Raw genomic sequence first — 72,089 nt, 5'->3', positions numbered from 1 at the left:
AACGAGAGTTTGACTAAAGTAGCAAAGTGCGTATTCTTTTCCTTCATCATTTTCTTGAGCCAACAATGCTCTCAATGACATTTCTTACGCATTGATATAAATAATTAATGGTCTTTTGAAAATCGAAACAGATATAACCAGTGGCTTAAGAAGATACTCTTTGATACTTTTTAGAACATTCTCACAAGCTTCATTTCATTCAAATGATCTATCTTTCTTCATCAGTTGACTGAAGAGATGACAACGTCCAACTAAATTTGAAATGAATCTACGAATTAAGTAGTTGGCCTTATAGACTTTTAAGCTCGTGAATGTTCTTTGGTGTTGACATATTTTGGATAGTCTCAATATTGTTTTGATCAATTTCAATTCCTCGATGTCAAACTAGTAACCCCAATAATCTACCTAAGGTAACTCTAAAAACATATTTTAATGGATTCATTTTGAGCTAGTATCTGCGAAGTTTGTTAAAGGTGTCACGTAGATGTTGTAAGTGATCTTCTCTTTTCTTGGACTTTACCACTAAGTCATCAGCATAACATCCAACCTTGTCATGTAACATGTCATCGAAGATCTTTTGCATAGCTCATTGGTAAGTGACACTTGCATTCTTAAGTCCAAAATGTATAACTTTGTACAATATATGTCTTTTGGGATACGAAAGACCGTCAGTTCCTCATTTTTTGGTAACATTCAAATTTGATTATAGCTAGAAGATTCATCCATGAAAGTCAAAACCTCAGTTTCATTGTCGCATCAACCATAAGTTCTATGATTGGGAGTAGAAAATCGTCTTTTGGACACGCATTATTGAAGTAACGAAAATCTACACACACTTGAATTTATCAATTTTTATTCCTCATCAGAACTATGTTGGAAATCTAGGTTGGATATTTTACTTCTCGGATGAAGCTAACTTATATTAACTTCTTGACCTCTGTCTCAATTTGTGATACCAACTCTGATCGAAAATGGTGTTGTGCCTGTTTTATTAGGTGAACTCTATGTCTAACTACGAGTTAGTAAACAATGATTTTTGGGTCAAGTCTTAGCATTTCTCTGTAAGTTCAAGTAAAAACGTTTTTGTTTTCATGTAGCAACTTGAAGTACTCAACTTTTTCATTATGGCTTAGAAGAGTATTGATGAATGTGGATCGTGATTCTTTCGTCGTCCCGAGGTTTATATTCTTCAAGTCGTCGATAGTGGCCTGTATGCCTTCTTCCAAGACTGGTGTAGTATTTTTGAATTCTTCCTCTGATGACGAAGAATCTTCTTCAAGGAATTTCTCAATGGTAATGTGATTTATTGAAACGACATCTTCGAAATTGTCTATCCCCATAATCGAAGCTTGGCTATCACTTGTTTGATTTGTGAGGATGATAGTGCGTCGCTTCACAACCAATGCATCTGATATCAAGACCTTTAAAGCTCTTTGTCGTTTCATGCAAGATGGAATAGTATTATGCAAACCACTATTATATTTATTCTCAATATGTTTATTTCTTTACTTAGATTGGCATCGTGATTCCCTTTGTATGTTTACTCTAATTTTTTGACAAAGTTTAGATAATGTAGACGCACAAGATTTATGAATTTGTACAATATGATGATCATCTAAAGTACTCAATTAATCAAATATCGATGTGGTCGGGATGTGATACCAATTCAATTAAAGACCGATGTACATAAAACTAGTATTTCTTTTATAAACTCATTGATGACCTCCACTGTAGTATGTTGCGAAGAAGCTGTCTTCATCCCTAAAATTTTGCTCAGAACTTCTAGCGTATATTCTAACCTTACTCGTGTGAATGAAACTTTTTCTCCAACTCAAACAAGTTTGACTTATGTTACAGTTAAACCATGAATTTGACCAATTAGTGGTAATTCAATCAATCATACATGTTCACCTTTCCTGTTACCGTTAATCTTGAATAACTTTGAAGTCTTACGACTGAACCAACTTTTAGACTCCACCTTTGGGAATTGTCTTTATGATTCTTCGTGATTGATTTAGCTGGGATAACATTTTTCACGGGTGTTCTTATTATGTAAGATTTTTGGAGAGGTGTAATCGGAAGCGTTAACTCTTCTTTCAGCATCTCCTATTTGATTTTAGAGACAAATGGTTTGGTCTTTGAAGAAAATTCTTTGAAAGGGGATTTTCCTGGCTTCTGTCACGATTACGATACGTAACAAAGCATCGGGGTTGGCCGCAAAACTGTAGATGACAAGTCAACTTTTGGTTGACTGAAATCGACTCGACCCCTCGATCGTCCGCTGAATAGCGGATTAGGGGTCCGATCTACGTATCTCAGGAATTTTTTTAAAGAATCGGGAGTCGCCACCTAGTTTAGGTCTAGGAACCAAAATTAACTCCAAATGGATATGGGTCGGTCCGTGGATCAAAGATATAGGTAAGAGGTCAGGTTACGGATTTCGGAAGGTGTTAGGCACCGAATCCGTCTGATCAAGATGATCAATCTCTACTGCGATCCAAAAATATCCTATGGTCAACATTCAAAGATTAAAAGTCAAACTAAGGTCCAATCAACAATAAATTGCATCGGATTTACTAAACAAATCCTACAGTTAAAATAATTACATGATTTAATGAGGCATACATGTCACCAAAAATTAATGAATCAATTCAATCATACTTTGAATAATAGAAAATCGATTTTCAATGCCACGTACATGAAATTAATGAATTGGCTCATTGACGACATTTATCAAATAAATTCGATTTTTAAATTACCACGTGTATTAAATCGATGAGTTAACCCACATGCCTATCAAAGAAACTCGATTTTTGAAATGCTACGTGTATTAAAATCGACGAGTCGACTCACAATTTTTTTATCAAAGAAACTCGATTTTTGAAGTGCCACATATGTTAAATTGGTGAGTTAACCCACGTGCCTAATTTTAAAATAAAATCGATTCAAATTTTCAATGTCCCCAAAATCAGCGAGTCGACTCGCAATTTGTTAATCAAAAGAATCCTAATTTTTTTTTGAATCGCCACATGTATTAAATCGGTGATTTAACCCACGTGCCTAATTTTTTAAAAATTCGATTCAAATTCTCAATGTCCCCCAAAATCAGCGAGTCGACTTGCAATTTTTATATCATAAGAATCATAATAATTTTTTTTGGGAATCGCCACATGTATTAAATCGGTGATTTAACCCACGTGTCTAATTTTTAAAAATTCGATTCAAATTCTCAATGTCCCCAAAATCAGCGAGTCGACTCGCAATTTTTATTGTGAAAATCGATTTTTTATTTTTATCTCATGTACACCATTAATTTTTTGAGTAAATCAACATTAATGAGTTAATCCAATAACATTAAAAAAAATGACAAATCGACTCGATAGATATCAACAATCAATGAACCGGTCCACTAACTTGAAAATAATGAGTTGGCCCAATCAATCTATCAACAAAAATGGTCGGATTGTTCCATTAATTTTTTGAAAAATTAAAGGTTACCATGGCGCCACGCATACCCCAAAAATCGGTGAATTGATTCAAGTACATTAAAAAATGCGATCAAGGATAAAATAAATAAAAATAAAAACAAAACAAAACAAAACAAAGACATAAAAAAAAAATTCTCCTAACCTATCAATATGCAAAAGAATAAAAATAAACAAATTAACAATGTACATATTCTCCTACCCTATCGAAATGTGAAAATAAATGAAAAAAAAAATCATAGAAACGCATCTAAAATATATATATATATTTTAACCCGATAAATATGCGAAGATAAATAAATAAGAAAAAACATCGAAACAATATACAAAGGGCAAATTTTTTCTAATCCTATCGATACGCAACGAAAATAAATGAAAACAAAAACAAAATAATAAAAAAAACTAAAAAAAAAAAAAACTTACTTATACAATGAAATGGATTCCTTCAGGTCCAACTGGGAGACTCGTGAGTACTTGCTGTTACGGATACACAAGAAACAAAAATAGAGAAAGGGAGCTCCGTATGGGCATTGAAATGGTATTACAACAATATCTTGAAAGAGTACGGGTTGAGCAGCAAAGCCGTGGTTACAGCAGTACGTGACGACAACAAAGAATGAGAAAGACTACTAAGCGTTGTGGGCACAGTGGAGAGAAGGTATTTAATGAAGATGATAAAAGGGTAACAAGCGCTTGTGTTGCAGGAGGCTGGGCAGAGCGTGAAAGAGGCTGGATATTGTAGTTGCAGGCAGAGAGATAAGATCAAAGGATGTTGAAGAAAAAAAAATATCTGATAGAATTGGAGAGAAGGAGATGGGATGCAACTAAGGTTACAATATGCCGTAGGTGCTAAAACGGACTTGACTGCAGCAAAAATACTATGTTACGTGGTGAAGAAGGTGATGGCTGAGAGAGAGGTATTGTTAGACAACAAGGATTTGATTTGTAAGGTCTGTGTTGCAGGGAGAATTGAAAGAATAGGCCAAGCAGCAAGGGTCTGAGGGATAGTTCAAGGGCAGCTCCCTCATGAAGGTGGCTAGTTTGCTAGTTTTATGGTCAAAAGAAGGTTGATGTCCAACGTGTGATAGTTGTTGCCCAATGTGAACATGTGAGAGAGAGAGAGAGAGGGCAACGTGGGGTAGAGCAAGTAGTTGGAGAGGAGAGTGCTGGAGAGAGTTGTTGGTTATCAAGAGAAGTTGTGAATGGGGCTGATTTGTAGGAGACATGGATGGTGCAGCATGTTAGTAGGGAGTTGAGGGGTTTATTTAAAGTATGTGGATGATAATGAGGGTAATTTGTAAGAAAAAATGGTGGGAAGGTGAGATGGGAAAATTAAAGGATAGTTGAGAAATTTGTAAAGTGGGACGAGTACAAGAAATGGCAATGCTGGGCCACGTGTAGAAAGAAAGATTGTTTGGGTTGAGTTAGGTTAGGGTGATGGTTATGCTAGAGAATGTATTGGGACGTGAGTTAATAGAAGTCCAATTGGTGAGTTAATTTTTGAGTTGCAAATGAGTGAGGATGAATTGAATCGAGTTGGGATCAGTTGTGGGTTTTAAGATCGATTTCTTGGTTTGGTTTAATTTTAATTTGATTCATTGATTAGATTTGATTTTTAATTGTTTAATTTGATTTTAATTTTTAATTTAAATTTTGAACGGGTTGATTAATTTGCGTTTTAATTTAAAATTAAATTGATCTTAATTTTTTAATTGGTCGGTTGATTGGATTTCGATTGGTTAAGTTTTGAATTTTAATTTGATTTTAGATTGAGTTTCATTTTAAAATTTAAATTTATTGATAGAATTTGAGTTTAATTTTAATGGTTGATTACTTGAAATTTTCATTTTGATTGATCGAATTTTTTTTATTATTATTATTTTTAATTTGAAATTTTTTTTATATTTGATTTAATTGTTCGATTTTAATTTTAGTTGTTTAATTTAATTTTAATTGTTTGATTTTAATTTTAATTATTTGAATTTTTTAATTTGAATTGTTTAATTTTTAATTTGAATTTTATTTTTAGTTTAGATTGGATTTCGGTTTACATTGTCCTAGGGATCGGGATCTCTAAATTGTAGAGTTGGATTTTGAGGGGTATTTTGCTCTTTTGGTGATTTTTACAGATTTTTCTCGAACTTCTCTATTTTCATTGATTTGGGTATCGTTAGACTCGAAATCACATTCTGAGTACAATGGAGGTACTTTCGAGATTTTCGGAGGTCCGAGGTATATGAGGGGTATTTTCATCATTTTGATGATTTTTTACAAATTTTTATAAATTTCTCTGTTTTCATCGATTTGGGTCCCATTAGACTTGAAATCACGTGGTGAGTGCAATGGAGGTACTTTTGAGACTTTTCGGACATCTTAAATTTATGAAGGGTATTTTCATTATTTTGATGATTTTTTTACAGATTTTTTTTTGAATTTTATCGTAAGGTTTCTTTCAGTCACCGTGTGAGTATTTCTAAGGTCTAAAATTATATTTTTCTAGCATAGCGAGGTCTCTAAATTATCGAATTGTGTAACGAACCTATGCGTACGTGTTTACTAAGTCGGGTGTAAGGTGTAGCGATCCTAAGCGTGCGTAAATTTCTAGGTCGAGTAGTGACGAGTAGGGGGGATGAAAAGACTAGAAACGGAACGAATCAAGCAATACTCACAAGCCTTCGAGTTCTTTTATATTCATCATTAGGAATCCACCAAAATTGGATGACGAATTATCGAATTAGGCAGATGCAATAATGGGGTGTCTACATTGATTTACCTTGATCCATTGAATTTCTAGTTCATGCTCCTTTACTTGTTCTTTTTTAAGCTAAGGACTAGGAGAAATCTTCTCGGCATAATTCATGGTATATTTTTCTTTGTCAAGTCTTTGCTTACTATAAGAAGGTATCAAAATTGGAAGTGCTTCTTAAATGATACCACCTCCTAAATAAAAAATTTCATTGACAAAATGCACTTTCGCCTTATCGAATGGTTGATCTTTGGCTATTACACGTTTCTGTATACTGTTTTGATAATACTTGAAGCACCGGTGTAATGTGGATGATACTACTATAGTTTTATGCAATCACGATCGATCGAGAAGCAAGTGATATGAGATTTTATAATCAATCACATAGAAAAATGTCATTGACTCTAAATCTATGATAGAGAGCTTGGCTCTTATTATGTCGATAACTCTTTGACCACCCAAGTTGAAGCCATGAATCATCAACTTACTGCGAGTAAGTTGATCCGATGAAATGTCTACTTGTCTCATGGTACGAATTGGCATGATGTTGACTGGAAAACCACAATTTAGGAGGATTCTTTGAACTTTATTTTCCCTCACATAACTTGTGATGTAAAGAGATATATTGTGAGGTCGAAACCCCAATTAAAGATATTCATCAATAAAGGTGATCGTGGCTATGCACATACTGTCTTGTTTTGGATCTATGTCGGGTTGAACTTCCTATTTTGATTCAACTGAGCTTTGTTCTGAAGCATGCTGAACTTTCTAGAGTTCACTAGAGAAATCCAAGTCGACCTACGAATCTTTCATTTTCGAGATGATATTGTCTTTTTCAAGTCTTTGATTTCCATCACTAGAAGTAGTAGGATGCTCTTTGGACCTATTATCGACTTCCTTTAAGAGATTTTTGGGTAAGAATTTTAAAAGAGTAACCAGTACACGGGGAGGTTGTTGAGGGATGTCTTCAGGGACTACAGGAGAAACTTGAAAATCATTCTTTTTTTTTTGCACTCTTTCATTTTTTCAACCTTTTACTTGATTTTGACTTTCTATTTTTTTTCTTTGATTTTGGAGTCGAAGGAGTCAGCAATTGTGTAGAACGTCTTTTTCGACAAGTAATAATTATCCACCCTTCATCATCAACTGAAGCAGACCGTGAGAAGCTCGACTTTGAAATTGAAGCTGAATGATATTGCAATCCTTATTGAGGTGAAGTAGGATGTGTGATGATCTTTCCTTGACTTGGTCTTGCCCCCAGTCTGGGATGTGCCTTTTCAACGTCAGAATTTACAAACATAGGTTGTGGTGGTTGAGGTAAATTTTTTATTATTTGAAAAGATGGAGTGTGGGTTGTATATCGACTTGACAAGAGCATTGGACCAAAATATCCAAATGTGATAGAGGTCATGTTGGAAGTAGCAACATTTTCGACACAATCAAGTTCAATCTTTCCTTGACATGCTAAATCCATCATTTTCTCATTGAAGACAAAGCATTTTTCAATTGGGTAACTAATCACCCCTATGATAATGACAATACTTTAGATCATTGTCATGACCTATTTCTTTGGGTCTTTTGGGGATTAGAAGCTCAATGAGCTTCAATTTTAGTAGTTTTTCGAACAGGCCCAAGACGTTAACATAAGGAAAAATGTACTTTTTCGCCTCAAGTTCTTTGAGAGTTTTCTATGTTTTTCTTTTTCCTTGTGTAACATAAACTCTTAGTTGATTTTTTTTCTCTTACTTGTGATTTTGACAAATATGCTGATGGTGGTAAACAAGACTTCATGAATTTTGAAGAACTTGCCATCTTTCTTATCCTACCTTCAAGTCTCACTTGGTCATGGAGTTTGATGCACAACTATACTCTACTCTATGTCATGGGTTCGAGTAGCTAACTCTTTAAAAGTATGCGACTTAATTTTTTTCAGGATGTAGAGGAGTTGTCAATGCATCCATTGATCACACATCTCGATAGTAGAAGACTGAGAGAGTCGATTCATACCGTTGAGGAAAAGATTTTTCCAATGTTCGATGTACTCGATGAACGATTTATCATTCCTTTGCTTGATGATAGTGAGCTCTACCACACTTACTATTATTTTAGTGCTATGGAAACAACCAAGGAATATTATTTTGAGTTGATCCCAACTGTCTATTGAGTTGGGTTCCAAATTGGTGTACCAATTGAACGCATTGCTGTAGAGAGAGTGAACAAATTGTTTCACCATGAAGTAGCTGAATGTATTGACGTTATTGTAAATTTTCATGAAGTGGGCAATATGCTATTTTGGATTGCTTTTTCCTTCAAATTGTTAGAATTTTGGTAGTTGATATCTTGTTAGAAGACGTATTTGTTATATGCATTGAGTGTAGGGTTTAGAGTAGACTGTGGCATGTCCCCATACTGAGCTCGAATGATGTCAGTGATCATCGCTTGTAGTTGTTGAACGAAAAGTGAGGCAATAAATCCCTGTTGTGGGTCTTGCATAACATTTCGTGAGTCAGAATAGTCTTTTCATTACTTTTCTTCGTGCTGACCCGTGTATGCTTCAGGGGTGAATCTTAGAGGATGCGAGGGTCCAACACTTGATTCATTCTCCTTATTTTTTTTCTCCAAACGATTTGGATGTTTTTTTTTTCTTTCATTACCTTTGTCAACTTGTTGATGGTGTTTGCCATTTAAGCAACTTGTTTCTCCATTTTTAGCACTCCAACTATCATTATTACTCTGATAAAGGTTTGAGTTTGTGACGGAGAAGTAATCAGTAGAGATTTAGACTATCCCTCGTTTGACTTCGAATCGGATCTAGAATCCGACAAGCCATCTTGTACAACGTCAGCACATGATGTCTTCGTTGTAGTACCATTTTTGTGGCACATTTCTTGGAGTAATGCTAGAGAGGCTTCACCAACTTGGAACTACCAATTTTCATCATTGTTACGGTACATGATGATCGCGATTGATAACTTGAGCAAATTCAAGGTTGGAGGAAAATATTTTCTTACTTTTCTCAATCGAAAAGATGCAATAGTGTTGACGTTTTGAGATGCCATCGATGCTTTGGTTGATGTTTTTTTTGTAGTTGACTGAAAGATGAGAGGTTGAAATGGTCCCACCAAGCGTGCCATAAATTTATCGGCAATAAATTTCAACAAATATACCTCGAGATTCGTGAAATAAGATCATAAATAATTTTATTGATTTTTGATAAAAATGAAAATATAAATCTCAATATTTTCCTCTAATTAATATAGCTTTTCTTATCTTCAGGTTTCATGTTTTATCGATTGAAAAAATTACTTTGACTATGACTTTATTTGTGCTTGACCTTCTGTAGAGGCTTTTGTAGATTTTTCTTATCTTCGGATTTCTTGCTTTATTGGTTGGGAAGGTTTCCTTGACTTTCGGAGAAAGGATTTTTGCTTGATCTTCTCTTTAATCAGAGTCTAGATCTTTAAAGAACTTTTGTTATCTCTAGAGGAGGGCTTGAGAGTTTCTTTTTCTCTAAAGAGAGAGCTTCTGTTTTTGAGAGAAAGTGATCCAGATCCCTCTTCCAATGAGGGAAGCTCTTGTATTTATAGACTTGTTTAGCTTTCCAATTCCAACTTAAAGAGATTTGATTGGTTTGTTTAAATGTTAAATTCGTTTAAATCCAATTTTAAGGATTTTATAAATTATTATTGGGCCAAACTCATTTATTTGGCTGTAAGACCCAATATTTAATATGTGGATCACTTGGATTTATTAGATCATGAACTTTATTTGAAATACCCAAAACCTAAATTGTAAGATGCTCATTCTCTGTCAATCAATGGGCTTAATTTAGATGTGTGACCCGTTTATAATTTTTAGGGTCTTTCTTGTGATTTGTGAAAAATGTAGGGACCTTGTCAAAATTATGACGCCTACAATTGCAATTTTGTAAATGTTAGAATGACTCTTATATCTTAAAGTAATCAAATGATAAATTCAAAAGTGTAGTAATGTATTTTTGTAATAAATAAAAATGTCGTTAATTATTTGATAAATTTTCCTACATTTATATTAAAAATAGTTCAAGCATATTTATTATCAATGTATAGCTATTTTAATGAACACATAATAGTAAAATCATTTTTAGAACTCATTTTAGAACTTAGGAAAGCATTGGCCAAAAATATCTTTTCATAAAGAAAATTTTATTTTTTTTTCGATTAACTCTTGGCTAACCAAAGAGTCCTTTGATTTGATTCCCAACAAACACAAAAAACTTCATTATTCTTCCTCGGGTAACTTCGGCCAACCTAAAGATCCTGCTTGGCTAGCCCAGTATGTTCTCGACTAGTCGAAGAAACACATATATGCAATTTTCTTCTATGATTCCTTTCAAAGCTTCACAAAATCTGTTTCAAAGTCATTTTCTTCACAAATTACATTAAATACAATAAAAATTATTTATTTAAACATGATTAAAATCAAACACATTGTATCAAATGCCTAATCATTTAGATTTCATGTAACAAAACCCAAATTGAAAACCTCAACCTAAATCCTTTGTTAAATCATTTTTCTTCTATAAAATTAGCTACCAAAAGGTAGAAGGAAATGTTTTCTAGCCGATTTGTTGTCTCTATGATGCTCTTTGCTCAAAATCCAAACTTTCTTTCGATCCCAGTGCATTATTCGTCTCAATACGTAGGTCTCATTGAGATGGATTTCTTTCTCTTCTTCACGGATTCTCGATTCTCACTCTAAGGTACTCGAATCATTGCTTGAAGGTCTAAGAAGAAATTAGTGTTAATGTTTTAATAAATGAGAAGAGAAGGAAATAAGAAATTCTGGATTTTACTCTTTAAGTATTGGTATTCTATCACTGCATATTCCACTTAAGTGGGTGCCAGAGTGTATATGGTGAGCACCACGATTCATTTTGATGATAAAATCCTGTTCATTTTAAAACTTATGATTTTGGTAAAATATTTAAATTCCCAAAATGGTAATTTACTATTTTCACAATTAAAATGGGTAAATTCTCAAATAATTACAAAAGTTTTTGGTATTTTTAAAATTTTGCTAATGTTGACATACCTACCACGTAATATTGACAAAATATTATCAAAATTACGTGATGACACTATCAACATTATCAACATTTCAGAAATATAAAAAACTTTGGTAATTAATTGAGAATTTATCCAATTAAAATATGTGCTAATTTGGTAATTTATTTTTATCTAAAGTTTAGTGCGTTTGAGTCGACCGAGTCGATTAAGTTTTAGATTGGCCGGCTGAAAAAAGGACCCTGCCTATACTATCCGATCCGAAAGACCGATTCTTAAAAAGGGTGGATCTCTCTTACGCAGTAGTCGTAGAGAGAGAGGAGAGTACTCTTGATAGCGAGAGAGTTCTAGACGAAAACGGAGAGAGAGACAAGCGATAGCCACGAGGACTGCTAAGAAGGCTTAATCACTATGCGTTGATCTGATTTAGGTCTCTTCTCTCAATCAAACTCACATATATTTATTTTATTTTATTAATAAATATTGAACCTATCGATCGGTTGATTGAGAAAATATGGTTCGGATGGCGAAGAAGTCAAGAATTGGTAGTGGAATCGGTGAATTATGGAAGCGAGAAGTCGGTGAGATTCCTCCTAGAGCCTTCGCTCTTCGAGTTGCAGCTTCTGAGGTACTTTCATGGATTCCTCCCTTTATTTCTTTCTTTCTTTCTGGGTTTTATTTTATGTTTCCCTGATTTTTTTTTTTTTTTTTTTTTTAATTCTAATTTATTTTTATATATAAATATATGAAGATGAACTCTCAATCCGCCGCCTTAAGAAAAAATAGTTCTATTTATCTTTTTTTTTTGTGGTATTAATAATATGTAGAAAAAAAGTACTGAATTAAATCTGGAGTACATTGATCGAACCATTTCGATAATGATGCAAGGAGTTGTTACGAACCTGGAGAGATACAGCTTAATATATGTTATCAGAGCCAGCACTACGTGTTGGGTTCAAATTTTGGAAGGAGTGATTTGGGGGCAAAAAGAAGGGTATAAAAAAATCACCCCAAAGTGGGCACCGAGGGAATTAGTGGATAGGGTGACTTTGGGGCCGAAATAAGGGTAATTAGAGTGAAAGCCACCACAAAATGGATGGGTACTGAGGGAATTAGTGGAAGGGGCGACCTTGGGGCCAAAAGAAGAGTAATTAAAGTGAAAGCCATCACAAAGTGGCACTAAGGGCATTGCTAGAAGGAGTGAGTGGTTTGAAAAGAAGGATACCAAAATGAAAACTGCTACATAGTGGGCACCGGCGATATTAGTGGTAGGGGTGAGTTGGGGAAAGAATGTTACATGCCTAAGTGGTTAAGGACTTAAATTTGATGCATTCCAACAAGTTTATGCCTTTAGGAGTATTGGTTTAGGTTCTTAACAAAGAGCTACTTAGGGACCCGAAAAGGAGGTGCCAGAGTGGAAGTTGCCACATAGTGGGTCATCGTGAGCGTTGGATGTGGAGTGTGGTGATATTTTGATACCCCAAAGAGATATGGCTTTACTCTCCATACCTGTAACACCCATGTTGTTTTGGTTTATTGGTTGAGTTTGTATCAGAAGTTAAACCCTTATCTATTATGGTCATAACTCACATCATGATCTGTGGTTGACATCCATGTCGGTCCAAACTATGACAACTTTTGCTTTGGTGCCTATTTTTGGGGCTTTAAGGGGATCCTTACCCAAGTTGCCCTGTTCGAGATTCAAACACAAGATGTGCTCTGGGCTCTAGTACCATTTGATAAACCCAACCACATAGGATGGACCTAAGAAATAATGGTGTGGAAAGTTAAGCCCTATTTCTTGGGGTTGTAATGTAAACAATTTTTATTTTATTTTAATTTCTCATAGTTTGATTTGTTATTGTGTAGTCATTGCGATGAGATGCACACTAGGTCTCTTTTTCTAATACTTTATGGTCCTCTATGATGGAACTTTTTTGAACAAATATAAGATGCTTTGCTTCCAGGATACTATTCAAGATCATTGAGTCAATTGTCCACCTAGTCTTGTATGGAAACGTGGGGGATCACTTAACGTACTTACTTGTGTGCTTCTTTCCCATGAGGAAAGGAATAAGAGCGACGAGGTTCTGTTCATATGTGACTGTTTGCATGATGAGAGTTGATTATCTAAAAAATCACAGTGGGCAAATCTCTTTTTTCTTTTAGTGTCTTCTATTGGTCTGTAAAAGTTGACCACTATGTATCTTAATTGGTTTGAAATTGGGTTTCTTATTGATTGGCCTTGGGATTTGAGCTCTGGTACACTTCTTGATGTGATTACTTGGATTTTTTAATTATCTCTTTTTGAGTATGTTGGGATGATGACTTGAAATGTAAGGAAGCTTGGTTAGAGACACCAACTCTACCCTTTTTTTATATTTTTCAAATGAGTAAATTATAAGAGTACCCTACACTATACACTTACAATACAAACACCAATAACACTATATATACACTAACACTCCCCCTCAAGTTGGAGCATACATGTCAAACATGCCCAACTTGATAGAAACATCATGAAGAGTAGTAGAAACAATTGTTTTAGTGAAGATATTTGCAAGTTGTTGAGAAGAAGAGACATGTTGAAGGATTATGGAGCTATCAGAAACTTTCTCTCTAACAAAGTGCACATCTACTTCTATATGTTTAGTCCTCTCATGACGGATTGAATCAGATGTAATTTTTCGAGCTGCTTCATTATCACAATAAAGATGCAAGGAACCACTAATTGGAAACTCTAACTCAGAAATGAAGGAATGAAGCCATAATATCTCACATGCTCTATTACTTATGGCTCGATATTCAGTCTCAGCACTTGAGCAAGCCACAACAAGTTTCTTACTTTTACATGAAACCAGGTTTGCTCCAAGAAAAGCACAATATCCAGAAGTAGAACGATGATTTGTGGCTGTTCCTGCCCAATTAGCATCAGTATATCCATATATATCAAGATGCCATGACAAAAGTACATAAGTCCACGATTGAGATTAGACTTGATGTACCGAAGAATGACACGGGTAGCATGCATGAATTGATCCACTAGGTTAACATCAAATGTGATATTTGGTTGAGTGATAGTAATATAAATAGACGCCCCACAAGTTGTTGGTATTCTCGAGGATCAAAAAGAAGGATCACCATCATTTTCATGAAGTAAGTGTTTAGAATTCATAGGAGACGAAGGGGGTTTGCACCCAAGCATACTAGTATCACTAAGGAGATCAATGGGATATTTCCTTTGATAAAGAAAAAAATATTCCTTTCCTTGAGCGAGCCACCTCAAGGCCAAAAAAGTATTTCAAACTTCCCAAATCTTTGACCTCAGACATGGGACCAAGCTCATCCTTCACATGAAAGAAAAATGAATAATCATTTCATATAAGAATAATATCATCTACATAGACCAACAATATAGTAGTCCAATTTCACTGGAATGTGTGAAAATGGTATGATTGGAGTGATATCTTTGAAAACCCATATTAATTACTACTTACTGAACCGATGAAACCAAGCACTAGGCAACTGCTTCAAACCATATATAGATTTTCGAAGACGACAAACCTTCCCAAGAAACCCCCTCTGAAGTAGGAAGCCAGGAGGAGGATCCATATAGACCTCCTATGTGAGATGTCCATGAAGAAATGCATTATTCTCATCTAATTGATACATAAGACAACCTTAATTAGCAATAAGGGAAATAAGAACACTAACAAATGTCAATTTAGCCACAAGAGCAAATGTGGTATCATAGTCCAAATTATAAGATAGAGTAAAACCCCGAGCAACTAGATGAGCCTTGGACCGAGCAACAATGCCATCCGCGTTGTGCTTCACAGCAAATACCCAATGACAATTATGACGTGCTTCCTTGATGGAAGAGAGATCATGTCCTATGTATGATTATGTTGCAAGACATTCATTTCTTCCTCCAACGCAGCTTTCCACTTAGGATGAACAAGAGCAATAGAGATAGAGCAAGGGATAGACACATTATCGACAACAGAGATAAAAGCTCTGTAAAGCAAATATATAGCTTGGTAACACATATATTGAGTAATAAGGTAAGGAGTGTGAACAACAATAGACAAATCAAGATCAAAAGAATTAGCATAAGAAGCATTAACATGAGATAAATCAGGAGGCATAGCGAAAGGATTGAGATTATCAGTTGGAGCACCGGCGAGGAAGATGAAGGTTGTTGTTGGATAGAAGAGGGAGCACGAGACCATTGGCGAATATACGTGAGAGGCTCATGCTGTTGTAAAGAAGAGTCAGAAGAAATCAATGGAACATGTAAGGGAGTAGGAGACAGGAAAACTGCGCATAACTATAAGAAGAAAATAGGGAACTTGTTAAAAAAATATGATATCCATCGAAGTGAAGAAACTTCTTGATTGAGGATCAAAGCATCTATACCCCCTAGACACCCCAAAATAGCTAACAAAAATACAATAGATCAGGATGATGACCTTGAACAAAGCAGGTACAACCAAAACCCGAGGCTCAATGGAAAAGAGGGGATCCTGAGGACGGAGAGAGTGATAAGGAGTACAATTAATTAAGAAGCATGCAATAAACAATGCCATAGACCAATATGGCTTTGGCATGTGCATACCTCGTAGCAAAGAGCGGGTCACATCAAGAAGATGCCTTTTCTACACCATTTTGTTGTGGGGTGCATGGGCATGAAAATTGATGTACCATACCATGTTGTTCAAGATAGTGAAAAAATGAGTGGGAAGTGTATTCACCACCATTATCATAGCACAAAGATTTAAGAACACCATACTGAGTATGCACCATAGCATGAAATTCTTGACATTTAGAAAGAACCTCATCTTTACACTTCAAGAGATAAGTCCATGTAGCTCGAGTATAATCATCGATAAAAGTAACAAAGAGAGCTAAGTTAGATTGTTCAAGAGCATTGTCACCGAATGACCAAAAAACAAGGAAAATCTGGTTTAAACACTATATAGATTTAAAAAACCAGTAAATGGAGGCTATGGATTGCCTCTACTAGAAAAAATGACCAACCCTTCAAGTGGGGATGTCGATCTGAATTGTGGATCATCATCAGGTTATCGATTCATGGATTTCGATGAAATTGCTCTTCAACCTTTAAATTCAAGAAAAAACCCATAAACAACAGCAAATCATACAAATGCAGCTTCAATGATAAAGAGAACTTTAAAATCTCTTAGAAAAATGGATTTTGGAAGCATTTGGGGATGAACTAGGACCGACATCATCATGACATCATGTCGATGTCATCAGAAAAAGCAGATTTTGCTTTGGTTTGGCTCTGATACCAACTTGAAATGTAAGGAAGCTTGGTTAGAGACACCAGCTCTACCCTTTTCCTATATTAACCAAATGAGTTAATTACAAGAGTACCCTACAATATACACTTACATTACAAACACCAACAACACTATACATACATCAACATGATGTCCCATGGTGTTTGAAGTTTCCTGGCAAGGTAGTGTTTGAGTACGTTATAAGGATGTGCAATTTTGTTTATTAGCTTTGGGATATGAAGAGAGCATTTGATGGATTTTTTTGGTTCACGTGGAAATATCACTTCGAGGACGGTAAAAATCATTTGAGGAATCATTCATATGCATACATGCAAACATAAGGCCTAATGACAATCTTATATCCTTAACTGAGACTGACTAAGCACCTGAAAAAATGAATTTGGAGTAAGAAACAACTACAATAATTGAGAACCAAAAAAGAGGGACGTAAGGGGAAGTACTGAACATAGGGGCAGATCACCAAACTATTTTTTTATTATTATCAGGGAATTAAATAACCTCAAAGACCTTGTCAATGGGGTTGATCATCTTGGAAATGTTGCTTACAAATTAACCGACCCCTTTGAGCAACAAGAATTGGATGTCTCAACCAAGGAACTAAAAGTTTCATGTCTAAGTAATGCTCTTCATACGTTGATTGAACTATTGATGCAGAAGCATCAGTTTGATAGATGCTGATCTGTTAAGAATGTCTGGGGGCAGCAACAATTGTTAGCAACATTTACCAACAGGACTTATGGAAAGTTACTGATTTTTTTAACTAGTTAATATAACAAATTCAATGCAAATAGTGTAACGATATTAAGTAGCACCACTCTGAATTTCTTGCAGTGGAAAACATTGGTAATGCAACTTTTCGGAGCTAGTGATCGGTTACCGTCCCCATCCTTGTTTAAAAAAAAAGATTTTTAGTTACTTGAAATGCTATGTAACAATTCTATGTTGGCGTCTTCAAAAATTAGAATAAGAAAATTAGAAATTAAATTATTTAAGATCTTAAGTGGGAGCAGAAGTGAGATTCCAAAAGCATCCAACATCTCCATCATCAACTGTCCCAGTTCAATCATTAATCTTCAAGTTAACAATATCCAACACCAAATATGCTTCAGCCTCGACCACACTCATGTTGTTCTCCATTCGATGCGGTGACCGATCAATAATAGAGATGTCCTCTGCATTACTCGCCACCCCATTATCAATTTGTGTTTTCTCCTAGATTTTACTTAGAAGGTTGAACACCTTGCCGGCACAGCTCTTAGCCGGATTTTTCAATGCTTGCTTTTGCCCCATATACTAGGGATTGGATTGCTCTTTCTTTCGGATGCCAGTACATGCAAGAACAATTCAGTGATGGCTTTGATACCAAAAACCTTCTTGATGTTTTTGACCTTCTCTTCTAAACCATGGGGAAAATACTGGGCGTATGAACATCTAGTCTGAAGGCAACCCAGTTTAGCTACAGTGCAAAACGCACACTTCGGCCTTGTAGCTTGATCCATTGACATCAAAACTTGTAGGAAATCCAAAAAAAGAAAAAAAAAAAAGAAAAAAAAAGGAAAAAAAAGGAAAGAACAATTATAAAAAATGATATATGATTTTAAAAACCAAGCAGATCTAGAAACTCTAGATTTGTAAATCTGTTGAAAAAATACAAAAAATTCTAAAGATCAAGTGAAAAAACGAGCAAATCTGAACAAGAAAATAAAAAAAGATCTTACCCTTAAGGATGAACAAACATGCAAAGAGAAATAGAGAGAGAGAGAGAGAGAGAGAGAGAGAGAGAGAGAGAGAGAGAGAGATCTGATTGTTGTAGAGAAGATCTTACTCTTGAGGATGAACAAAATGTGCAATAGAGAGATCCGATTGTCTTTGTTTCATTAATATGAAAATTAGGGCAAATTATTGTAAAAAAAAATTAGGGTAATATATTCAGAGAGTTGTTATTGGCACCCCAACATTTAATTATTACAACCCACTTAAAAAAAAAAAGTAAAGGGTTGAGAATAAGATATATGTGGTGTGTCAATAGAATCTTTCTTATTTTTTTGTTATATATATATATATTTTTTTTTCGATATAGGATTTTATATGAGCATGATCATAATTGTAAACAACGACTAAAATTGTTTGAACGAGTAGGCACCGAGGGAATTAGGGGAAGGGGTGACCTTGGTGCCTGAAAGAAGGGTACTAGAGTGAAAGCTACCACAAAGTGGCACCAAAGGCTTTAGTAGAAGTGGTGGGGCTCTGATAAGTAGGATACCAAAGTGAAAGCTATTACACAATGGGCACCGAGGGTATTAGTGGTAGGAGTAACTTGGAGAAAGGCTATTTTGGGACCCAAAAAGTAGGTACTAGAGTGAAAGGTGCTACATGGTGGGTCATCACGAATGTTGGTTGTGGAGTGTGGTGGTATGTTGTTACCTCAAAGGGATATGACTTAACTTTCCGTACCAGTAACACCTAGTTTTTTTTTTTTTGGTTTATTGGTTGAGTTTGTATCAAAAGTTTCTAAACCTATTATAACTCAATTTGAACACCTAAAAAAACTTCTAATTATAGCCTTATGAATAAAAATGAATTCCTACTGGACAAAATAAAAACTTCCTAAAGTAACTATGAAATAGAAATCCTACGAGAACTAAAAAATAGAAATACATCCTATTAGAATTAAGGAACTACTTAAGACTCTCTAACTGAACTTATAAATGTCTTACATCATATATCTTTGAACTTTTTTTCTTTGTTAACCAAGAAGTTTCATTGAAAAGAGGACAAGGAGTCCTCAAAGGAAGAAACACCAACAACGGCCAAAAGGCCGAAAAAACAGAAGGAACAACAACAAAAAACAAAACCCTAAACGTCCTATACCCAAGGGGGCAATCACCCTCAGCACACCAAATTCTACTTGGACCAGAATAAATCTTCAAACAAAGGCCCCGTAAACTTATGAAATTGTTTGCACCAATAAAACAACAAGCCCACAATGCTAAAGATGACATCTTGCAGGGAAGGTTTTACACTAAGAAAATTAGATGTGGGAGGATGAGGACTGTTAACATTCGCATCTTTTATTGGTCTTAGACTCATAGCTAAGTTGGTTTGACACATTGCAAAAAACCTGAGGTCGTGGGTTCAAGTTAGAAGAATTATAGAAAAGTAATTCTCAAGTCTCATTAATGAGAGCTATATATATATATATATATATAAATAAAACCTAAAATGTAAATAGACATAAATACCCTTACATAGAATTAGATTAAGCTTACTAAAGAGACTACATTACTTCCAATACTCCCCCTCAAGTTGGAGCAAATATATCAATTAAACTCATCTTGACAAGATGAGAATTAGTGATAGAAGGACCAATAAACTTCGTAAGCATATCAACAAGTTGTTCTGAAGAAGATACAAAGACTGTCTGTTGAGTACCAGAGTGAACTTTCTCCTTAAGAAAGTGAATATCAACCTTTATATGCTTGGTTCTCTCATGAAGGATTGAATCAGAAGCAAGCATGATGGTAGATTTGTTATCACAAGACAAAGTAGAAGGACCAGAGACCAGAAAACCTAGCTCCATCAGCAAAGATCTAATCCAAATAAGTTCGCAAGTGCCAAGGGTCATAGCACGATGCTCAGCTTCAGCAGAAAAGCGGGAAGTCACATCTTGTTTTGTATTTTTCCATGAGATCAAATTACCACTATGTAAAGTACGGAACCCAAAGGTAGATCTCCTATCTGTAAAAAAAACTAATATAATACGCATCAGTGAAGCAGGACAAATGTGGTTGAGTAGTGGAGGAGTAGAAAAGTCCAAGACCAGGGTGAGACTTCAAGTATCGAAGAATACGATAAACTGCATCAAGATGAGATGTGCGTGGGGGCATGCATGAACTGACTGACCACACTAACTACAAAGATCAAATCTGGTCATGTCTTTGTCAGATAAATCAGGCAGCCTATGAGTCTCTGATAAGAAGGATCAGGTAATAAGATTCGGCATGAAGATGATGATTCTGATTTAGAGGGGAGGAGGTAGGACGACAACTATGCATACTAGTGTCTTGAAGGAGATTTAGTGTGCATTTGCGTTGAGATAGCGAAATACCATGACGAGAGCGGACGACTTCTATCCCCAAGAAGTATTTGAGGGAACATAAGTCCTTAACCTCAGACGCACGATCCAATAACATCTTTACCCTATTAATCAACTGTGCATCGTTTTCAGTTACTATAATATCATTCATATAGACCAATACATTAGTGCAATGGCTATCTACTTCTCGACAAATAAAACAAGTATGATTTGAATGACATCTAGAAAATTCCATAGATAAAATGACCTCAGAAAATGTTGAAACCAGGCTCGCAGAGATTGCTTTTAGACCATACAGAGATTTGAGAAGGCGACATACTTTCCCAACATATTCCCCTTGAAGATGAAACCCGGGAAGGGGTCCATATAGATAACCTCAGTCAGATCCCCATTCAGAAAGATATTCTTTACATCAAGTTGGTGAAGAGGCCATGAATGACCAGCAACTAAAAAGATGAGGACGTGGACTATAGAGAGTTTAGCTACAGGAGCAAATGTAGTACCAAAATCTTTTCGTGGAGTCTATGTAAATCCTTTAGCGACTAGGCGGGACTTATATCGATCAATAATGTCATTTACGAGATACTTGACAGTGAAAACCCAATTACAACCAACAGTTCATTCCCTAGAAGGAAGATGAACGAGTTCTCAAGTGTGATTCTTCTGCAAAGCATCCATTTCAGTAGTCACGGCTCCAGTCCACTTAGGATCTCCCAAAGCCTCTGATACAGATCGGGGTACTCGAATAGAATCAATAGTTACAAGGTAGGCTTGATAAGAAGGAGAGAGTCCCTGATAGGAAACAAACTGGGCAATAGGGTAATTAGTGACGCACCCTCGCTTACTTTTGTGAATTGCAATAGGTAAGTGAGAGTAAAAAACTGAAGGAATAGGTGTTAGAATAGAAGAGGGTATACTTGAGTCCAAGGAAGAGGTTGGCAACTCTGGTAAGAGGCGAGGGCGACGAGAATAGACCTTAAGAGGCAGCAAAGAGGAAGATGGATTCGGCAAAGGAGAAGAGTTCTGCAAAGAAGATGAAGGTGGAGAGAAAATTGGAGAGGGTAGCACTATAAAAGGATCCTACAAAGATGATGTAGTATGAAAAAAGGAATATTTTCAAAAAATGTAACATCTAAAGAATGAATGACACGATGAGAAAGAGGGTTATAACAACGATACCCCTTTAACATAGATGAATAACCCAAGAAAACACAATGGATGACTTTGTCATCTTATTTTGTGCGATGGGGAGTCTTATCCTGAACAAAACAAGTACATCTAATGACTTTGGGTGTAATGGGAAAAAGAGTGTTATCAGGTTGAAAGACTTGAAGAGGCACTTGTCCCCCTAAGGTGCAATCGGAACGCGATTAAGGAGAAAAGCCACAGTGAGGACTATCATATTCCAATATAACTTGGGAACATGCATACCTCGAAGAAGACAACGGACAATGTTCATGAGGTGACGATTCTTGCGTTCTGCCACCCCATTTTATTTAGGATTGTAGGGACAAGTCAACTGATGAAGTATACCATGCTCATGGAGGTGGGATCGAATCCTATCAGAAATGAGTTTCCCTCTGTTATCAGACCTAAGAGATTTAACTATGGTGTTGTATTGGGTCTGAATCATTTAAGAAAATTAACAAAAATATGGAGTACCTCAGAACGAGAACGCATCAAATAAACCCAAATACAATGAGAATAGTCATCAATAAATGTAACATAATACCTATGACCATTAAAAGCAGTAATAGGGGAAGGTCCCCGCACATTAAAATGGACTAAATCAAATATTTTATTAAAGCGATGCATGCGAGTAATATAAGAGATACGTGTGTTTAGAAAGCTCACCCATAGAGCACTGAAACTTATGCCATTACAAGACGTTTTTAAAGCTGGAAATAAATAACCTAAGTGCTGGAAATTGACATGTCCTAAGCGAGCATGCCATAAATGTAACGTTTGAGAATAAAAAATGACTCCTAGAGAGTGGAAGTACGGACGCCAGAACCGCAGTAGGTTGAGATCCAAACAAGTATGGCCCATCTCTCTCATACCCCTTGCCAAAAATCCTTCTCGAAGTCAGGTCTTGAAAAATATGGTAAGTAGGAAAAAATGTTACGGAGCAGTTTAGAGATTTGATAATGTTACTCATAGACAATGTTAAGAGATAGATTAGAAACATGAATCACAAAGTCAAGTGAAAAACTAGAAGATAAGGGGATGGTACCTTTGTTGAGGATAGGAGTAAGGTACCCATCAGCAAGGCGAACCTCCTTATGGGTAGCAGGTAAAATAGCTAGATTCACCATCGGTTATATGACCAAAGGTACTAAAATTAATTACCCAAGTTCAGAGGAGCAGAGCCAGACTGAGTAACATGGAATGCAGAAGATGTATCTGGGGGTGTAGGAACTGATGTCATAGTCGAGGATGAGTGAGTATGAGCATGGATCTGATCCCATACAATAACAACAATCTGAGTTTGAAGTTGTTATAGATCAATAGTGCCAATGGAAATAGAAGTATCTGTAGGAGGAACTGATGATGACTCCACAGTTGCAATACGGGGAACAGACTGTCCCAAAGAGGGAGCGGCAGATGATTACAACAGATGAGGATAGATCTGGAAGCAACGGGCCTTTTCATGGCCAGTCTTTCCACAATGGCTATAACTAAGGCTATTCCCTTTATCACGACTACGGCCTCAGCCTCGATGACCTATATTCCCAGATTCTTGAGTACGAGAGTCGGAAGAACTCGAATTGGCGACTAGAGCCATTTGATCTGTAGTTGGAGTAGAGATAATACCAGAAGCCTAAGTCTGAGAGAGAACAACACGATGACGATGCTCATCACTATCATTGGTCACAAATGTCTTAAATAGATAAGGTAAAGGAGTAGTGTTAAGGATCTGGGTCCAAAATGCCTCAAACTCAGGACGTATATCCATGAAAAACTGGTATGGATGATGTCGAGTAATTCTTGTAACCACATACTTGGTTGCCTCTGTAGATAGCACAGCCATAAACTTATAGTAAGAGAGCTCCTCCCAACGAGACTGGAGAAATCCAAAATAATCAGCGACGCTCTGAGTTCTTTGGATAGCCTGGGCAATCTCTCAATAAAGCTCATAAATCTTTGAGTCATTCCGAGCATGCGCATATATCTGAGTGAGGGCTGCCCACGAAGAGGAGATAATTTCATGGTACATGAACATGGTGTAGATGCACTGCTCTATGGAGTTAAAAAGCCATCTAAGACTCTTGTAGTTATTGATCTCCCATTGCTCAATTTTGGGATCTGTAAGTGGTGGTTTTTTAATGGTGCCTGAAAGCCATCTAGATTTCCCTCTACTTCCCAAATAAAGCCGAACAGATCGAGACCATGATTAAAAAATTGCAACCATCTAATAAGGCATTGGTGATTCGTTGTGCTGAGAAATTTGCTCCAAGAATGGTGTTGGAGTCCTTGGTCTCTTGATGTGATGCCATTCCTTATTATAAACAGAAAAGTAAGAAACTTTGGTTTGAAGGGAGATCTCTTATACTCTCAATCAAGGAAGGAGGAATCAACACCTTTTTTTTTGAAGTAAGTCAAATCAACCACAAAAAGTTCTACCTAATTGCTGTTGCAAGTCAACGCTATCACCCTAGGTGTTGTTGAGGGCTTCACACAGCCAAACACTACTGCCGCAAGCCAAAGAAATCGAATACAGCAGCCCCAACACAGTAGCCAGCACCCACTCAAAGAAAATCACAATAATGCTGCCAGTCTAAATCAGAAATAGCATAAATCACCTTTGTTGATGTCGTAGGGCAAAACTAGTTCCCCAAGTGCTGTCGCAAGACAGTAAATCTCCCAAACTTGGGCCTAAAAATACGGCAGACTGTTGTCGTGAATGCTAAAACTGCAAGGTGCTGTTATTGTGAGTCCAAAAACATAGTAGATTGCTGTCATGGATGCTAAAACAACAAGGTGCTGTTATCGTGGGTCCAAAAAACCCAGTAGAATGTTGTTGTAGATGCTAAAATAGCAAGGTGCTGTTATTGTGGGTCCAAAAAAATACAGCGGGCACAAAAAATCACAACGCAGAATCACAGCATGTAAAAGAACCTTAGAAAAAAATTATTGCAACATGCGATAAATGGGGTATGAGTCAAAGATAAAAAGAAGCTCCCGAAGGGGAGACTTTCTAATGATGATATGGCTGGGTTAGTAAGTCTCAAGATCTAGGTATTTTGAGAAAGGAGGAAAAGAGAAGAGTGGAAACTTCAAGGTCTCAAAAGAAATCGAAGACGAGAACCCAAGGAGAGAGTGGGACGTCCTCTAGAAAGGCTCTGATGTTAAGAAGAATTATAGAAAAGTAATTCTCAAGTCTCATTAATGAGAGCTTGATATATATATATAAAACCTAAAAAGTAAATAGACATTAATGCCCTTACATAGAATGAAACTAAGCTAACTAAAGAGACTACATTACTTCAATAAAGTCCAGCTTACCGATCAAAATAAAACATATGCAAATTATACTGATAAAAAAACGCATCTTATGCTATTACTTCATCGTAATTAGTATCACGTAGTTGTTGGGTGGGCTGTTTTTTGATTAGGTGATGAATATCCTTATAAAGCTATCATGCTCCAGTCGATTGGACATCGTTACAAATTCATTCAGTTTATAGGGACAAGTGGGTGAGAGGGACACATAAGGGTGGCTAGATGGCTGCTGGAGTTTAGTCTTGGGGTATCAATTAGAGGTTGAGGCCAAGAGTTCTTTATTTTCTTCCATCAAAGAGGAGTTCTTTGTCTATTTATCCCAAGGCCATTGAGTAAGATTAGGAATCTATAACTGGTATATCACAAAATTTTGGCGGTATCTGCATGCTTCATGGGTTGTCAGTTTCTGAGAGAGTCAGAGCCATGAGGGCCTTTGTTGTGAAAGAGGTGTGGCTGGTGACCGGTTGAATACTAGTAAAACTTAAACAAAAAAAAAAAAGAAAAAAAAGAAAAAACGAAACCTAACTACTGTTTTGTGCTACCTCCATTGTTTCCTTAGAAGGCTTATACTTAGTTATATATCAATGGTAGAATTCAGGCATGAGAGCGCAAAACTTAGTGTTATGGTTCATGGAGGATGAATGATAATACATCATAGACTTGGAGTTGAGTTTTGTATTCAGATTCTTGATTCATGATGGATATTAGAAAATGTGAGACCAAATCCTTCACATTCAAAAAAAATAAAAATAAAAATAGAAACTTGCAACTTGGAGGAAGTTCTGAAGTTTCAAGCACTCCTTATGTAAAGGTAAACAAACTGTGAGGATATGAGGTCGAGGGAACTAACTTTAGAGTGTAAGTGTTTTGAGTTTAAGGAAGTTTGGATTCAGCACAAAAGGGGCTTTGAGGTGAAGGAGAAGAGTAGAAGATTTGCTTCAGTTCTTCAGTTGAAAGGGGAGGAAGCTTGGTGGGTTGCGGAACAACTGGATTTAGCGAGAGTATCTCTAAAAAACTTTAGGGCGAAATTTTCAAAGGATGGTAGAGTGTTTCTATTTCTGGGAGGTCAGAACATCTATGGACGATTCCTGAAGCTGCAAATGTTCTCGGAGAGAACACGATCACGGGCGCTTGTGTTTCCCGAAGGTCAAGGGGGTAAGGGCTGGGGTGAAGTGAGCTTGCTTTTAAAGGAGCTGTTAAAACAAGACGAGAAGATGAAGGAAATTGTGAATGAGGGAGGGTTGCTGTACCCGCGGGAGGAGACTGTGGGTAAAACCTCTAGTGTTGCGATAGAGGAGGGCGGATTGGGCAGGTCTTGGTCCAAGATAGTCCAAGAAGTTTCGACCTCTAAGATAGTAGAACCTAGGAGGCAATGAGTGGAGGCGAACCCGAACCGTGGGATTAAGCAAGATTTCGATAACGGGAAAGCCTTTGGAAGCTGGAGGTGGGCTTTCATTTGTAAAGCGAGCAGGATGGAGGCAGATTGGGATAGTTTTTTAGCAGTCATTAAGCAAGGCCTGTCTCAGCCTTCAAAGGTTAAGTTATTGGCCTGGGAATCTCAGACTTATATCTTGATGTTGGGGGGAAGATCAGAATTTAATAAAGTCAAAACCAGCAGACTGATTTGGGTGGGAAATTTTGCTTTCGAGCTTAGACCTTGGTTCGTGGACTATAATGCGTTGAGGCCAGAGTGGAAAGAAAGGGGCACTCGAGTTTGAATACGTGGATTGCCTTTTCACTTATGGAATAGTTTTGTCTTCAGGAAAATCGGCGACCAGATGGGAGGACTCTTGGAAGTGGAGGAGATAACTCTTCGGCGAGCAAGGCTGGATGTAGCGAGGTTGAGAGTTGGGTGTTCTCCTTGGAAGTTGCCTCGCGGTTTGTATTTGTGGATAGATGGGTTTAAATACTCATTGGGGGTGGAGGTTGTTGAGGTTGAAGCTGGGGAGCAAGTACTCTTGATAGCGACAGAGAGGAGTGGCAAGAAAGGGGTCAAAGGCTTAGAAATTACAAATACTCAGACGACTGTAATGAGATGTCCTTTGGAGAAGAAGGAAGAACAGTTGGAGGTTCCTGGTTGTTTGAATTTGGACCTGGAGTTAGCAAAACCTTGTGAAGGAAGCGTGCGAAATACGGTTCATAAATGGTCGAATTTGAAATTTGGCTTTTGCGGTACGAAACGTGTTCGGCGCATTAATTGGCTGTTGCCACTTCAACGTCTTAAGTTGTGTTCTCGTATGTTCGAATTGCTGGCTAAGATAGCTCGTAACTTGAGTTATAGGAAATGGTTAAGAAGGAGTGGGGTGATGGGTACCGAAGAGCCCAGTACAGTTGGATCGGGTTGGGTGTCCGATGGGGTATTGGGCAGTGAAGTTGGGCCGGGAGTTATTGAAGCCCATTCGTCAAGTGAATTCGGGTTGGGCTGCAATGACCCTTTGGAGTCGAGGCCATGCTTCAAATACCGTGGCCCAAGTCCGGTAAAAGGCCGTGGGCTATTTAAAAGGTTTGGGTCGAGTGTTAAAAAGGTTTGTGGGTTTGCCTCTCGTGTTAGAACTCGGCGCAGACGATCGAGAATGCGTCAAAGGTTAGACGAAGGCTGTTCGTCGTCTTCTTTCAGCGTGTTTACGTCTGAGAAGGGGAGTGTCGAAGAGATCACTACGATACGAAACAGGAAGGTCAATTCGATGTTCGGGTCAACATGGGGAGATACAGTTAGTCGAACCACAGAGGATGAGTTCCAAGTGGCTTCCAGCGAGGCGATAGGCGGTAATGGTCAGGAGATTATCGGCGATAGGCGTTGTAAACCGAAGGTTTTGTCTAATTTTAGAGCTGACCTAGTTTTCGGGGAGGTAGGAGTGGAATTATGTACGTATGGTCATCGTAAGCAGCTGGAAATAGGCTCGCATTCAGGGTTTTCGATGTTGGAGGGTGGTACAGGGGGGAGTTTCTCTTTTTCTGTCATGGAAATCAAAGAAGGAAGGATGCTTCCTTGCCTTAATTTTCTCTCTCTGTTGTTGGGGGATATCAGACGGCAATTGCAGGTCCCGAACAACTTCGTGCTGGGGAGGAGGGTCAGAACATCAGCTTGTCAGAGTGAATTCAGGAGACGCAGTCAGTCACAGTGGGTTACAGGTGCTGACTTAGAACCTGATAAGGAGAACATGATTCTTGGGGTGATGCAAGTCATAGATAAGTCGTATTGGAGGGAGAGTGGAAGCAAGGATTATAAGAGTGATCTACAGGATCTTACGGAGCAGGTGTCAGCCAACATGTTAGAAGCCGGTCTGAAGGTTGGTATGTCTGTCAAGAATGCAGGAAATGTCTCTCAACTTCTAATCAACGTGGCCCTGAAGACTAGCAAGGGAGTGGAGTTTTGCATGCAGAAGGTAGTGGGACAATGGCTTCTAACGAGGGAAGGTCTTTTGGATCATGGAAAATTTGGGATGACACCGAGGGACCGATTTCAGAAGGAATTCTCCAGGTTGAAGATCTTAACACATTTGACGTGCTGTGAAGACCTGATTAAAGAAAGGAATAAAAGATTGAAGAAGGAGATTATTTTACTCAAGAAATCGGTTGAGGAATTCCCACTTACAGTTAATAAAGGGAAGAGAGCCGGAAGGTGCTTAGTAGGTGTTAATGTCGATTAAAATTTTGTCCTGGAATGTGAGGGGGTTGCATGCGACGATGAAGAGGGCAGCAGTTAAAGATATTTTATATTGTCAAAAGCCCAATTTGGTGGTTCTGCAAGAATCGAAGTTAGAAAGGGTGGATGGTAAGGTGATTAGGGAGTTATGGGGGATCAAGTTAGCAGGGTGGTGTGCTCTTCCTTCTCTAGGGGCTTCAGGCAGCATAATCCTTATGTGGGATAAGAAGTCGGTGGTAGTGGAAGACAATCTTGTAGGGGCATTCTCAGTGTCAGTTTTGTGCAGGTTGATAGGAGAAGATTTTACTTGGGTATTCTTAGGAGTGTATGGGCCGACGATTGATAGAGAGCGGGGCCAATTTTGGGAAGAATTGGAGGACATAAGAGGGTGGCGGGATAAATCGTGGGTGGTAGGGGGCGACTTCAACGTTACCCGTTTTACGTCCGATAAGAGTAGGGGTTCAAGAATTACATCTAAAATGCGTCGATTTTCGGAGTTCGTGGAATGTAATGAGTTGATGGATCTTCCATTATGTGGAGGTAGATTCACGTGGTCAAATAATCAAAGACAATCCGATTCTGATCAGATTGGACCGGTTTCTTGTTTCTTTGGAATGGGAAGAGCATTTTGGGAGGATTCTTCAAGAAAAATGGCCGAACCCTGTGTTAGATCATTGTCTTATCTCCTTGGTGGCGGGGGTGCCGCGAAATCGACCTTCGCCCTTTAGATTCGAGAATATGTGGTTGAGGCACCAGGATTTTGTTGGGATGATTCACACATGGTGGAATGAAACATCTTTTGAGGGTAGGCCAGGGAAAGTGTTGAGGCTGAAACTTAAAGCTATTAAGGATAGATTGAGAATTTGGAATAAGGAAGTGTTCGGGTCTGTTATGGAGAAGAAGAAGGCTGTGTTGATGGAGTTACATGAGCTTAATGATAAGGAGGAGAGCGGGGGTCTGGGGGCTGAGGAGAGGACGCGCCGTGTGAATCTGAAAGCTTTGTTTCAAGAGTAAGAAGTTAAGGAGGAAATAAGTTGGAAACAAAAATCGAGAGTTCATTGGCTAAAAGAGGGGGATAGGAATACTGCGTTTTTCCATGTCATGGCGAATGCTCATAGCCGAGTGAACTTCATTTCAAAGCTGAAAGTTAATGGATCTTGGAAGGTGGGTGAGGATGAGGTGTGTGAGGGGGTGGAGCAATTTTATAAGAATTTGTACACGGAGGAGTATGAGTACATGCCTACCTCAGATTCTTTGCATTTTGACAATATCTCTTTGGACCAACAGAGGTGGTTAGAGAGACCTTTTGGAGCGGAAGAAGTGTGGGGGGTGGTTAAGGGCTTGGCGAGCGACAAGGCCCCGGGTTCGGATGGTTTCTCCTTGAGTTTCATCAAGGCTTGTTGGGCAACAGTCAGAGATGATTTTATGGCAACTATTGAGGATTTCTATAGAGAAGGCTTCCTTGACTTGGGTTCAAATTGTACTTTCATTGTGTTGATACCAAAAGGGTCGGGTACAGAAGATATCACGGATCTGAGACCGATTAGTCTTGTAGGTGTCATTTGTAAGATTGTTTCGAAGATTTTAGCCTCAAGGCTTAAGATTGTGCTCGGGGGAATCATCGGGTCGGCCCAAAGAGCTTTTGTAGTAGGGAGACAAATTCTGGATGGGGTACTAATTGCAAACGAATGTATAGATTCGCGGAGAAAAGCCAAAGTTTCGGGTTTTGTTTGCAAAGTGGACCTAGAGAAAGCTTATGATCATGTGAATTGGAATTTGGTGAAATACATGTTGAGGAGGATGGGGTTTGGCGAGAGATGGGTTCGGTGGATTATGAAATGCATCTCCACTCCAACTTTTTCGATTTTGGTAAACGGGTCACCAACTGGTTATTTTAGAAGCTCGAGGGGGTTGCGCCAAGGCGATCCGTTATCACCTTTCTTGTTTATGATTGTTATGGAAGGTCTGGGGAGGATGGTGCAGAAGGCGGTGGCCGGAGGAGATCTTTCAGGTTTTTCTACTAAGGAAGGTGGCTCGGTGATTTCTCACCTTCAGTTCGTGGACGATACCTTGATTTTTTTGGATTGTTCTCCGAGACAATTGAGTTTTCTGAGTAGTCTTCTTGGGTGTTTCGAAGCAATTTCGGGTATTCCGGTCAATTATCTCAAAAGCAAGTTGTATGCGGTGGGAGAGGTGGAAGGAGTGGGGGCAGCTGCAGCTTCAATTGGATTTCAGATGGGGATTCTTCCATCGTCCTATTTGGGGCTCCCGTTGGGCATGGCCTATACTAGTAAAGATATGTGGAATCCGGTGATAGAAAGGTTGGGCAAGAGATTAAGTTCCTGGAAAGCGAAGCTTTTCTCTAAAGGAGGTAAAGTAACTCTAATCAAAAGCGTCCTGGCTAGCATTCCTTCTCCTTGCCAAGGGGAGTAGAAGCTCAGTTGGAAAAAATTTGCCGGGATTTCTTATGGCATGGCAAAGAGGGGGAGAAGAAGTACCATTGGGTGAGCTGGAAGAAGTTTTGTTTGCCTAAAAAGAATGGGGGGTTGGGTTTTAGAAATTTTGGGTCTATGAATTCGGCGTTATTGGGCAAATGGCTATGGAGGTTTGGGGAAGAGGGGGATAGTTTTTGGAGGAGAGTGATTGTAGACAAATTTGGTGTGAGCAGGAATGGTTGGGAAAGTGGGCCGGCTAGAGGTGCATTAGGGTGTGGGGTGTGGAAGGGTATTCTAAGAAGACTCCCTTTATTTAAGAAGAGAGTGAAATTCAAAGTCGGAAATGGGAATAAGGTGAGGTTTTGGGAGGATTGGTGGTGTGGGGAAGGCTCTCTCAAAGACATGTTCCCGGACCTATTTGTTTTGTCTTCCCAAAAGAATCAAGTTATCTCTATTGTCAATAACTTCGTTAATGGAGTGACAAATTGGGATTTTGGTTTCAGAAGAACGTTTAATGACTGGGAGGTGGATGTTTTAGGAAGATTGGTGAGTCTGGGGGAAAGTAGCTATTGTAGAGGATCTTCGGATGATCAGAGATTGTGAAGTGGTACTAGGGAGGGGAAATTCACGGTGAAATCCTTGTATGTTGGTATTGCTCCTAGGAGTGCCTTGTCTTTTCCTCATACTTTTGTTTGGGGTGGTTTGATTCCCCCTAAGATTTCGGTTTTTATGTGGATGGCGGCTCTGGGAAGGTTACCAACCATGGACCAGCTAATTAGAAGAGGGTTTGTGTCTCCGAATCAATGCAGTATGTGTAGAGCTAATGCGGAATCGGTGGATCATTTACTTATTCATTGTCAGTTGGCAAATCACATTTGGGTGCATTTTTTGTCTTTGTTTGGTTTGAAGGGCTGTTTTCCTTGTTCGGTTAAGCAGACTTTGGAATCTTGGTTGGCATGGGGAAGCTCGTTTACATCCTCAAAACGGATTCTGTGGTTTTTGACTCTCTTTGCAATCTGTTGGGGTATTTGGTTAGCTCGTAATGAATGCATCTTTGAAGGAAAAGTCTTCACTCTTGATCGTTTGGTCTTATCGGTCTTGAAGTTTCTTTTCATCAGGAGTAAACTTTATAGCGAGTTTAAAGGAATTTTCTTTGAGGATTTTGTGGCGAGATGGGACAAAGTCTGTTCTCTGGCAGGATTGTTGTGGTGTAGTTTGTTTCGTTTATTTTGTTTTTGTTGTTTTTGTTTTTTCTGTTTTGGTGGGTCTTCTCGACCCCCTTGCTTTCTCCTTCTTTTTCAATAAATTTATGTTTACCGATCAAAAAAATATTGGTATGTCCTTGCACTTCCTGAATTCTCTTCCTTTCACTCTGTTATGTATTCAAATTACTTGCAACTTCCATTTATAACTAGAACTATTTGTGTAGAAGTGTTTCTAATGTGCCATTTCTCTAGGATCACTATGATGTATATACTATTCAAACTTTACTCTTTTTTCTTCTTCTCTGCTACAATACTCTTGTGGCTGGTCGAAGTCACATCAATTGGTTTGCACTATCTATACATCTAGGATTTCCATGTTTTTAAGTTCTAGTTCTTATGATTTTTTCTGGTTCAGGATCTTGTTCTCCGACTTGATATCTACAAAAATCTACAAAAGCACAGAGGTTGTGTAAACACAGTGAGCTTCAATGCTGGTGGTGACATTCTTGTGTCAGGGTCTGACGACCGGATGGTTATGTTATGGGATTGGGATGCTGGGCGTGTCAAATTCTCATTCCACTCGGGGCATACCAACAATGTTTTCCAAGCAAAGATCATGCCATGCACTGATGATCGGAGCATTGTTACTTGTGCTGCAGATGGGCAGGTAACTCCTCTAGTTAAGAAAAATAATGCTCAAGTCTAGACATCAGGATTGAAAGAAGTTGTCCAACATTTTCTCTATACATCCCATAGAATGCTGTAAATCTAGTTTTGAGGGTAATCCCTTCAGTTCAGATTTTGGTCTAGTAGATCTTGGTGTGGCATGCTGAATGCTATTCATGATCCCTTGCATTTATGCTAGGTAGGGAGGGGGGATAGCTTTCTGTCTTGTCATCTTGAATTTGGGTGTCATGTTTAACTTTGTGGGTTTATGCAGTCTGGCTGTGTAACAAGAGTTCTCCTTGTACTCTGAATTTTAGGTGAGACATGCTCAGATACTAGAAAGTGGGCGAGTGGAGACAGTAATGCTGGGCGAGCATCAAGGAAGGGCACATAAGTTAGCAATTGAGCCTGGAAGCTCTCACATATTCTATACTTGTGGTGAAGATGGGTTGGTTCAGCATGTGAGTTCTTATATCTCCAGATTTTATTTATATTGTTTCTTTTTTTCTAGTTTCTTTCATGGATCTATGGTATTTTTCTCTTAGATCTTAAGGATCATAATTCACACTTAAACAGGGCCAAGGTCCTCCCAAGATCAAGGTCTCAACTACGGTTTGCTTGTTGAGGAACACCTTACGGCATAGATTCAAATGTTTGTATCTTGTCATTTGCATAACACAAGCTATGAGATCTTTGCCTAACAGCTTATTTCTCTAGCTCATTTACTAAAGCCAATTACTGGATTTTACGTTCCGATACTTCCAGGTACCTGCTTACTCTTATGCCAGTCCAGACTTGGTCGGTTAGACTCCCGGCTGTATGTTCTAGTTCGGACCCAACCCTTTGACGGGTCTCTCTCTCTCTCTCTCTCTCTCTCTCTCTATATATATATATATATATATATATATATATATATATATGTTTTCTTGTATCATTCATGGCTTAGAGATCTTTTTGGTCGGGACCTGTTGAGTGAGTCACATTTCCTTGCATTTTCCCACAGCTGTTATTAGATTGTCCTCAATGGTTAATCCCAACATGTTTCTTATATTCCCCCCCTTATTTTAGTACTCCTAAATTCATTAAGTCATAACAAAGTCCCTTTTCACAGTTTGATCTGAGAACTGGGACTGCTACGGAGCTCTTTACGTGCAAATCTTTCCCAGACAAGTCAAAATACAAGCCGGTTGTCCATCTAAATGCAATTGCTGTAGATCCAAGGAACCCAAATCTCTTTGCAGTTGCAGGCACCGATGAATATGCATGGCTTTATGACATCCGGAAGTATAAATGGGATGGATCGGACGATTTTGGTCAACCTACAAACTGCTTCTGCCCTCCACATTTGATTGGCGATGAACAAGTTGGAATAACAGGCTTGGATTTCTCGGAACAAAGCGAGTTGCTCGTCTCCTACAACAATGAACACATCTATCTTTTCACAAAGGATATGGGCCTGGGACCCGATCCGGTTCCCGTAACTCCATTATCTGTGGGACCTGATCCAGCTTCAGCATCATCTCCATCTCCTTTCAACGCAGATGATATAGTTGAACCCCTAGTCTACAAAGGACATAGGAATCGTGATACTGTAAAAGGGGTGACTTTTTTCGGTCCTTGTGGTGAATATGTGGTGAGTGGGTCGGACTGTGGCCGGATCTTTATTTGGAGGAAGAAGGATATGGAGCTTATGCGTGTTATGGAAGCAGACAAGGATGTAGTGAACTGTATTGAGCCTCACCCTCATGTACCCATGTTTGCTAGCAGTGGCATTGAGCATGACATAAAAATATGGACCCCCATGGCGACTGATAAAGCTTCTCTGCCCATAAACAATGAACAGGTATGCCTCATCTTTTCTATTTTATTGTTTTGATGGATATAAAATTTATTAAAATGATAGAAGTGGGAAGAGAGGTTGCTGAGGATACCTACCTAAGACAAAAGGAAAAGAAAAAAAAATTATATAAAAAACATAGAAGACACACAAGCTTACAAGCTTTCCTTACGTAAAGCTCCCAACCTGAACATAAATTTCTGAAAAAAAGAAAAACCCTTTTTGCACCAGAACAAAAGAAGGCTTAAATTACTAGTGAAGCGAAGCTTGAAGTATTGTGCCTCAAGGCATAAGCTGGTACTTAAAAATAATATAAGCGAGCCCAAAATTTGTTTACATGGAAACGTTTCATCTCTTTGCTTTTTATAATTTAAATTTTCTTAGGAAATTGGGGTTTTAAGGACATCCATAAGATTCCCCAAAATTTCATTGTAGAGTTATTTTTAAAGTTTGGGAGAGAGTCAAGAATCAGGTTATGGAAAGATCATAGGTGTGGTTCTTCACATCTTTAGTTGCAATATCCTCATTTGTTTCACATATCGTCTATGAAATGCTGCCTATCAAGATAGGGTTCCTCTTTTCCCGTGGTGGGACATTTGGAACGAGATGAGGAACCCAGCATCAGCATTCTGCTCCTTTGGTGCAAAGTCTTCAAAGAGTTCAAAGGGCTCTTTCTAGAAGATCTTATGTTAACATGGGAGTTGGTTTGTAGAATTTTTATGGGTTTTTTTTTTAAGATCTTATAGTGGAATATCCGGGGGCCAGAGATTAGTAGAGATGCAAATATACCTGGGCTTGTAGGGATTATGGCCAAAAGAATATGCAAGATCTAAAGTCAAGGACCTTTATGTAAATTAAATGTCATAATACCGACAACTTCATATCTTTAACGAATACCTTGAAATGATATTTATAAACTTCGAGAGGAAAGGGTCTTCCCTTAAAGCCTTAAGGCATTTTGTGAGAGGCAATGCCTTCGAAAACATTTCATGGGTTTACAAAGTTAGAGAGATTCTATTGCCATACCAACTTTTGCTAACGCCATTCCAATTCATATGTAAATCACCAAAGAATTAGCACACATCTTGGGTGGTGTTGGCAAAAGTTGGTGTGGCAATAGAAGCTCTCAAACCTAGAAGCTCTGGTAGACACAGAACCCAGTGAACGGTATTGGCTTTCCCCATGCTGCTTGTGTTTATAGGCTGCAAATAAGAGTCTATGATACTCCAATCTTGATTTGGCAGCAGAGGAAATTCTAATTTCTCTGCTGTGGTACTTGTTGGAAAGGTACTGATACCTGATCGAATTACTTGCTTTGCCATCCATTACCACTTTGATGATGACGACGACGACGATGATGACGACGATGATGATGATGATGATGACGACGATGATGATGATGTTGATTTTGATGACGACGATGATGGTGAATATGATGACGACGATTCAAACAATGATGATGGTGCTGATGATCATTAATGGAACTTTACCAGTTGAAATCCAAGAGAAACGATTATGGGTTACATCGCTTTGCTTCTCCTGAAGACCTAATGTTGCAGCTCTTCCCAGTGCAAAGGTGGAGATCACGCTCGGGTCGAAATGGTGAAGATGATGATATGGTATCTGGCACAGAATTGTTAGAGCTTTTAATGGCCTTCAATGGCAACGGTGATAATAGCAGTGGTGGTGGTGGTGACGACGATGGAGACGGTTCATATGATGATGCTGCAGTGGATACCTGTAGAGTGAACTGATATTATAGGATAATTGTTTATAGTTTTAATGAAATAAATCTCACTGTTTGAACTTGGGCTCTGGGCCTATTTTATATTTCATTATTGCTGTTTCTTATATTTCTATATAACTACCCTGAAACACAATACTCTTTGGTTGTTAAGATATGTATGTAAATATGTTTTTGATGATTAACAGGCACATAGTTTTGGTTCTATTTTGTTATACGGCACAATACAAAAGACACCCTATGAAAATCTAGAATTGGAATCCGATTTTGTTGACCATGTTTCTATGGCCGTGACGTGAAATATTATAACTTAAAAAGTAAAAAATAGGTTTAGAACAAAAAAGATAAAAACATATTCCAAAATTGCAAGAAGCTGGATCTCTCTTTTCTAATTTTATTATTGCGATGAGAAATTTCAGCCAGGCCATCATTGTAAAAATACTCATCTTTTTTTTCCATTGACGGATCCTCAATAAAAGACGATGAATTAGAGCAATCCGAGGATGAGCAATTGCAGGGACCTGTACGCCACAAACCATAATCTGGAAGCAACAGTGTTGATAAATAGTGGGAGCACCCACAATTTCATTGATCCTGCGGTTGTTAAGAAGGTCTAGTCTCCCTACTCAACAAGACCCTCACTTTGAGGTTCTGTTAGCTAGCAGGGAGCGACTCCAAAGTAAGGGGAAGTGTTAATCCCATGTACAAAGAGACCCATCATCGCAGACCTCTTTTTATTGCCTCTCGAGGGACATGACATTGTGTTAGGGGCTCAATGGCTTCAAACATTGGGTCCAGTAGTTTGGGATTTCTGAGACCTCTCTATGAGGTTCATGATAAACCAAAGAGCACACCAACTTAAGGGCATGCAAGCTGCCCCCCTTGGAATGACGATGACAAAATACATCTCTAAAGAAGCAGTATGGTGTGGAAATGCTCTTGTATTGCAACTCTATAACATTGCACCAACAACCACATCTTCTATTGATATGAAGGTGGACCTGCATAACTTATTGCTTGAGTAAAAGGATATCTTCATTTAGCCGAATGGGTTATTATTGCCTTGTATGCATGAGCATCTTATTCCATTAATTGAGGGAGCTCAACTGGTCAGTGCACGTCCTTACCAAAAAAATGAGAAAAAATTGTCCAGGGAATATTATCTGCTGATATTATTTGACCCGGCCTTGGTCCTTTTTCCTCACCAGTGTAGCTAATGTGAAAGCATGATGGGACTTGGTGTTGTCTTTGCATCGACTATAGAGCTCTAAATCAAGTAACCATCAAAAAAAAAATTTCCAATACATGCCATTGACGAGTTGCTTGATGAACTACATAGAGCTCGATTCTTTTCGAAGATGGACTTGCAGTCTGGTTTTCACCAGATAAGAGTTTGCAAGAGTGACATTCCCAAGACCACCACATTCTAAAGCTTGATGAATGATGTGTTTCGATCCTATCTTCGACGCTTTGAACTATCTTTGACGCACTTTAGAGATCTTGAGATAACATCATTTATTTGCTAAAGAATCCAAATGTCAGTTTGGGCGCAAAAACATTTGATTACTTGGGTTATGTCATCAACCATGAAGGTATTGCAGTTGAACCAAACGCTAGCGATCACTCAACCTGTTAGCAAGGTATTATGGACCATTCGAAGTATTGGAATGGATAAGACCAATAGCCTACAAGCTAGATCCATCTGCTGAAACCAAGATCCATAATGTCTTCCATGTTTCGTGTCTTAAGAAGAAACTTGGAACGAGTACTCAGTCCAACGAACACCTACCACCGCTCACAGAAGAAGGAAAGTTACAACCAAAATCTTCAACCATCCTTGATCGTAGTATGATCAAACGAAGAAACAAGGCAAGCGTTATCCAAAGTTTTCATCTTGAGGACAATGCAAAACCAAGGGGAGAGGATTATTATGGGTCTCGAGTCTTTGTATCAGTTAGGAGTCGTGGTAGATCTTAGAGTTAATGAGGACTCTTCGTACTATTGAGGAGTTTTGAGTAATTGTAAGTGGGAGTCCAGTCAGTTGATTTTAGTTATTGGGGTAATAGTGGGAGTCCAAGTCAGTTAGTTGGGTAATCGTGAGAGTAGTGGGATTTAGATCTACATGTAGGGATCATGGGGAGTTGGAATTAACTATCAAGCATTTATTTAAATTCACCTGTTAATGAAGGAAAGACACAACTTTGATCCAAAAATCTTTATTCTATTCAATAGAGGAAAATAAGAGGAGATCCCCCTCGGTGAGGATCATTTTTAAGCTCAATTTCAGCAACTCTTATAAGAACAAGATAAACCTTAATAGATTCACCCTTGGGCGTGTGATGGTACTTGCAGGGTCCAAGTTTGAGACAAACGTTTCTGATTTCGACTTCAACTTTGAATAATAGACTCTTATCTCGGACTTAATTTAATACTTGGTCCATTATATTAAACTATTACACCAAGTAGATTGCATGAGATCGAGCTTTTAGCTCTAGAGAGAGCGATGGCCTATGAATGAATGGTGTACTCAATTATTGAAATAATATCCTAAATGTTTCTCACCCTGCCTCTGGTTGTTGCTGCATTTCAAAGTGACACATATCTCCATCAAGAGAAATGTCAAAGACATCCTCTACAATGATCAAAAGAAAAATATTGAGGTAGATAGGAAGACTGGGAAAGTGATCCATAGTGCTGAAGGTTTTGTAGAGTAGGATTTGTTCTTGCTAATCTTGAGTAGACACAAGTGTGCCAGCAACACAAGAAGGCAATAAAAAAATAACGAAGCCTGTAAGCAATTTTATTAATATGATGGCAACTTACAAGGCAACACGAAGTACATGAATTTGATATAAGGTGACTCCTACGCTAGGGATACGTTGTTGGCACGTTGGCTTGGTATGTTCTCGACATATTTGGTGAAGACTTGGCTTGGGTAGTGCATCACGGCCCCTTCTTTAAAGAGTATGCTAAGCCTTTTGCCCATTTCCAGAAGGAAACATCAAATCTTTTGGCGAATCATACCAGGCATTATGGAGGCCGATTAACATGCCAAAGCCCAACAATGTGGCCCATTTATAAAGGACTCATACTAAAGCATACGTATAAGGATTCTTGACGCATATTTTTTTTGCATTGGCACATGGTCTTATACATTTGACTCGAGGTGCTATGTACATAACCATGACACTCCTCTACTTGTGCTGCAGATGTCCTCATTGCATTCTAGCTTGGACACTCGTGTCTTGAACTTGAATGGTAGCAAAGCTACGACATGGGTCCAGCTTGCATTGGCTTGTTCTCCTTAACACTGCTCAATCAACTACTTGGAAGTCGGACCCTTTCTTCTCCTCATCCTGGTTTGGTTGTCTTGTGAGATGGTGGATTGGATTAAGTGCCTATTGCCTTGTCTTGGGTGTTTTATTGCCTGTGCATGTTGGTTTGTATTCTGTTATGCTTTGTCACACTCTGACATGCTAGTATATCTTCAACATCCTCCTATGTAAGAATAACAAAACGTCTCCCATGTTGAAAACCCACAACTATTTGGGAAGTAAGCGGTTGTTGGCGTGGTTGGTGTTTGGCCCAGTGACCAAGGTGTGGAGTTGACTTTGGGGAGCATGTTGGTTGAACTTGAGCTGTGGCCTCCATTGTTGAGCACAACTTGCATGGGTGTCAATGGTTTCTTATCCTTGTTTTGGCCCTCTCTTCACCTGTATGGTTGTAACAACCTCACCTTTAGACTTTCCATTGAACATTAACACAACACATGGGTACTCCCTGAACATACCCAATTTCTTAGCATATGACATGGGGATTACTCTAGCTAAATGGAGGAAATCCATGCCTATGATGACTGTGAACTCACCAAGGGGTGCTACGACTAAGTTGATTGCACCTTTCCTTGTGCCTATTTTCATTGGCACAACTTTTGTTGATCCTTTTATTGGGGTGGCCCCTGACTTCACAGCCTTCATTTGACATGTCTCCGTCCCAAGAGTTAAGTTGAGACACTTAGCCTTTGAGGGAGCGATGAAGGTATGAGTCGCTCTTATGTCCACCACAACTTGAGACTTCTTCCTATTAAGCTCAATGTCCACATACATGAGTCCCTTCCTTAAGGGACGCTTGGTTTCCTTAGAACTTGCTGAATAACATTCAACACATTGAGGACGCCAATATGTATCTCCTCCCCATCAATTGAGTCACTCCCTCTTGAGTCACTACGGCTAGATGTGGGCTTCTTTTCGGCCTGTGTTGATAACATAGCATTCAAGGAGGCTTTCTGAGGGCACCTGAATGTTGGATGGGACTTTCCTCAAAGGATGCCTTTGAGGGGTCTATTGTCATGATGATGACCATGTGAGGCACTAGTGCTGTGTGTGCTATGCACCGAGAAAGTGTTATGTGAGCTATTGTTGCTATGCATTCCCCTATTTCTAGCCTTGCTAGTCTCTAGGGTTTGTTCTCGTATTAGGGATTGATGGCCATTCTTTCCATTACCCCTATTCTCTCCTATTGGGGTGAAATCAAGTAACACTTTACTGCAGCTTATTGCGGATGCAAGGTCTTGCACACTTTGATGTTGGAGTTCACTCTGAACTCAAGGCTTCAAGCCCTCAAGGAAGTAGAATAGATTGTCTTTTTCATACATATCCCGGATGTCAAGCATGAGTGCCAAAAATGGCTTGACATAATCATGTATTGTGCCATCTTGCTGGAGTTGTCTCAACTTTTTGCAGCCAATGAACTCCATATTCTTAGGGAAGAACTGGTTCTTGAGTCCCTTTTCAAACTGAACCACACATCAATTTGACATTGACCGCATTCAATCTCAACGAATTTGGTGCGCCACCATAGCTTGGCATCACCTATGATGTACATGGTTGCTGTTGTGACCTTGACCTCTTCCGACTTAGTTCGAGAGGCTTTGAAGTACTATTCCATGTCAAAAAGGAAGTTCTCAAGCTCTTTGGCATCATGAGTACTTTCCTATGGTCGTGGTTCTAGGACACATGTTCTATGGCCATCACCTGTACTATGACCTGATTTGATAGCTTTGACAAGGATGTTTACTTGGGAATTGAGCCCGTTGAGTTGCACTTCCATATGTGCTAGGTTGCTGTGTGTATCCTCATCGAGGGCATTAAAACACTTGGCTAGGGCTACGCATTTTGTCTCTATAATGTCCATTTGACTGTTGAGGTGTGCCATGGCATCTATTAGGCTAGCTAGAGTTGCAATCTGAGCTTCAAGGAGCTCAATGCATTCCTCTTGTGTATATGATATTAAGGGTCCATGGATGCGAATCCCATGTGATATAGTTCACTATATGAGAACAAGGAAGTTAGTTTTGATACCAACTGTCACAGTCGTGGCCTATGAGATAGCTAATCGTGTGGTGCTTGAAGGCTTCCCTACAAGCTAGTCTGGACGCATGCAAACAACATAAGAAGGCAATAGCAAAATAACAAAGTCAGTAGGCAATTTTATTAATATGATGAAACTTAGAGGTTGTTTGTTTGAGCTACTTTGAAATGCTTGATGCTTAAAAAAAAAAAAAAATAATAATAATTCAGCACTTTTTGTCAAATTATTGCGTTTGTATACTCCATATTTTCAGTGCTTATAGCTGAAAAAAAGTGAAAAAAATTCAACACTATTTTGATGCTTAATTTTTTGCATTGAAGCGGTAAGCACTTCTCTTTTTCGGCACGGACAAGTATGCCTTTATACTAAAAAATATATTACCTCTTATATCCCATGGATAATTATATAAGCACCCCACAAATTAATAAACCCATACCATGGCTGAATTGTTTTGTCTTATATGGGTCAAACGTTTCAGAATGAATTGATTTTTGGTGAGGGTGATCTCTACAATGAGGAGATCATCCTCACAAAAAATCAGTCCATCCTGAAACTTTTAACTCCATTAAAACAAATTCAAGAACCGTAAATCGTCCATTTTATTTTTTGAAAACCAGTTTTGATGTGGTTAGAACTTTCAGAATGGGCTGATTTTTGGTGAAGATGATCTTCAAACCATATAGATCATCCTCACAAAAAAATTGACTTATTCTAAAAACTTTAATCCATATAAGACAAAAAAAATTTGGCTATGATGTGAGTTGCCCTTATTAATTCGTGGGGTGCTTTTATAATTACACATCCTTCATTTCCATCGAAGATTATTCATCCAAAATTAAATTATTTCAATGTTGATTTCAAATTTTGGTGACTTATATGACATTATTATTTTTAATTTGAAATTTGTGGGGGTTTTAAAAATAAAAATTATTATTCAGAAATTGAAATTTTGAATATTACTTATTATTTAAAAATGAATTGTATTTTAATTTTATAAGAAATAATATATTTTATTGTGTTTTATAAGATATAGGCATTTGAAATATACAAACAATGTATAATATGATAGTAATAAGAGTAAAAAAGATAATTTATCAGTTTCAGCAATGTGTAACAAATATGATTCTGCGAATTTAACGTTTAATTTTAATGAATTCAACACTATTTTGACATCTAAACAAATAAGTTTTTCAACACTTAAAAGTCATTCAGTATATATATATATATATATATATATATATGGGGGGCGTTCAAGGGCCAACTTTTTAGCAAACTTTTTGGCAAAACATTTTTCAAAACATAGGTTAGAGGTTTTGGAATGGGCTGATTTTTGGTGAGGATGATCTCTACAGTGAGGAGATCATCATCACCAAAAATCAGCCCATTTCAAAACTTCTAACCCCATCAAAAACAGTTTATAAAAAATGGACGGTCCACGATTTTTCAACTTGTAAACATGGGTTAGAAGTTTTGGAATGGGCTGATTTTTGGTGAGGATGATCTCCTCACCATAGAGATCATCCTCACCAAAAATCAGCCCATTCCAAAACCTCTAACCTATGTTTTGAAAAATGTTTTGCCAAAAAGTTTGCTAAAAAGTTGGTCCTTGAACGCCACCCTATATATATATATAGGGAAATGTTCAGCACCCTAAGTTTTACCACACACTTTAACAAACGTTTTTTGTCCTACATGGGTTAGAAGTTTTAGAATGAGCTAATTTTTGGTGAGGATGATCTCTATGATTAGAAGATCATCCTCCCCAAAAATCAGCCCATTCCGAAATGTTTAGCCCCATGTTTACACGTTGAAAAATCATGGACTGTCCATTTTTTGTAAATCAATTTTGATGGGGTTAGAAGTTTTGGAATGAGCTGATTTTTGGTGAGGATGATCTCCTCACCATAGAGATCATCCTCACCAAAAATCAGCTCATTCCGAAACTTCTAACCCATGTAAGACAAAACGCGTTTGTTAAAGTGTGTGGTAAAACTAAGGGTGGCGAACGGGACCCATATATATATATATATATATATATAGGGAAATGTTCAGCACCCTAAGTTTTACCACACACTTTAACAAACGTTTTTTGTCCTACATGGGTTAGAAGTTTTGGAATGAGCTGATTTTTGGTGAGGATGATCTCTATGATTAGAAGATCATCCTCCCCAAAAATCAGCCCATTCCGAAATGTTTAGCCCCATGTTTACACGTTGAAAAATTGTGGACCGTTCATTTTTTATAAATCAATTTTGATGGGGTTAGAAGTTTTGGAATGAGCTGATTTTTGGTGAGGATGATCTCCTCACCATAGAGATCATCCTCACCAAAAATCAGCTCATTCCGAAACTTCTAACCCATGTAAGACAAAACGCGTTTGTTAAAGTGTGTGGTAAAACTAAGGGTGGCGAACGGGACCCATATATATATATATATATATTTTTTTTTTTTTCAATTTAACAAACAACACCTTACAAGACAACATAGAGTAATATAGGCGGGACTCGATATAGGTTGACTTGTATACTAGGGACACGTTGGCATACCATCTAGGGCTTTCACCTGATAACTATCCGATCCAATATAGGTATATTTAATTAAATTCGAATCTGAAAAAAATATTATTATCCAAATTCAAATTAGATCCCATTAACTTTTCGGATATCGGATATTATCCTTATTAAATTCGAATAATATCCAAAGCCTAAAATTTAACAAAACCAAGAGAAATTTATAGATCAAAATTAAAAAAAAATTGACGAAAAGTTGACAGGTTTGACAGATAGAGATGATGAGAGAGAGAGAGAGAGAGAGAGAGAGAGAGAGAGAGAGATTGAAAATGTAGTTGCCATTAGTTTCGTGGGTTCGGGTTTCCTCAATGCTCAAGAGAATGAATGAGATATGCCGATAGGGAATGAGGGAAGATGAGAAAGGGTGTTGTGCTGAGAGAGACTAGAATAGAATAAAATATAATAAAAAGATATTAATGAGAAAGAAATAGTCTTCATCGTTATTGTCTTTTCAGTTTTACATAAAATATAAAATATTATCTTCATCATTATTTTTGGTTTACATATTTAACAAAAGTATAATGATATTCTATTTATTTATATTTGAATCAAATCAAATCAAATATTATCCGATTCGATGTATCACTATCTGAATTCGAAATATATTCGAATGTTAAAATTATTCGAATTTGAATTCGATATCCAATTTTTTTGAATATTATACAAATTTTCAGATTTGAATTCAGATTCGAATTTCGCCTCCTTCAAAGAATATGCAAAATCTTTTGCCATTCCTATTTCCTAGTAGGAGACATCAAAGCCTTAGGCAACTCATATTAGATTTTATGAAGATCCATTAACAATCCCAAGCCCAACAATGTCGCCCGTTTACAAAAGGGGTCGTACTAAAGCAAATGCACGAGGACTCTTGACACATATATTTACATTGGCACATGACCTTATACATTGGACTCGAGACGTTATGTACATGACCATGACACTGCCACACACCTCTTCCCTATAATGTTTTTTTGTCAACTTTACTTATGAACTTCTACTGGCACCCAACTTTTGCTTATTACATCCCATTAAAAAGAAAGAAAAAAATAATTTAGTGATACCATTGTCAAGGGCAGAGTTAGAGGTCTACAAAGGGCAAGTACCCCCCACACCCCTCTTATCTATAATATTTTGTCAAATTTCTTTATAAACTTGGATTGGGATCCAACTTTTCCTTAGTGTATCCCATTAAAAACTTAAAAAAAAAAAAAGCAATTTAGTGATAACTCTCTACATTTTGATCAATATTAGAGAAATCTGGGCTTAGTCCCATAGCTTAATTGGTTTGGCATATTGTAAATCAACTTTGAGGTGGTGGATTCAAGTTCAACTTACCCATTAAAAAAATTAGAGAAACCCCCACATTTTTCAAATTGATGCCATGCTCCCCTTGACCTAGATTTTGTCTAAGAGACTATTGTAAAATGACCTAAATGCCATTATCTTCAACCTTTACTCAAAACCTCATTTGATTTTTCTCCCATAAAACCTATCTTCCTTAAACTATTTTTAACTAATCAAATTTCTTTTTCAATCCCTCACATTCGAATATTTAATGTCTTGTTGAAAATACTGGATTTCTATCGAAGAATTCATTGTTCTACTTCTTAAAAATCCTATATTATTCTTGAATTTGAGGGTTGAAGGAGATATAATCTTACGATTGAAGATGAGTTTACATTCTTAAGATTGAGTGTTATTTCTTGAGTCAATAAAACTCATATCCAAAACCTCATAGGGACTTTAACATCCTTCACAACTTTGAATTTCTGACAACACTTTTATTCTTTTGTTTTTTAGTATAAAAAAATAACGATATTTTGATATTAGTACAATTACTTTGATAAATATAAAAAATTTCAATGACATTCTTAAAAAAATATTTACTCCACAAGAACAAAATACCCATGGTTTTTTTATATTTATAAATAATTGTGTTAGAATGACCTCAAGATTGGATGTCATATCGCATATCTTGACGTGAAAGTGGATAAGAACCATTGATGGTTTTTCATTCATATCTCAAGGAAAGCATTAATGGTTTTCATACACTTTCATATCAGGGTGTGCGACGTGAGGTCTAATCTTGAGGTCACTTTAACATTATTCATTTATAAAAGAGTCGTGATAATCTGACTCTTCCATGTGGCATACTCAAAATACTCTCCTGATGTGATGTGTGTTAGAACTATAGATTTTATACCTTGGGGATATACATTTGCACATCCCCATAAACATGTGCAAGTTGGATAAAGATCTATGATTCTAGCACATGTTACATTGGGAGAGTATTTTGAGTATGGCACGTGGGGGAGTTAGAAAATCTTTACTCTTTATAAAAGTATCATTACAAGTACTAAAATAGATTTTTTTATGATAAAAGGAAAAAGAGTAAGGCGTGACTTTGAAGCTTGAAAATTGTGGTAGATCCCTCCACTTTAATTTTGTATCCCCATAAGTTTTGAAATTGATTACAAACTCCTTACATTTTTGTGAATATTTGAGTTACCTCCTTGTATTTTTAAATTGATGACATACCCTACTTGACATTGGTATTCTCTTTTGGACTAATGGAAGATGACCTCAATGCCCTTATCATCCTCATCATATCATCACCATCACCATGATTAATTTCAGGAAAAAAATCAATGATTTTATCATTTTTTATTAATCTAATAAGAGACGACCGAGATCAAGGGGTATGTCACAAATTTGAAACACAAGAAGTATCTCAATTATTCATCATAACATGGAAATGCACGTGTAGGATTCCTCCAAACTTTTGAAGAGGGCAAGCTAAATGTGTTTTCAAAAATATGAAGTTGTAGAGGATGCGATATGTATAAAAGAAAATTTAGAATTTTATTGAACTCAACAATTTGTTAACGTTATTCTTTTGAATTGTGATGATCTGACTATCCCACGTGACATACTCAATTGACTCCTCCCGACGTGACATGTGTTAGAATAGTAGATCTGTACTTCTTGAACTACACAATTGCACTTTTTTATGAGACTGTGGTTGTGTATCTCAAGGAGTACAAATCTATGATCCTTGCACATGTCACGTCATGAGAGTCGATTGAATATGTCAAGTGGGGGTAGTCAGATAATCAGGACTCTATTCTTTTATTTAGGAAGTTAGGAACTTGTACACTCCAAAGTAGTGAATCGAACAAGCCACTATCGTATCATCACGGTTTTGTTCTAGAGTGGTGAGCCACGAATTATAAACCGAACCAAGCCAACTAGGTAAAATAGATTAAACGCGAAAGGTTTGGCCCTACAAAACATCTGCTCCAAAGACAAAAGTAAAGGGGAAAAGAGAGGTTATTTCTTCCATGGATCCAGCACTATGTAAAGTGTGCACACAAAAAGCAAAATGCGAAACAAAGGAAAGAGTAGACGAAGAATGACAGCATAGATTCGCATATCCCAAAAGAGAAAGTATGTTTGGCCCCTTTTTCTTTGGTATCTCTCTTTCTTTTTTATTTCTTTTTTTCTCTTTATTTATTTGAAAATGTATAGAGATATTTACAAAAACGTGACCAACTTTTGACGGATTTACAATTCCAGCTCAGTTCATTTTAATTATCAAAACGTGAACTGTAACAATATTGGAGGTTTTAAAGTGATAAACCAGCATGAGTAAACCTGTGATCTCGTCACTTGAAAAACCTATAATTTCACATGATCTCATTTTTGAAAATTAAAATTAAGAGTAAGTCGAAATTGTAATTTCGTCGAATTCAGCTCACAAAATGGTAGTTCACTCAAATGTATATGTTTTGAGAAAAGAAAAAAAAGTTGGTTTAAACATCCCTTCTTGGTGAATATTTGAGATACCCCTATGTTTTCAAATTGATGACATGTCCCATGACTTTAGTCTTCTCTAATAGTCTAATAAAAAAGACTTCAATACCATTATCTTAAATGTTTAGTAAAAACCCAACATTTTTTTTCCTCTCTCAAAATCAGTCATCATTAACATCATGAAGAAAATCTTTTATCCTAGCCTTCAAGCTTAAGATTTTATCCAGAACCTTCAAAGATCAAGAACAAGACTTTTTGTACAGAGGGGTTAAGGTGAAGTTGAAAATGAAAGCTTAATGGATTAAAAAACATTTTACTATAAAAATTGAGGGCTCATAGATGTTTTGGAGAAAAATCAAGAGTTTAGAACTGAAGGCTGAAGATGAGGGCACTTTGGTCTTACCAAAGTCACTGTTTGGTGAATATTTGGGATAATAAAAAGATGACAGGTTGCTTTGACCTTAGGCTTCTTTCATAGACTAATGAAAAATTACCTAAATGATCTAAAAAATATATGATCTTTCATTTCATACCCTTAATTTTCTACCCAAAATCAGTCATCTTAGAATTTTTTCAATATAATATGACAATAATGAAGATATTGAGATCACTTTTCATTAGTTTACAAAAGAAGATTAAGATCAAGTGGCATATCTTTAGGTTGAAACATAGGGATATATCTTTAATATTCAACAAATAGTGGAGAGGCATCTCATCATTTTGTTCCAAAGGTCTTAGGTGCAAACCTCTTGAACTTCTTCTTATCCCAACCACTAACCCCACCAAGCAATAAAATAAAATAAAAAGTCTCTAATTAAATCCGTGGGTTCCCCCCTAAAGTTATATTTCCTTGGTCCCTAAAAAGATAAAATAAATTATTAAACTGTTTTTTATTTTTATTTTTTGCCAGGCTAATAAATTATTAAACTAATCATCAAATTCTTATCCATAGTTTGCTATTCTTAAATTTACCTACTTGTAGACCAGAAAACTCAAAATTACTTAGACAGTACACATTCCAAAATATTTATTATATCACATTATATACTGTTTGTGATAATTTTTTTTTAAAATAGTAAGATAATCTTAATTTATGTGAGGAGAAAGTATTAATTAATAAAAATATTTTTTTATACCAAAATTACTTTTTTATTTTTACTTTCATAATAAATTGTTTGGCATGTGTGCTATCTTGATCTAAATAAGATGATTTCATAATGAGAACTCACTCTCTGAACTACAGTCTGACTCAGTAACGAGGCCACCTTGAGATTACTATTTCAATGCTATTATAAAACTGTGCTGCAAATAAAAAATGGAGTATAAAAGGTTAAAAAGAATGAGATATTTCGGAAGAACACATGTCATGTAAGCATCACCGACAACCAACTAAAAGAGTCCAACACAAAAGCAGATATCCACACTCAAACATGTGGGAAAGGGAGTAAATAATTATTAATTAATCATTGTTTTATAAGATAACCAATTATGGTTGTATATACATAATTAAATATGACCTTTTGATCCAGAAAAAAAATTAGTTAAGCAACCCTTTCTAGCATTCCATCTTAGTCATTTATTTGATTGCTCGAGATGTGCATAAACGAAGTTCTAAGATATTTCAATTATCAAAATCCCCTTCGCTTGGACAAGATGTGGGAAGTAAGATTCAACCCTATGAAATAAGGACATATGACATTTAAGATCAAGGTCGAACTCCAAGGTGGGGCAATCAAAGGCCGGATAAAAAAGGTTCGAGTATCTAGATTCTAGAGACCAACATTTTTGGAATATCCAACTGTTATAACTAAAATAGCATCTTACACTAAAATCATGACAAAGATCAAGCGATAACAATCCATGCATAAATCAAGGCTAATATCAAAGCATGCATTCAATCGTGAAAGGTATGTAATTCCAACCTATGAATACACTCTTTTATGCACTTCTTTCTTGAGCTTTTGTCTGCTTTAAAAATCGGAGACTTTGCAGGGATGAACATATTCGCAGTCATGCGTAGAAGAAGTAATAGAGGTCAAATAAACAAAAGTTTACCTCCACAATTTGGAGTCATCCATGGGAACGATAATTTAAAGTTATGTAAAGATGGTAGGAACAAAGCAAAAAACAAAATATGATGCTACAAGAAAAATCAGGCTATAGTACAAGGGGGAGATAATGAGTTAAAACTTCTTAGGGAGAAGTGGACAACTCAGGGTCGTACCTATAAAACCTTCAAGGGAGAGGTGGACAACCTAGTATCCTACCTACAAATCCTCCTAGGTTTTAGCGGATGACCTAATGTAGTACCCGCAAATCCTCCAAGGGAGAGGTGGATGACCTAAATCGGATTTAGTCATATCTATGATTACATAAATAGAAAAGTGGTGACTTAAAGGCTTTAAGAGTATGTTCCAAATTATTACAATTTGATGATCTAGAAAAGACTCAAAACATCCAAATTCAATACAAGAAATTTAGTAAGCAATCAAAATACATAATTGTCTTGGGTACATACCTAGTAAAGAGTTTGGGGCTAAAAAAAATAGTCAAAAGTTCAAATCACGTGGGAAGCTAACCATCCAAATGTGGATCAATTAAGGTAACGTTAACAATTAAAACAAGAATGCTCAGGGGAAAGTTCTTAGGACGGCATCAAAGAAATTTGAGAAGAGAAATTCAGCTTCTTGCATCGAGAGTTGAGTCTAACAAAATTAGAGTACAACCTGTAATACCTCGAGGAAACAAATAGTGAAATTTTGAGAAAATTTTGAAAGTAGGATGTAGGGTAAAACTTTCGAATATTTTTTTTTCATTTTTAATGAAATCTGACATCATCATTAGATTCAAAATGATTAAAAATCATACTTTAATTTATAAGCACGCTCAAATTCGAGTTTGGACGAAAAATTGTAAAATCTTAGATTTTTGGGTTGGATAGGGTTAAAAAAGTGAATTTTTATTAGAATGAGAATTGATAGAATCTGATCACACCATTAGGTCCGTAACAAAAAATTATAAAAAATAGAGTATTCATTAATCAATTTCGAAGTCTGAAAAGTCGAATTATAGTAAAAAATGAACTAAGTTAGGAAATACCGATTTCATCCCGCAAACTTTATATAAAGAATTTCTATATTTTGTTTACTATTCATTATCTCCCAAACCTGACAAAGTAAAACCAACAGTCACATTTTGGTTAGAAACGTTGGTTTTGAACCAACTTGATTCGTTGTTTCGTCGCGAACAGGACTCCGTCAACACTCGACGAAGAAGAGAAAATCATTTGACTTAAAACTCTACAAACCCAGCCCATTATTTTTTTTTTCTTTTTTTCTTCTTCTCCACGTTTCATCGAAAAATTAGCCAAACAGAAAAAGAGGGTTTCAAACTTTTAACCCTCGATTTCATTGACTTAGAGTCCAAATCGTCCTCCAACACAGAAGGAAAAAAATACGTTGTCATCGAGATCTTCAAAACCACCGGGTCTGTTTAAAAAATCAGCCGTGTATAATTTTTATTTTGCCTTGATTTTTGTACTATTTACCTTGATTTCCATGCACATTCTTCAATTCTAATGCCTAAAGAGTAGTAGGGGCTTATGATTTTTACTAATAATCGTAGATTTCAAAAATGCATTTAAAATTTTTATAAACCTTTCGATTTTATTTCAAAATATTGAATTTTTATTGTTTATTTAAAATTTGTACGAAATATATATGTTTGATGTGTTTAATTGAGTTTTATAACAAAGTATATGTGGGTGAGATATTTCATCGGATTAGTTTTGCCAGTTTGGTTCTATGCTTGGACCCTGTTTTGATTTAATTTTTGTAATTTTTCAATTTAAATGATAAAAATAAATTTTAAAGTTTGTAAAATGATTTAATATTTAATGAACTCATATTGAGTTGATGAATATCAGAAAAGGAATGTTATGTTTGACAAATAAGAAAATGAAAATATGATAAAATACCAGAATCACACCCTAGAGGTGATGTCTGCATTTTATATTGTTGTGCTATATGTTGGTTGATGAACATATATCCATGAGTAATTTACTTTTTGTTGCATGTTTATTTACGATTATGTTAGTGTAAGATGCTGGTTTAATTTTTGTACTGTTATTTATTTTAGGCCGGTTGGCCACAATTGTATGGTAGGAAACTGGATATTTATTATCAATTTTGTAATGTTAATTTCTTATTGATTTTCAAAGAAAAATAATATATATACATGTAGTTATTTTGTGAACTGTTAATGAGCTTGTGAATTCCTGAAGGGATAATTTATCATATCATCTTAAGTAATGAACTATCTTGGGATGTACGGTAGGGACAACTAAGCTTATACGTGATATGCGACGCATATGAGACCGGAGTTACAACTAGAATCTGGGTTTATTATTTTCTATCTTTACTAGTGAATTTGTATTGATCATACATTAATGGGGATGTATAATGGGAATCACATGCACGCTTGATAGGCATAGACGAAGATGATTAGTTAGTGATCACTAACAATCTATAGTAGTCGAATGTCTTAACATGTCGAAAAGAGACCCATTACTTACGGTTACGTCAAATGATCAACTTGAGCTGGATAACTAGTCAACCAACTGTGCTAATGCAGCGACCAACTAAAAAATTAAAAACTAAAAACTAGTAAAATATTGAAACATCATGTCCTAATTGGGAGTGATCCAGTCGTAGAATCCTAACTTTCTAATTTCATTACTTCACCATTGTGTTTTATGTATTGCTTTATTTTAAATTATAAAATGAAAAACATGCTTATTGTTTCAATTTTATCAATTATAATTGTGTAAAAAGAAAATGTTATACTATGAATACTACTGATTGATGTGATGTGAATTTTTAACTATTTAATTGCTTATCCTTGGCTATATATACCAGTTAATCGTAGTTTACTCTATAAAACTTTGCATGTATTGAAATGATTTAGAATGCTTACTCTTTTATGCTAGGATGAGGTTACTAATGAAAATTGTTTGTTTGCATACTAGGTAACCATTGTTACTCACCATTTCCTTAATATTTTTTTAATTTTAGAGCCTGCAGTTGGTTAGGCGGGCATTGAGTTGGCGAGTAAGAACCATCTAGTGGGTCAGATAAATGACCAAAGTCTGTTACTTGGTAAGTATTGGGACTATACCCACTAGTGACATCAATTCGTCCAAGTTGTATAATAGATTTTGGGTTGAGTGTTAAGACTATGTTAGAGACAGGATATTTTGTAATCCTGTATATATTATTTACTTCTTCCGCACTCTAATCTACCTTATGTTGTTAGATGTATATAGACTTCAATTGTTATTATATTTTTGTATGTATATGCAGAATATTATGTATATTGTTTATAAGGTGAAACAAGTTGAATGCCTTGGAATGCTAACATAAATAGAGAAAATCATGCCAAAATTTTGAGGCACCACCTAGTACCTCGAGATCTAACATGGGACTTTGTGTTAGTGGTTCGGAGACGCCACTTTCATCAACTTTATCAAACTAGGTCTAGAACTTAGCTATCTAATCTTCCATCTCCTTGGTGTGAAGATTGTGCACTATTTTAATCACAACTTTGACGTCATCCCGTTTGTTCTCAGTGACCCTTCGAGCTTTCGTAGGTAGCGACTCATTTGTGGAGATAAATAACCCATGGAGTAATAAAACAAAAATCATGTTTAAATTAGGTAATGTGAGTCGAAACATGACATAACTTAGTCTTGATAAGTTTGAATTGTGAGAAATAACAACAAGGTCCTTTTAAGCCTTGTCCAGTGCCTTTATAAGGGAAACATTGTGCTTACAAACCTTCTTCATAAAATACTTAAAGCAATCAAGTTCATCCCCCAAAATACAGAAGCTAAGTTGGAGTTGAAAGTTTCAAACAATACTCAAGAGGGTAAGAAAAATAAAAGTGAAGGAAAAAAAATAAAAATAAAAAAAAGAAAATTTTAACCTTTGCAAAAATTCTATCAGATTTGGTTTCGGGGCTATGGAGGGAGACATTTAGCTTGAGTTCATCCTCATGTTCTCATCATGAATATGAGGAAACAAGGATTCAACCTTAATATGATGAGGTGATTAGATCAAGTATTTTATTTAGTTATGAAACTTCTATCTATTGTAACTTGAAGAGAAAAAAAAAAAAAGAAAATACTAGAAAATTAAGAAAAACAGAAAACCTGGAGAACAAGAAACAAGAACAAGTACAAGAAAATAAGAAATTTCATTAAAAAAATGGAAATAAAGTGAAAAATGTTTACCAATTTTGAAGTTTCTCCATCAATTGGAGTTATCTCTTATGAAGAGAGAGAACTCCCTCTCTTTCTAATTCATCTTATTCTTCCCCAAGTTTCATTTTTTTTTTTTTTAGGAATAAAGCTCTCTAAAAACTTATGTTCTCTTTTCTCTCATTCTCTAAAGGTGAACAAAATGATTCAACCTAAAATAAGCCTAATTTTTTTTTTGTTTTAAACTCTCTATTTATAGAGTTATAAGGGAATTTGTTAAAGAAAAATCCAGCTAAAAATACAAAACTTCTCCTAGAGTTAAGTTCTGTAGTGAATGAGCGTTCGCTTAGACATAAAATAGCCATTTGCAATTTGTCAACTTATATTTTTTGTCTTCTTGTTCTTCTGATTCTTGCTGATAATCCTTTATCTTTCAATTCTCTTGTGTTGATCATGCTTGTAGTCTACTTCTTGGTCGAATTTGTGTCTATTTTAGACACCAAATAGGGTGGGACCAAAGTACCCTACAACACCAAGAAAGATCTTGAAAGTATTCATTGTAAAATTGAAAAGGTTCATATTTATAAACCCTGCGAGCCTTAGCTTCATCTATAGGGAGTTGAGATGCATAGAAAATAGCAATTGCGATAAATTATCATTCAACACTGAATCCTCGATGGTTAAGCAATCTTGCCAACAAAGAAGGTATGATTCCAAATTTTATTCAGAGAAATTGGAATAAGGGGAGAATCCTTAACTAAGGAAGAAGCATCTAAAGTATGCCTTTGATTAGGAGTATTTGGTGGATTGTAGCTCGTAGGGTAATGGAAGGCCCTTTGGGGGAACGAAAAAGTGAGCGGGCAAGTTTCTTGAAGAGTGCCTTTGATCAGGTGAAAGTGGGGAACGAAACGAAGAAAAACGTCGTCATGAGGAATATTAAGAGAATCATCTTCATTGGAATTTGAAAGGTGAGCTACAAATTTATGTTTCAAAGAATTCTTTCTAGAATAAGGTTCACCTTTAGAATAAATAGTTTTGAAAGAAGGAAGGTCCTCAGAGTTAGAAGGCAAAAAGGTTGTATAGGTTCCACGGTCAAAATCTTTTGGAGAAGCTAAAAAATGATTGATCAAAACCGTTTTAAGCATGATAGAGAGATCTTCACTCTAGAGAGCCATAATGTCATCCTTTAAAAGTGTTGTAAAAACAATACATGAAGGACTAGTAAGAGTTAGAAGATGGAAATGATAAAAAGGTAAATAAGATACCTACTAGAAGTATTGAATTCTTTGAATGTAAGGGGGGACCATCGCAATCGACATAAGCCATTTCTCAGAACTCTCATGAGTTAGAGAGGATAATGAGGTGCAGTTGCCATCAGTAAAGAGACTTGGCTCCCCCCTTCTCTTTTGTAGATTTAAATAAAAATCTTTTCTTGGCAACTTTGCCAAAAAATATTGAGAACGAATGTTCAACAAACTAAGTTGATGCTTAGGACCCCTAGAGCTTTTTAGTAGAAGTTGCGAACAAATCCGACTTTGGGAGAAATAGAAAATGTAGCCCCACTATCACACCTCGAAATCCCAATATGAATATCAAGCATTCTTATATTAGAATCTTGAGGTATTGTGAAAATACCACTCATTCTCTACATAACAATCACAATACTTCCTAATTTAAATAGATATAATGCAACGGAACAACAAAATAACTAACAACCATAAATATCTAGAGTATGCGGAAGCTATCATCAAATATAGTCATAAACCAAATCCTCAATCTTATAATACATTAGATTACAAAACCTTCAAACAAACATATGTTTCTTATCTAATCAAATAACTGCTAAAATCCTATAATAATTCTCAAATCATCAACGACGGCAAGACATTGACATGATCCTCCTCAGGGGCCTTCTCTAATAACTCTTCAAAGAAAGACCCATCTAAAGCTAAAAAATATGTAAGGGTGAATGATAGGGTGAGTAACATGGGAGTTACTCAGCAGGATAAACGTCATTTTAACAATTAGTCACAAATGCAATGAATAATCAAACTGAATAATTTAAAATAATGCAAGCTTTAATACAATATAACATTCATATAATATCTGAATGAAAGTAGTAAGCAATTATAGTAGTCATGAATCTATTAGTTCATAATAAAGATAATTTATCATACCTTGACGTAAATCATCTGTCTATCATCACAAAAAAAAAAAAACATAATAAGAACATGACAGTATAATCGATGAGAGGGTTGAAGAAATGCCGATATAATCGCTTCAATTATGACAAATAATATTCCAAACTTAAAATTCGGTGTGAAATCTTATCGTTATAATCTGATTTTGTGGTTGATTTAGTATACCACGGTTGGCTGATCATTTATCCAGCTTAGACTGGCTGTTGACGAAGAACCTAATACTGTGTTCAACTAATGGTGAGGTCAACCGTTTGATGACTACAGACTAATAATAATTACCAACTAGTCTAAGAGAGAACGCCCCACGTTTAAGCATATCAAGAGGTAATACATGTGAACTTCGACTACTACTACATTATTAAAAGCACCCTCGATCCGCGGGGTGCGCGGATTCGCTTTTGACCTTTGAAGTTTGGGAGTCGCCACCTAGTTATTACGGTCTAGGAGTCGGATACTGACTCTAAACAGATAAAAAAAACTAATCTACTGAAGAAAAACTGAATCCGGGGATCACATTACGGGGTTGGAAGGTGTTAGGCACCAACCCCGCCCGGCCAATGCCAGTCTCTACTTATCCCAAATAAGACTACATTGCTAACAACAAAACCTTGATAAAAAATAAAAATAAAAATGTTACCTTCGATACGCAAAGGTTCTATTCCCTCAGATCTGATAAAACTGCTCCTTGTACCGTACTCTTTGCTTCGTTTTATCTCCGGATCTGATTTCTGATCTCCGAGGCAAGGTATCTCTTTCTTGGATCTGGATTCTTCGAATTTGTTGTGGATTTTGGGGTGTTTTTTAAGGGTTTCTAAGGATTTTTCAAGCTAAAATGGAAGTATGGGTGTTAGGTAAGAAGTTGGAACTTCAAAATTAGGGTTTATGGGAGGCTAAGGGGACTTTTTGACCTACTTCTCCTAGGATTTATGATTTGATACGAAAATAGGGTGTGAGGATCCCTATTTATAGATTTTTTTTAAGGGTTTGTTTAGATAGAATTAGTGTTTAATTAGAATTCTTTTAGTTAGAGTCATATTTTAATTAGAATTGTTTTAGGTAGAGTTGTATTTTAATTAGAATTATTTTAGGTAGAGTTATATTTTAGTTAGAATTCTGTTAAATAGAGATATTAATTAATTAGAACTCTATTAGGGTTTTGACTTTTGGTCTTATTTGATTGACTTTAAGATTTTGACTTTAGTCTTAATTGATTGACTTTAATATCTTGACTTTAGTCTTACTTAATTGACTTTAATTTTGACTTTAGTCTTACTTGATTGACTTTAATACCTTGACTTTAGTCTTGCTTGATTGACTTTAATTTTTTGGAGAATCCCCCTCTATTATATCTTTAATTGTGTGGACCTCCAAATGGAGGGGTTCTTGAATAAATATCTTGGCAACTCTCAACAATTTTGCTTGAGAACCTGATTGATCGATTTTTTTAGTTTAAATTTTCAAATTAATTTTATTAATGTTTCACTATAATTATTTAATATTTTATTTATTAATTTTAAAATTTTTAATTATAAAAATTGTGAAATTACCGTTTTACCCTCGGAGAGGATTTTTTGTATTGTAAGTCGATTTTTGATGTTCTAGGATGTTTTAGAATCAATTTTTCGTAAGGAATTCAATGGGAATATTTATTTGGGTCATTTAGGAAATTTTTGTGTGAAATGATCTTGAACTTTATCAGGGGCATTTTCGTAATTTTGTCAAATTTTGTGAAAATTGACGAAATGATTTATTTAGTTCCGATTTATTGTTTTATGTGTTTGAAAGGATTTTCTTAAGCGTAACGTAGGCTCTAGGGATATTTTAATATTAGGGGTATTTTAGTAATTTGGTCATTTTTAGTGATTTTTGTCGTAAAGCTTCTTTTTGTTTGAAAAATGATGATTTCTATGTTTCTGGGGTCATATTTTCCTAGCGTAGCGTGGTTTCTAAGGTTTTGTCAATTCGAGATATCTCATCCGGATTTCTGAAACATATCTGGTAACAAAATAAAGCATTGGAATAAACATCCATCATTAGGAACCATTGAGATCGGGTTGACGAGTTGATTAATCAGGCGAGTGCAAAAATGGGGTGTCTACAGACTCCCCTCTTTGGCAGAGGGTTGAAGCAAATTAGATAGCAAATCTATTTTGGTAGATAGTGCGATATCCGAATGCCAAAGCTAGTGACAGTTCATTTTGTAGCCTGATTTAGCAATTCGTTGGGGTGTTCAGATTCTTGAGGGTAAAACTCTCACCGAACTAAATGGTTGTCAGGTCCTTGAGCGAGAACTATCACTGGTAGTGTCAAATCCTTGAATTTTAGAAAATTCTCCTTGACTGATGTAACAATTGTGCAAGTGTGTGACTTAAAATCTAAGATAAATTTCAAAGAGTTTAAGTTGGAACTGAGTAAAATCTGAGCATAAAATGAATATAAACTGAGTATAATTGAGCAAATCTGAGCATAACTGAACATAATCTGTGTATAATTTGAGCATAAATTGAGCCTAATTTAGAGAAAACCCTCGGCGGCAACTGAGCAAAATCCAAGATAACCTTTGGCGGTATCTGAGCAAAATCCAAGATAACCCTTGACGGCAATTGAGCAAAATCCAAGATAATCCTTGGCGGCAATTGAGCAAAACTGACAGAGGAATGAAAGAATTTTGGGAAAGAATGAATGAATTTGGAGAAGACTGATTAAAATGAATCGAAGAACGAATAAACAATGAATTTGGAAAAGAATGATCGAATTAAAAAATGAATGGATCTGGAAAAGAATATGAAAACGAAAGAATGCCATATCTCCTACTCTAGGTAAATGAATTATTAGTTAATCTCTGGGCACAATCAAATGTGAGATCTGAAGTGCTTTTGTTTGAACCTCAAGATTTTATCCAAAAGTTTTATGAATTTAAAATCTGAGTTTTTATTTCTTTTGAACCTCAAGGATTTTTTGAAAAACTGTTATCAAGAAGGTAACCTTAAGTTTGGGGTTCCTATTATCTTTTAGGATTAACATTGCTCAAAAATAAAATACCCCTAGTTTGACAATAAACATGGCATTAAAGATAATCGAAAACATCATGCAAAAATTAAAAAAATTCCCCTGGTACAAGGGGGGGAATTACATATTTAGAGGAATAAAGAAAATGCCCATTGTATGAAGGTTTGAAATATTTGATCATCACAAGCGTAATAAAGATCCAACTTTTAATTTTGATTAATTTTATTGAAGATTTTGAGTCAGGCTCAAGAGAACAAAATATTTTCTTTTGAGACTCGTCATAGAATTCACCCTTCTCTCCCTTGGTTCACTTGGGGAAGTAAACAATTTTTAGATCGATCGTAGACGAGATACTTGTGGTTTCTGAGTCTGTGCCTGGTTTAAGCTAAGTATTAAACTTGATTATTCAGACTTCTGATGTTTCAACTCGGATTGCTCTTAATTTTTCTTCTCTTTTGTTTTGTTGCTCTAACTTTTGCCTAGATCGTTTTTTCAGGTTTTCAATCTAGCGAGCTTGCTCTAACTAGATCTCCTTTTTAAGTTTTCAATCTAGCGAGCTTTCTTTTTTTCTTTACTTTGATTATTACCAAAGTTGTCCTTTCGAATTTTCAACCTTGCGAGCTTGCCTTAACTTTTGCCTAAGTCGCCATTTTGGGATTTTCAACCTAGCATGCATTTTTTATCTTTTTTCTTTTCTTTCTTATGGAATTGCTGTCTGATCATGCTTTGCTATCTTCTTTGACTTTTCGCATGGTACATAGGAGGATTTTTATAGGTAAGCTTAGGACTGGGTATAAAAAGAAAGGGATTTTGAGGCTCACAAACCCGAATGCCCCTTGTGTGGCATTTATTTTATTTTGCCTTGAACTTTCTTCCTCATTTTGAAGATTTTTTATTTTTTTATTTTATTTTATGTTATTTTTTTTTGTGTGGGGAAATAGATTTTTTTTAATATTTTGATGTGGTCGGGCCTGAAGTAACTTCTCAGGTTGCCTACGTACCCCAGAATTTTGGGATCAGACCAAAACGTAGTTTGAATCTTCCCTCCCCTAAGTTAGATGATTGGGCTGAGAAAGAAAAATGCATAATTTTTCTTTTTGAAAAGGCTGCAAAGGGGTTGAGAAAGGATATGTTGAACTGGGTAATTGGGTAATATGAGGATTGATTCGACCAAAGATGGCCTCCTTATATGTAGTACCGTTTGATCTGGTCAAGGTTGGTTAGTTCTGGTAATTCGATTCCATCATGATCTTGAAGTCTGACAGTTTTTCCTGGTAATATTTTTTTGATGATGAACGGACCTCCCCAATTAGGTTTGAACTTCCCTCTAGGGTCAAAAATAAGTACTCAATTCTCTTTGAAATCTGATGGTTAAATCCTTAACTTGTAAGTGGTGAACTTTGACCTTCGTGTGGGTGACTCTTCTCTGATAAGTTTGCAAGTGGTACAAAACTCTAAGTTGTTCTTCTTCAATCAAGATTAATTTTTCATACCGTTGGCGAACCCAATCTATTTCTAACAATTGACTTTCCAACAAAATCCTGAGAGATGGAATTTCATTTCAACTGGCAAGACTGCTTCCATGCCATATACTAAGGAGTAGGGAGTAGCTCTAGTAGATGATCGAATTGAAGTTCGATATACCCATAGTGCAAATGGCAATTTTTCAGACCAATCTCGATGTGATTGACACATTTTTCTGATGATAGTCTTAAGATTTTTTTATTGGCTGTTTCAACCTTTCCATTAGCTTGAGAACGTAGGGGGTGGTTTGTGATGTTGGATCCTGAACTTTGAACATAGAGTAATAACCTAAGCTTTGATGTACGACTCATTATCAGAGATCAATACCGCTTAAACTGTTTCATTAGTCTGAGAATGGTAATCTTTTCTGGGAGCTCTACCATTTTGAGAAGTGTAGCACTGATACATTTTGTAACATTTTCCTTAATCTCATTTTATCAAATAAGTATCTAATCCGTGTCAAACAATACCCAAGCTTGCACCTAACATATCCTTATAGGCCCACGTGAACAAGTCCTTTGAAATTTCTGAGTAAATTCATTATCCCCTCGTGTTCCTCTAGGGATATGATGGATTCTATCTGAATTTCTCTAGGAATTATTTTTTTGTTCTAAGGTCAATGACCTTTGCTTTCCTGATTAAAGGTTGAGTCTGACTCTTATCTTCTTGCTCAAGAAAGAAATATATCCTTGAAGCCAGATTAGTAGTTAATTCGTTAATGCACTCGAGGTATTTAAAAATTTTCTTTATTCAAATGGGGCGACAGACGTCGTTCTAAACTTGGGAAATGAACTCGACTTATAGAAATAAAAGGGGTAGACTCAACCTAAAGAAAGACATGACCTTACTGAAGAAAAGGACTCGAGCTAACCCAAATGACTCATGAAAACTCAAGAAAAGTAACCACATGAGTTTGGTTAGGATTGGGGACTGAGATATTGCTTACAACCGGTAGGATTGAAACACTATGATCTTTAGGGAACAACTGGGCGATGTTGAGAAATTCTGAGGTCATTTTTGACTGTTGACTTGATATTGACGTTTGTTCTAACTGATCGGACTTATAACCCTAGCTAGACGATGGATGATTGAGCTTAAGTACAATGATAACCCTTAAACCTCATTGAAGGTGAATTTAATCAATTCCAGTATTACCCTCTTGATAACATTTTAAATGAACCCTGAAAATTCATGCAATGATTATTCAGAAGGAAAATAATTCTATTGCACTCTTGAAAATTATTGATAAATAATGTTTTCATAAAACTTTCACAAATCTGATTATTTTTTTGCAAGTCATTTTCTTTTTAGAAAAATACACTTTAGTAATTTTTCAAAGTCCATGCAAAAAAGAAATTTTCCAAGGTTCATGCAAAAATATTTCTTTTGTAAATTATTTTTCCTTCCTTCTCTTTTCTTTTGGAAAATATTTTTCTGGAAAACACTTTTCTTCTAGAAAACATTTTTCTTCTTTTAAAATGGGTTGGAACCCGAATTTAGAAAAGAATTTGATTTCCATTTTGATCTAAATGGCCTGGTCCATTATGATTGTTGATTCGAGATGGACTGGGTCATTATGAATTATTGCAAGAAATGGATTCTTTATTAGGTCGGTGCACCCATTTTAATTTCTAAAAACAAGAATTTTGATTCTTGAGGACAATCATACACTCTGATCTCATCATTCACATCATTCACATACACTCATACGGTTCTATTCAATGAACAATCCGGGAACACCCACGATAAGTTCGAGTCGTGACCTACAGGGAAGGTTTTTAGACTCTAAGCTTACTACGTGCAATGCATTTTTATCTAGCCACTCTTGCCCAAGCACACCTATATACCTCTCGATACGTGGTGACTTTGTTTAATATACCGTATAGGAGATAATTTAAAACCTCAACTCACTTCTCTGAAGCTAAAAACAGCTAGTTTGATCCCCAGTTGAGAGGTGGCGCACAATGCTGAGCAAGGCCCCACTTAAATACCTCTCGTCTAGAATAGACGTAGTGTATCCCCCTCGTACAGTAGGATACAACGGGGCAGGATCTCGCTTAGACATCGATTTTGACCAAAAAGTGCAATTGATATACTTGAATTATCTTTTACATACCTACGGGTACGAGTCAAGAATTGTAGCTTTCATAAATGGTTTGGCATCCCACGAGGGGACCGTCCACGTACTAGTATTACGTTGAAAATCGAGACATGTGACTGTGTGGCTCACAATAGGTAAAAGGCTCAGGTCGCTCCAGCCTGGGTGCATCAATATACCTTTCAGAGTCACCTGATCAGACGGTACTGATGTCATAGTTTGATATACCCTAAGGTACGTGACTGGAGTTGTGGTTTTCATGAATGACGTCGCATCTCCAAAGAGACCGGGCCACGCACTAGTGCCACGTTAGCTATATGGGACGTGTAAGTGTGTAAAACAGTAAACGTGCATATGGTGGGTGCAAAACAAGGTGGGGTGTGCCCGGGGCCTTTTCCAAACAAATGGGCCCATGGGTCTAATCAAACCAATCATTATAACATGAGTCACATGAATATTTAATCAAAATAAACACCATTCCAATCACATAGGTAAAGATAAGCACATTAAGCATATACCAATGTTAGAAGCAAGCATTTAATCCAACATTATTTCCTTATGTATTCCAATCAAGGGTTATTTTGGGTGATCCTAAGCAAATTGAGATTCCAAATAATATTGTACTAAGAATGGGGATGATAATTGTTGAAATAGAAAATCATGATCATCCTTAAACAAATTGAAATTATATATTTTTTTATTTTTTAAAATCAATTTTTTTTTTAAAACAAAAGGAAACTTACACAAAAAAAATTTTTTTTGAAGAAAAAAAAAACTATTACTAAAAAAAATGATTAAGAATTACCCAAAAACCTGTTGCTTTGTTATCAAATAAAGAATTTACAAATATTAGTCCTTTAAAACAAATGGGACAAAAATTGATATTACTAGCAATCCAATGTTTACTTATAACACACAAATTCTTTTTGGGTAATAAATAATCGTTCGTATATGGATTGGTGTGTCACAAATGAATATTGGTGTGTTAATAATAGCTTGAGATGAACCGGATAGCCACGATTTTCACTACTTAAGTTAAGCAAATATTACATAAAAATGTACGTACTTAATCATGATTTCTCTTATGATCCCATGATTTTTACCCTTAGAAATTTCGAAACATAAAAAAAACGAGAAGAGTCCAAACTCCAAAGTCTCTCTATTCAAGTGATCCTTAAATCAGACCAACGCGGAATGGTTTACAAATCTGATATCTGATATAAGAGACTCAAGAAAATTTTTTCGTGAAGGTTCAACTGATCGAAGGGTGGGAACAAGAAAATATAAAGGTCTTGATGGACAATACATCATCATCGTTGATTTCCAATCACCAAATCAACCGGATTGATTTTGATGATCCTGAATTAGCGGCAAGAAATATTCCTGCCATCCTTTCCATCGTCAACACCTTCAACAACAGATCGAGATTCTTTGCAAATTCTAAGAGTTCAAAATTCCAGAATCTAATTCCGTGAAAACAGATCCATCAAGTTCAATCCAATGAATTTCCTGAGCTTCTCCAAACAATTGTTTAAAAACAACCAAAAGAAAAACGAAACCCAAAAATTCAACACTTCTGTGTTTGGCGTTGGGTTCATGTTCGAATGTTCCATATACGTTGTGATTCTGACAAAATCGATGAACCAAGATCCTGATTTTTGGTTTTAAATTAATCTACCCATCTTTAAATCAAAAGAAATTGAGACTCTCGCGGAAAATCGGAAGATTTTTAAAATTATCTGATCAGAGAACAAAAAAACTTGAAAATTTCTGTAAAAAAAAAACCTTTTAAAGAGAGAATTGATCTACATGTCTCAATCTTACAAGATCCAATCATCTTCTTGAGAATTATCGCCAATCCAAATCAGCACAAACTCTACACTCTACAGTCGAGAGCGACATTGATTTTCATAGGAAATCTTTCAAAGCCGATTAGATTTCGAGATGGTCGTTGTTTTGCAGCTCCATACCTCTCCATTGGAGGAAATTGATCGAGTTGATCAATATCGGCTAGATTGAAAGGCCAAAACCGATTGATCTCTAATTCGGTTCGGTTGAGCAAGATGAGTTTAACAGAGGAATTCGATTGAAGAAGATAAGTATAACAGAGGAAAAGTAAAACAAAAGAGAAAAAAAAAAACTTATTTTAAAATGGGGTTTAAGATAAAAGAAATTTTTTTTTATTCAATGCACCCCACTCCCATTGTCTTAACCATCACTGTTGCCAACAGTACACTGGATTTTTTTTGTTTTATTTTTTATTTTTTATTTTAAAAACAAAAATCTTACTGTCAACGGACAGCATAGTTCTTTTGTCAAAACAAATTGATTGTAAAAAATAAAAGAAAAGGTCACACACCTACAAAAATAAAAAAAAAATTTTAAAAAAAAGAAAAATCGTCCAAAGATAGATCATCGCAAAAAAAAATGGCAATCTCTCTACTTCAACAATCATTAATCCGTTCTTAATAACACCAACTTTTAAAATTTTGCGTCATTTAGGATCACCCTAAACAAACCTCGTTTGAACCACAAAGATAATGTTTGATAGAACCATAAGAATAATATGCCAAAATATCAAATATTCAAAGTCCAAACGCACAATCAATAATCGAACAATAAAAGATAAATAAACAAATAAACAAACAATATAAACTGAACTAAAAAATAAAAAAAAAACTAGGTCATTCTGGCAATGTTCCAATACTTGGGTTTTTTCAAGTCTGATCCTCAATGTCCCCAGTAGAGTCACCACTGAAAGCGCCCTCGATCCGTGGGGTGCGCGGATCTGCTTTTGACCTTTGAGGTTTGGGAGTCGCCACCTAGTTATTACGGTCTAGGAACCGGATATTGACTCTAAACGGATTAAAAAAATTAATCTACTGAAGAAAAACTGAATCCGGGGATCACATTACGGGGTTGGAAGGTGTTAGGTACCAACCCCACTCGACCAATGCCGATCTCTACTTATCCCAAATAAGACTACATTGCTAATAACAAAACCTAGATAAAAAAAAATAGAAATTTTACCTATGATACGCAAAGGTTCTATTCCCTCAGATCTGATAAAACTACCCCTTGTACCGTACTCCTTGCTTCGTTTTGTCTCTAGATCTGATTTCTGATCTCCGATGCAAGGTATATCTTTCTTGGATCTGGATTCTTCAAATTTGTTATGGATTTTGGGGTGTTTTTGAAGGGCTTCTAAGGGTTTTTCAAGCTAAAATCAAAGTATGGGTGTTAGGTAAGAAGTTGGGGCTTCAAAATTAGGGTTTGTGGGAGGCTAGGGGGACTTTTTGACTTACTTCTCATAGGGTTGATGATTTGATACGAAAATAGGGTGTGATGATCCCTATTTATAAATTTTTTTAAGTGTTTGTTTAGATAGAATTAGTGTTTAATTATAATTATTTTTAGTTAGAGTTATATTTTAATTAGAATTATTTTAGGTAGAGTTGTATTTTAATTAGAATTATTTTAGGTAGAGTTGTATTTTACTTGGAATTCTATTAAATAGAGATATTATTTAATTAGAACTCTATTAGGGTTTTGACTTTTGGTCTTATTTGATTGACTTTAGTCTTAATTGATTGACTGTAATATTTTGACTTTAGTCTTACTTAATTGACTTTAATTTTGACTTTAGTCTTACTTGATTGAATTTAATACCTTGACTTTAGTCTTTCTTGATTGACTTTAAGTTTTTGGAGAACCCCCCTCTATTATATCTTTAATTCTTTGGACCCCCTAATGGAGGGGTCCTTGAATAAATATCTTGGCAACCCTCAACAATTTTGCTTGAGAGCCTGATTGATCGATTTTTTTAGTTTAAATTTTTAAATTAATTTTATTAATATTTACTTTAATTATTTAATATTTTATTTATTAATTTTGAAAATTTTAATTATGAAAATTGTGAAATTACCATTTTGCCCTTGGAGAGGACTTTTTGCGTTTTAAGTTGATTTTTGATGTTTTAGGATGTTTTAGAATCGATTTTTCGTAAGAAATTCAATGGGAATATTGGTTTGTGTCATTTATGAAATTTTTTGTGTGAAATGGTCGTGAACTTTATGAGGGGTATTTTCGTAATTTTATCCAAATTTGTGAAAATTGGCGAAATGATTTATTTAGTTTCGATTTAATATTTTATGTGTTCAAAAGGATTTTTCTAAGCGTAACGTAAGCTCTAAGAATATTTTAAGGTTAGGGGTATTTTGGTAATTTGGTCATTTTTTAGTGATTTTTATTATAAAGCTTCTTTTTATCTGAAAAATGATGATTTCTATGTTTTTGGGGTCATATTTTTCTAGCGTAGCGTGATTTCTAAGGTTTTGTCAGTTCGAGATACCTCATCCGGATTTCTGAAATATATCTGGTAACAAAATAAAGCATTGGAATAAACATCCATCATTGGGAACCGTTGCGATCGGGTTGACGAGTTGATTAATCAGGCGAGTGCAAAAATGGAGTGTCTACAACTATACAAAGATCGTCTTTACACACATATGTTTCCAAGAAAAAAGAATAGAAATTCTTGGATCTCACAAGTTATACCATGTTTTAAGGCATCCCATATTACCAAAGAGCATTATATTAGATTGACCTGCCGTTTCTATAAATATAATAATGCATTACTCTTTCGAGATTTTCTACAATCTTTTACTAGTAAACAAAATAATTTTTTTTTCGTAATATTTAGTAGTTTCTTTTTATTGAAAATACATTACAATGGTAGTGATCTCTAATCCTATTTATTCATCAATCAATCCATCCATCATATCTCCATGTGATGGGAACGTGTAGGATATATACCCATCTATCTATCAATCATGTAATAATATTGGCCTAAGCCACTACATACCCCTGGAGTCATTTTCCCATCAAACAATCGAGAATATACATTCTTGATATCCATCAATCAATCAATTCATCATCTAATTTCCTACATATCTATCAAAGTATATAGTTTTCTAGAAAGTATTTGCGATTTTAAAGTATCAACTAATTCCATTAGAAGACCTTGGTTGATTAGAAAAGATTTGAAAAATATTTTAAAATTATAAATAGTTAAAATTGTAGAAAACTGTAAAAATTTGACTAAGTGTTGGAAACTTGATTTTTCGAAGTTCTCTAAACGTAAAAAAGATTTTTCGTGGTAAAAGCTTTGAATAAATGTATTGACATCATGTAAATTTTATACCTTTATTCAAGATATTGTAAAAGATATCAGGATTTCAAAATTTGATGAAAACATAGTAAATTACGTTTTATTCTTAGAACAAAAAATTAGATTTTAATACTTTGAGATATGGATTTTTAAAACATTCCTATTGTTTTCAAATAGGGGGTAATCCCTTAATTTTATTAAAGAACTTAAAGTAATTGAAAAACTAAATGTTTTCAATGAACAGTTTGGTCAGTGGTAGTAGATCATTTTGGAGGTGCCATCGACAAAATGGTTGTTGGCAGGAGTCGGTGCCATTGTCATCATAGAATTGATGGTGGCAGTATCGATTTTTCATAGTAATAAAAATGGTGCCATCGACAGATACGAACAAAAATGCATTTTCTTCAATTTCCAATCCGATTTAGACCCAAATTCAATTACAATTTTCACAAATGCAATTTAAACCAAAGATATATAAGAAACCCCAACAAATTGATGTAATCAAATCATGAAGTTGAAAAATATGACATATGAAAAAAATTTCAAACCAATTGAAGAATTACGATTCAATTTTATCAAAAATACAAGAAATTAATGAATCAATTAATAATTGGAAAACAACAACATCAAAGATTAAATGAATTTTCTATGAAAATTTTGAAACTAAAATGTAGAAGGGAAGTCATCTTACTTTGTATGTGTTAGACGGTTGATCGGAGCGTGATGATTGCCTTAGCCTGATCTTGAAAATTTTCCTCTGATGAAACTTGAATTTTCTTACGTTTACACTAAACCCTCAATGAGATGAACACCTTTTGTTTTTGCGACAAACCTTGGATCGGCCTAGATCGCTCTAGATCTAAGTTACAAGATCAAGAAAAAAATGGGGGCTGAGTTTTGTTTGGAGAAAAAGAAGAAAAGTCAAATTTTTCTCTAGGGTTTGATATTTATACTTAAGTGGGGACGTAAACATCATTTATGAGTTTATTTTTTCGAATTCTGGTTCTGACAATCTTATAACCTATTTTGGGCGATTTTTTGATTCGAAATTAACAGTATGATCAGATTTCTCAAATTATGTCTCTAAGTTAAATTTTTTACCTATTGGGTAAAAGTTAACACGACACTCGAAGATTTAATAACTTTTTTGATCAACTTCTGATTAAGATATGCTTACAGGTTAAAGTATGTTTCTTGACCCTTTTAAATCTATTGGTGATGATGGATTTCTCCAAATATTAATAAATAAAAATTCAAACTTTTAAGTCATTAAAATAAACTCAAAGTTTACTGAATTAAAACATACAATCTAGTGTCGAGATACGTGTTAAATTTTTAGGTCATTACACCTACGCTAAGTTGCCCCCAAGAAAATAATGATTTCTTCATCAGTTAAACCTTTAGTATGAGGTGGAAGGTCTATCAATTTTAGTTTTACAGATCCAAGGATGTTATATTTAACCTTAATCTTCTTGACAAAATGCGTCTTTTTCTTAGACATTGCCCTAGTAGCTTAAAATAAGAAGAAATATAATAATGTAAGAAGAAGAGAGCAACATAAGTTACAGGCGTACCAAAACTTTTGCCAAAGAGGAATCATCCAAACATAAGCAATTGGAAAAGAGTAGGATGATGAAAGATATAGAAAATTAAGGAAAGCGAAAATGGCAATATAGTCATTATAGCAGATGTGAATTCGTGTGGTGATTGGCGTACAATGCAAAAAATCAAAGTAGTGGTAGTGTATGCAAACAATGGTCTGTGTTACTAGCCAACCGTTGACATTCATTTATTTCCTCAGAACGTTAGATCTTTTATCCAACCCTCCAAAAGGGGGTGATTGAGGGAGGTAAAATTTCACCTTTTGAAAGAAGGACACGTGGCACTTAAAATCAACGTCAACTTGAAGGTTGGACGATCGAAGGTTGGACCAAAATGTTTCAAAGAGTATTTTGATTCTAAACCAAGATAGGAGCAAAGTCATGGGACCAAGATTTTTGAAAGATACAGCTGTTATCGCTATAATAACATCTTATGTTAAAATCATGAAAAAGATCAAGGGACAATAACCCATCAATAAATTAAGGCTAAAATCAAAGGAATGGATGTTAGAGAATAGCTTTATAAAAGATCATTGATACATCCATGAAAGGTACGTAATCCCAACCAAGGAATATACTCTTTAATCACTTTTTTCTTGAAATTTTGTCTGATTGTGTTAGTTTCATATTTTGTCAATCCTAAGACATATGTTGAGTATCGGATCGATTTGCCATTGAAGACATATGAAGACTTCAGTAAAGTTGCTTAACCTGCACGTGCCTCGACAAATAGCTCCCATGTTTGTGCACAAAGCCTAAAAGGTAGTGAGACAACTTTAGATCATTCCCCAGTACTTAGATGATTGATAGGGTGATCCGTAGTGATTAGGAAAACTCTTTCCTTCACCCATTCACTCATTAGACTTTTCGGGAATTGAAAATGGTCATAGAGGGGGGGAAATTAGAGATTTGATCACCATAAAACTATCTTCTGTCCTTGGTGATTTTTTGGAGGCATTATATCAGTAAAATCTAGCATACCTTAGAACCATTTCGTCATCGAACTTCTCGAAAGCTCATTTTTACTAGAAATGACAAAAATGATATTTTAGTTATTGCACCCATTTTTCCATATCCCACCATTTGGTAGAAGTTTGGGGATGTTCTACATAGTAAAGTCTATCATATCCCTGAACGACGTGAAAAACAGAGCTACCGTTTGAAAGTTATGAACGAAATACCATTCAGTGACATTTCTATAATTCCAATAGTGCACCATTAGAATTTCTGGGGCTTACGGTACCACCATCAGAAAATGCCAAACGGTCATATTTTGACCGTTGGGCTCTGAAAATGACCTAAAAGGCTTTAAAACTCATTCTTGAGTTTATTAAAGCCTTGGATTGATTCCTAAATAATTTGTGCTCTCCCATCTCCCATTTAGAAAATATTCTCTACACATTGGAAGGTCTAACCTTAGTTGAAACTTTATTCAACCTATGCACTTCCTTTCGATCAAACCCTCTCCTATCTCCACATTTTGAAAGTCTTCTTTACTTTCATGAGAGTCTAATTTAGGTGAACCCCCTTCAACCTTCATAGACTTCTCACTTGATCCCTCTCCAACCATCAAATCTCACCTTTCATACACATTGGTACATTCATGAAGTAAGGAACAAAACGAGATGATAGTAAGAGTAATCACAATGAGCCGATGAATTCCAAAATTTGATTGGAAGATTCAACTATCGAGACGTACTTGTGAGCTCAAGGATTTAAAAAACTCCATATCGTCATTGACA

General features: G+C 36.0%; 1 protein-coding gene across 2 annotated transcripts; it reads left to right on the top strand.

Moving 5' to 3' along the window:
* The first annotated feature begins 11,565 nt into the window (after positions 1-11,565).
* Positions 11,566-36,942, top strand: LOC147404768 (Transducin/WD40 repeat-like superfamily protein). 2 transcript variants are annotated; one of them, XM_086440840.1, is made up of 5 exons: positions 11,566-11,904; positions 32,904-33,155; positions 33,472-33,615; positions 34,266-34,997; positions 36,279-36,629. In XM_086440840.1, exons 1-5 carry the CDS (start codon positions 11,791-11,793, stop codon positions 36,468-36,470), a joined length of 1,434 nt encoding a protein of 477 aa, XP_086296966.1. In that variant the 5' UTR covers positions 11,566-11,790; the 3' UTR covers positions 36,471-36,629. The 2 variants fall into 2 exon arrangements, with proteins under 2 accessions (XP_086296966.1, XP_086296965.1); XM_086440839.1 differs by having other exon boundaries at positions 11,567-11,904; positions 36,485-36,942.
* Positions 36,943-72,089: the final 35,147 nt, after the last annotated feature.

Source organism: Akebia trifoliata, chromosome 4, assembly GCF_017979445.1.
Source record: "Akebia trifoliata isolate Shusen 1 chromosome 4, ASM1797944v1, whole genome shotgun sequence".
NCBI lineage: Eukaryota > Viridiplantae > Streptophyta > Magnoliopsida > Ranunculales > Lardizabalaceae > Akebia > Akebia trifoliata.
Note: the sequence above shows the minus strand (reverse complement) of the source record. Positions and strands in the feature narration are given on the sequence as shown.

Excerpts from the sequence above, each read along its gene's own strand:
- LOC147404768 (XM_086440839.1), top strand. The coding sequence starts at position 11,791 with ATGGTTCGGATGGCGAAGAAGTCAAGAATTGGTAGTGGAATCGGTGAA. Across the intron at positions 33,156-33,471 it reads CTTGTGCTGCAGATGGGCAG|GTGAGACATGCTCAGATACT; the intron begins GTAACTCCTCTA and ends TCTGAATTTTAG. Across the intron at positions 34,998-36,484 it reads TGCCCATAAACAATGAACAG|TTGAAATCCAAGAGAAACGA; the intron begins GTATGCCTCATC and ends GAACTTTACCAG.